The sequence below is a fragment of the Haliotis rubra genome, unplaced genomic scaffold (assembly GCF_003918875.1).
Source record: "Haliotis rubra isolate DU_JTF1 unplaced genomic scaffold, ASM391887v1 Scf199, whole genome shotgun sequence".
In the NCBI taxonomy this organism is placed as follows: domain Eukaryota; kingdom Metazoa; phylum Mollusca; class Gastropoda; order Lepetellida; family Haliotidae; genus Haliotis; species Haliotis rubra.
In genome coordinates, this window is record NW_025765991.1 from 462,287 (window position 1) to 534,375 (window position 72,089).

At 39.3% G+C, this 72,089-nt stretch overlaps 1 long non-coding RNA gene across 1 annotated transcript; it reads left to right on the plus strand.

The window, feature by feature from the left end:
- Positions 1-12,615: 12,615 nt before the first annotated feature.
- Positions 12,616-43,991, plus strand: LOC124275141. Its single transcript, XR_006898216.1, has 3 exons — positions 12,616-13,529; positions 29,796-29,855; positions 43,962-43,991. It is a non-coding gene; the product is annotated as an uncharacterized LOC124275141 (long non-coding RNA).
- Positions 43,992-72,089: the final 28,098 nt, after the last annotated feature.

Below are 72,089 nucleotides of genomic sequence, written 5' to 3' on the forward strand. Positions count from 1 at the left end.
GATCTGAGGGTAGATCTGGATGTGATCTGTAGTGGTAGGTGGATGTGATCTGGGTAGGTGGATGTGATCTGGGGGTAGGTGGATGTGATCTGGGTAGGTGGATGTGATCTGAGGGTAGGTGGATGTGATCTGAGGGTGTGGATGTGATCTGGGTAGGTGGATGTGATCTGGGTAGGTGGGATCTGACATGGAGGTGATCTGGATGTGGATATGGGTTGTATAGGTGGATGTGATCTGGGTAGGTGATTGTGATCTGGGTAGATGGATGTGATCTAGATTGGTGGATGTGGTCTGAATAGGTGGATGTGAGCTAAATAGGTGGCAGTGGTCTGGGTAGGCAGTAGTGTGGGCAGGTAGAAACAGAAATCAGCTTTCCCTATATGGTTAGTGAGCCACACTCCACCCCTGTCTCAACAACACAGTGAACACCATGTAGCCTCTGTGTCCACCACCACCACCACAGTACCACGCCCAGGACACCGCACTGCTCAATCCTAGGGTTGGATGTAAAGAGAACTTGTTGGCTTCGGAGTTAGTACCTGTGTCAGAATTGGGTATCCATATTAAACTGTGGCATTGGTTAGGATAAGTACCAGCAACAAAACACTCTCACACATACAAGTCAAGTAATCTTTAACCCATTTCAACTCACATCACCTTGAGCTCCCCAATAATGCTCCCAAACAATTAGGAAGGTCCCTGCTCGCCTACAACATCCCAGCAGGTGCCAGACATCCATATCTACCTACTGGCATATAATCTGGGTAGTCGGAGCATCAGTAATAACAAGATTGTTTATCGTGTCAAGGATATTGTAGTGAGAGGGCTGCTGTATTGGATAACACAATACTTGTTCAAGCAGGAGTCAAAACTGAAGTCATTGAGCAGATATATCAATAAAAATACCTCAGACAGGTTGCACAAGATTCCACCCAGCGCTGATGAGTTACACATCGTAGCAAATCATGGTGTTAAACCATGTGGATGTGTTTTGTCTATTGTCTTGGTAGATCATCATTCTTCACAACAATCTCAACACGTGCAAGGCGATGGTCAGATGTTTCATTCAGACAAGAGGGAAACGTGGTATAAGTTAGTTATAACCCTCTGTGGGTGGTATGGACTTAGTGCTGCTGGCAGATGAGGCATGAGACTGTGGAAAGTCCATATCTCAGTCCTGTACACGTTGTTATAATGGTATTGTGTATGTGTACACTTCTCAAAGCTAAAAACAGTTTGCTCTTTTACTTCAATAATTTATCTGTCTGCATTAAGATCGGAGTACACCTCTAGTTTGTTTTTAAAGTATGAGATATTCTTGTTTTAATGGTTTGGTCTTTGATCCAGCAATTAAGTAACCTCATCTCTGATTGGCTGATAGATGGAGAGTTCTAATGGTGGTGTCCTTTACAGAGAGTCTCATTTAAGTGAGATTGATGATTTTTTTTCTGGCGAAAAGGTAAACCTGTTGGTGTTTTTCAAGTTTGAAAACAAATAAGGGTGTGTCTGCATTCAGGACTTCATTTTAGATACAAACAAATAATGAAGTAGTTAATTGCAATATTTTATTTACCTTTATTATGTCTATTTGTACTCAACAGTCAAGTAACCCGTGAAGGTCCGGGTTAGAATATTGATCTTCAGTAACCCATGCTTGTTGTAAGAGACGACTAACGGGATCGGGTGGTCAGGCTCGCTGACTTGGCTGACGCTTGTCATCGGTTCCCAATTGCGCAGATCAATGGTCATGTTATTGATCACTGGATTGTTTGGTCCAGACTTGATTAATTACAGACCGCCGCCATATAGCTCGAATATTGCTGAGTGCGGCGTAAAACTAAATTCACTCACTCACTCAATAGTCAAGTGCAGATATGAACTGGTGATATTTAGAGATGTCTTTTAACACCATCATCAGATTAGTGACTGAATTATTTAACCAAACTTGGTAATTAGGTCTAATTTTCAATATACCACCTTTTGTCCATTAGAGTATGGTAGTTTAACTCTGTGCAAATGGAAAACTATAACAATTCATCATGATTGTAAAAAATGGAATCATTAGCGTCGGTGGAGACTTGCACCAGAAGTAGGGCCTATTTGCGTCCAATCATTGGTGGTATGTGAGGAGAGAATTAGCTCCCCTTTGGGGATGATTAGGAAACCTTTCTTTTAGCTTGGCAATTTGACATTTCTTTCCTGAAGTTCGAACATTACCAAGAGTGCCAAACTTGCAGCCACTGACATCAGGATGAGGTTGTGAGGAGAGGAAGGGATGGGGACTGAGATTTGGTTTGAGAATCAATGGGGAGAGTAATTAGGGTGCTGCTCATCAAAGCAGTTAGCGGAGGTGCCACTGGGAGAGATGGAAGGAGAAATACACGTGTCAGCAGTTTAACTCGCCTGTGATGGTGATGGGGTTTGACCTTGATTCTGTCATTGATTCATTGATTTTGAATCTTCAAATAACAACAACATACCTGTGATGCAGCTGTATCAAATCCTTCTTTACTAATCCTGGTCAGCAGACAGTTTAATGAGTGAGTGACTCATTGAGTGAGTTGGGTAAAATTCACTCATTTATTCCCTGAAGTCAAGTGTCTGCTGATTACAATTAGGACAGAATAAACAGCACAGTCAGCAGGTTAACAACCATCACTACACCTGAGTCTGTGAAACCAGTGGTTGATAGCAAGAGCATGTATCTACACTGTCAGGGTCTTACTCCACCGAACAACCAGGGTTAGTCATCTCAGGTCAACAACTCTCTCGACTCTTGATCTTCAGCATTGACCAATGACCACATGATACATTGTAGTTTACACTTCAACAAACGTGGACATACTTGGGATTTTCCTAATTGGCTTCCCGGTCCCCAGGCAGTGCTTGTGTGGGAAATTTTCTTTGACTAAACAAACTTTCAATTTACACCTGTATGTTTTGTCTCTGGAGTCATGATGGCATTTAGAAGTATTTAGAGGTACTCAGAGGGGTGCAGTAGTTGACAAGTGTGTTCCAACTGTCAGATGAAGGTCACTCCACGCCTGGTCTTATTGTGTGGCCTACAGCGGGTATGCAGGATACGATTAATGCCTCAAGAAATACTCTGTGCCATTATGATACTACAGAGTCTCTCAAGACCATGAGATACTCTCTACTATTAGATACCTGGTAGTGTTTTCAAAGGGCTTAGACAGGCTTATCATTGTATCTGGATTCACAATTAGACACATGATTATACAAGATTTCGTACAGATTTAGTGATAAGAAATGTGTACATGATTTTGGAAATAAGCATGAAAATGCTTTCTGTGGAGTTGTAAGTTTAATTGTATTTTACAAAGTATTATGCAGGAATATAGGATTTTCTGCTCTGCTTGAAATATAATGAACAAAAAAGTTCATTGTTCCAGAATAGGACACAATTTCATAAGAATGTTTAGGGGCTATAATATTTTTGTTTGGTACATGCCACTCACTTGCAGACAGATCATGTATAACCACACCACCCACAGAGGGTATTTCCTCTTGTCTGAATGACAATCTAACCATCACTTATGCTGGATTCTGTGAAGGACATTATCTACTGGAAACAATGGACAAAGTTATTATGATGGTCTGGAAGGACATAAGGTGGTCAACAGTAAATGTTCTTCAAATATATTTACTTTGAATGTAGGCTCTGGTTATTTTTTATGAGTATGACTGAAAAAAATGAAAATATAAACCAAACAATTTAGGCATGTGTGTTGAGAACAGATGTGACAGATGCAAAGATTACAAAAAGCAATAAAATCATATATTCCCATATCTTATCAACATGTACAAGACTGCATCAAGTATACAAAACCTCACACTCCTCCGCCATCTGCTAGTGCAACCTCATCATGCTTGAAGGATATACGTTCCTTTCTGATTGTACCTGTCTAATATTTCAAATACTGTGTACCGCAAACCTGGTTTTCAAAACTTCCCTCAGTTTTTGTTCCTGAAACTGTACTCTGGTCCCATCTCCGCGAGACAACAGAGGCCGTTTGCTGTACAGGTAATGGATTGAGGCACCATTGTATAAACTGTTAGATGTTAAGACTCACAGAAAGGATGTGGCTGATAGCTCGGGAATAGTTCAGACTGACAGATTCTTGATGTAGATGCTCGTGTTAGGTAACAGTCTTGCAGTGGTAGCACCAGCTGCAATGGAACATTCATTGATCTTTTTTCACCTCATTATAAAGAAGAGTTCCATTCTGCAACTGGTGTTGATTGGCTAAGGTGTGTATGGAGTTCGCCAAACTCGGGCTCATGGTGTGAGTGGCGTCATTATAGTTTCCTGGTGGGAGAAGTAGCTTACAGTGGAGAAAGTTTGCTGTGTTGTAGATAACAGTTGTCTGTGGACACAAGGTAGATCTACAGATAGTTCCCTGGATGATAGGATGGGAACTTAGTTTTGTTTGTGCTTCAGTCCTGAAACTTGTGTTTCTTCGCTTGTGCAGTGTTCACAAAGTTATGGAATGGTGATGGGATCGACTACAAAGTTGGTGCAGTGTTGTTTTATTTTGTTCTTGGATTTCAGTTTTCATATATAGGAGAGAGAGATGGTGATATAATGGAGATGTGGACATATGTTGGAGAGGTGGACCTGCTTTGTGATTGTAAACATGAGTGTTCAAGTTGTGTTTGTTTGTGTTTGAATAATTGTTGTTTGGCTGCACTGGGCAATATTCAAGCTTTATGATGGCAGCTGATAACTGACGGGTCATGCATCTGGGTTCCATCCTGTGACCAATGATGCACACCACTATGAGGACACCTACCAACCATGTCACCGAGCTGATCACCCATTTCATGTGGTCCTTCAACCAACATAGGTTGCTGAAGACACCTTCTGACCTGGAATCTCAACAGGGATGATGGGCACACCATTGTGTTGCTGTTTGCAGTGATGGTGGGTGAGAACCAACTAAACCAAGGAGGACATGGGTGTTGCTCTTGCTGTCAACCACTTGTCTGAGATCAGGTCTTAGTATAGTGGGAGTATTGATGATGTGGAATTGGAACCAAGCAATATTTACTCGCTGAGTTGTAGTGGTGGCTGGGTGATACAGAATCATCTTGAACTGTTGAGAGGCCATTGAAATGGAGAATGTGTGTCTGTGAGTGTGGAATATGGCTCTCTGACATAGCTTGGCACATCAACTTGATCTCTTGAGAGGCCATTGAAATGGAGAATGTGTGTCTGTGAGTGTGGAATATGGCTCTCAGACATAGCTTGGCACATCAACTTGAACTGTTGAGAGGCCATTGAAATGGAGAAGTGTGTGTCTGTGAGTGTGGAATATGGCTCTCAGACATAGCTTGGCACATCAACTTGATCTGTTGAGAGGCCATTGAAATGGAGAATGTGTGTCTGTGAGTGTGGAATATGGCTCTCAGACATAGCTTGACACATCAACTTGAACTGTTGAGAGGCCATTGAAATGGAGAATGTGTGTCTGTGAGTGTGGAATATGGCTCTCAGACATAGCTTGGCACATCAACTTGAGCTGTTGAGAGGCCATTGAAATGGAGAATGTGTGTCTGTGAGTGTGGAATATGGCTCTCAGACATAGCTTGGCACATCAACTTGAACTGTTGAGAAGCTATTGAAATGGAGAATATGTGTCTGTGAGTGTGGAATATGGCTCTCAGACATAGCTTGACATCAACTTGAACTGTTGAGAGGCCATTGAAATGGAGAATGTGTGTCTGTGAGTGTGGAATATGGCTCTCAGACATAGCTTGGCACATCAACTTGAACTGTTGAGAGGCCATTGAAATGGAGAATGTGTGTCTGTGAGTGTGGAATATGGCTCTCAGACATAGCTTGGCACATCAACTTGAACTGTTGAGAGGCCATTGAAATGGAGAATGTGTGTCTGTGAGTGTGGAATATGGCTCTCAGACATAGCTTGGCACATCAACTTGAACTGTTGAGAGGCCATTGAAATGGAGAATGTGTAAATGTGAATGTGGAATATGGCTCTCAGACATAGCTTGGCACATCAACTTGAACTGTTGAGAGGCCATTGAAATGGAGAATGTGTGTCTGTGAGTGTGGAATATGGCTCTCAGACATAGCTTGGCACATCAACTTGAACTGTTGAGAAGCTATTGAAATGGAGAATGTGTAAATGTGAATGTGGAATATGGCTCTCAGACATAGCTTGCACATCAACTTGAACTGTTGTCATGAGAGGCCATTGAAGTGGAGATTGTGTATAAGTGATGCCAGAGTGTGGAATATGGCTCTCAGACATAGCTAGGCTCATTAAGTGTGTCATGGATAAATGCTTACACCACCAACCACTGGTTTGTCTGCTCAGAAACTTCAGGTCTTGCACAGATTTAAACTTGGCCTAATGTCACAAGATTTTCTTGAACAGCAGATTTCTAAGTGTCAGTGATGTTTTGATAGAACAGTGATTGTGGAGACGCTGTTTACAGTGACGATTCTGCCAATGTGATCTTGAATGTCAGTGCATCATAGAAAATGTATATTTCTTTTAGTGCATGTATTTCCTAGATTTTAAGAAAAACAAATGTATTTGTATAGGGGGAGGTGCTGTATCATAATCTGACGCAGCTTTTAAAAAAATTCCAGCTTGGTATCACATTGGGGAATACCAAGAATAGGCTCCACACCATCGCCTGTTGGTGTGAGGAGCTAATGCTGTAACCATAGGCGATGACACTGCCTCTAGAGGGAGTAGGATTAAGTAGAAGGTTCTCAAAAATCACTTTGATTAAATTTGGTTTTCTTTTTTGAAGTGTTTGAGTGTATGTCCCATCTGTGGCATACTTTATCAGATGACTGATGGAGTGCCTGCCCTGTCTTTTGGAGAAGACTTCGGTGGTACTGTCAGTAAATTGTTTGGCTGTGATTTCTACAGTGCCTGTGTTAACGTCTAAGGTATCTAGTTAGGGCAGTGCTCCATTCAAGTGGCTTGTGTGCTCTAACTTTTTTATAATTTTGTAAAAAAGAGAAAAATACTTATGTTTTATGTAATGCGATTCCAAAACATAGATTGCTTAGTTTAATGTTTTTTGTTTAACTGATGTTGGTTGCAATGTATCTGGAAACTGTAGGGTAGCTACAACAACAATGGGCTGAAATATCAGATTTGTTTTTGACTGTAAAATATTGTTTTTATGATGGTTGTTTCCAGCTGTGATGAAAATATTTTGGTAACAAATGACATAATGGACCATTTTGTTACCTGAAACAGAGATACTTTATATGGCCTTCCCAGGGTTTGTTCCATGTCAGTTCTTGTTCCTGACAAAATTGGTTAAGGAATTCTGTAACTGCACTTTCTGAGAACGATCAAAGCAAGAACTCTTGTTCAAATTGAATTAGGTTTTAGAAGTATGAATACATCACTAATGTGACAGGGTTGTCTAGATCTGTGATCTGCAAGAATTCCCCATGGATTCAGTTCAAGGGATAAATTCACCTCAATTCTGGAAATAATGGTCAGATCATATTCTGGAACTTTAAATTAAAGTCTTTTACACTGTAGCAAGGACCTTCTGTAATTTGAATGGTAAAAACTTCACCTGATGTCTACGAATGTGGAAATGAAAGTGTGAAGAGTGTCAATGTTTCAACTATCTGTACATCTCGTTGGCGCCAGATCATTGATCTTTGCCTAGATTGTTTCTTGGAATTCAATGTTGTGAGTAAACATGGGAGGAATGGCTTTGAATTGTGAATCTTGCTCGGAATAGCTGTCTGTCAAGTTATTAATTGACTAAACTTGTTACACAAAGTGAAATAAGTTTTTGAACTTGTGGACCTTTTGGTGTGTGTTTTGTGATAGAAGTAACAAACGTGATATTGTCAAGTGAAGCAAGCGATTTCAGATAGTGTTTAATCAGTATTATTTTGTACCTTTTAGCCTCAACTTGTCAAATCAATGAAATATTTTTCTTTTCGAGATTCAATTTTTGTTTTGAAAACTTTACAAAGTATCATGCTTTAGAACAGGGGTTGAAATAACTTTAAAATTGCTAGTGACCGGTACAGTGGCACATGTAAAATCACTTGCCCTGATAATTTTTCCTCTATACCGGTCGATTTTCTTGTTGATTGTTTAAATAAACAACATAATTAACATTGGAAAGTCAACTGGACATTGGTACAGCGTGATATACAAATTTGCTTGCCCGACTGGAAAAAACACTTGACTCGGGCGTTGGGCAATGGGTTATTTCCACCCCTGTAGAAAGCAGTATGGTTAGAGTTTCAACAGCGTAGGCTGTTACTGAGAACCCGCTTCACATCAGGAACTTTAAATACATCAGTTTTGTTAATGAACATAAATGGAATGACTTTACAGAACTAAGGAATATAACCAGATCTAAAGGTTGAATGTAGGTTTAAATGGTTTTATTTTGATCCCGCTGTAAATCGTGACTTAAATGTCATGACAGTAAATGTCAGAAAGTCGTCAGTGTCTCAGTGTCAGTATGGTGGGTATCAGGGACACTCGGTGTTGTTTTATCACATATCAAGTGGCACTTCTCCAGGACTTACTGACAACAGGTGCTTGCCGTCACAGGTGTCTCATAACAACCTAGTAATGAGTTTTAGGTAAACGTTACATGACTGAGACTCGAACAAGGGGATCACAGCTGGAGATGGATGGATATGTTCATGGATTAACAGTTTTGTGATTGCTCATTTGCTGAAGGTAATGCTTCAGTTTATCCCTATGGTCATCGGTGAAGATGGGGGGCATCTGGAGATGATTCTCTGAAGTGTTATATACGTCTGTGGCTGTGGATGTGGTCTGAGGTTAGATACATGGTCATATCACTCCTTTCTGACTGACTGAGTTTGGTTTTACGCCGCTTTCAGCAATATTCCAGCAACATCACGGCGGGGGACATCAGAAATGGGCTTCACACATTGTGCCCATGTGGGGATTCGAACCCGGGTCTTCGGCGTGACGAGCCAACGCTTTAACCATTAGGCTACCCCACCGCCCCTGGTTACATGCACTATATGACTCCTTGTTATGCTATTGGAAAGTAGAAACTTGTCATGCCATCTATTAGATTCAGTGATTTGTAGATGACATAATTTAATTTCTGAGGATACACTTGCAGAACTGTGGTCGTTTCCACTGATGATTTGTCATGTTAGTTTGTATAGTTCAAGGTTTATGTGAAGTACAGATCTTTGTCAACGTTCATGTTTGGTTAGTATAGATGCTTGTCAACGTTGATCAGTGTGGCTGGGTAGTATATTACAGTGTCTGTGGTTATTGTTGACTGTCTGGCTTTAGACTTAACACTCCAAGCTTCTTGTTGAAGACAGGCATTAATGTTCTGTGATTGTTTTGTTTATGGCTGGAGTATGTTGATCAAATAGTGATTTTCAAGTGTTGCAGCAGATACAGACAGAACGGTGTCTACTTGTTGTCAGTGTGAATGGCAAGTGTTAGAATCTGCTTTGATGTGTGTTGATACATGGGGTTAGCATCTCCTTTTCTTGAGACAATCATGATTGTGGGTACATCGTTTAAGTTGCCACTTCTCAAAACTGCTACTGGTCCTTATCGACTACACGCATCTGTAGCTGACTGGATGAATAGATCTGTACGTTACTGGAGTAAGTTGCTGTATTGTATTTGAAGGCTTATCAGATTTGTTTCCCTTTGCCCTGACCGTTGGTTTGAATCTCAGATTTGCCCCCACGCAATCCTTGGCCTGTCATCATGGGTTGCACTCGAGTGAATGAGTGAGTGAGTATAGCTGTAGGCCGCTTTTAGCAATACTCCAGCAATATCACGTCGAGGGACACCAGAAATGGGTTTCACGCACTGTACCCATGTAGGGAATCAAACCCTGGTCTTTGGCATGACTAGTGAAGGCTTTAACTACAAGGCTACTCTACTGCCCCATTCTTCGTAGTTAGGCAACCCATGCTTGTCATAAGAGGCGACTAACGGGATTGGGTGGTTAGGCTCACTGACTTGGTTGACACATGTCATCGGTTCCCAATTGCACAGATTGATGCTCATGCTGTTGATCACTGGATTGTCTGATCCAGACTCGATTATTTACAGACCGCCGCCATATAGCTGGAATGTTGCTGAGTGCGGCGTAAAACTAAACTCACTCACTTGTATGTAGTTAGGCTCAGCACTTTACAGCCCCATCTCATGTATTCTCTTACAGTTGTGGTTGTTCATCTTAACCAGTAGGCACCATTCACTACTGTCATGGTTGTTGTACCTGTCTTTAGGTTATAGATACACAGAATCTTAATTACACAGATGAACTAAAGTAATAGGAGTGAGTTTAGTTTTATGCCACACTCAGCAATATTCCAGCTATATGGCGGCGGTCTGTAACTAATCGAGTCTGGACCAGACAATCCAGTGATCAACAGCATGAGCATCGATCTACACAATTGGGAACCGATGACATGTGTCAACCAAGTCAGCGAGCCTGACCACCTGATCCTGTTAGTCACCTCTTACGACAAGCATGGGTTACTGAAGGTTCATTCTACCCGGACCTTCATGGGTCTAAAGTAATATGAAAGATCAGGGTGGTTCTTAACTGTTTGTGAGTATAAAATTTGACTGGCCCAGATCACCCCAAGATTGTTTTTGTAGCTTGAATGACTCACCCACAAGTAATTGCAGGAGGTATCCGCACCTGTAGAGCTTCGTTATGGCAGAAGCATGAGGAAGTTTCAATGTACTGGAACAACTGGGCAGATGTCTGTTCCTTGTGTTGTGTTGCTACAGAACATGTAGATAAGTCAGAACTCAGATTGTTTGTGGTGCTGGTTTCCTTCCGGAACCTTCCCTTACTGGTAATGTTTGGGTGTCGGTGGAAGATATGATTTCCTGGGGTGCGAAGGCAGTTGCAACTCAGATGTCAGCCACAAGGGATGTGAGGACAGGTATATGTCACATGACTGTTGCTACCCGTTACCTGCATCTGTTGTATGTGGTGTCAGTGTGAAGGTCAACTCTTCCATTCATTTAATGTCATCTTGAGGTGTCATAGTAACAAGATAACAGTTTGTGAAGGTTTTAATTTTTTTTTTATATTTGCTTCATTTTTATTTCTCATCAGGTTGTTTATTGGTCTGTTATTATTGTAGTGATAGAAAGGTGAACTGTTTCTGAAGTGAGGATGATGATAACAGTGATATCGAAGGGTGGGATGTTGTGTTATGACTGTGATATATTCATCATGTAGAGGGAGAACTACTGCTGGGTGTTGTTTGCGGAGTTTTGCTACGACAAATCTCCATGTTGATGAGGGATATAGTATCACACCTGTCCAGCAGTCGGAACGTGTGAGGTTTGTTGGAGACGCTACAAGAACATGTGTCCTGGCACAAAGTGGGGGCATTATCACAGGTCCTCGTAAACTCTCGTGTCAGAGTTGACGCAACAGGAATGGGCGTCAAACAATCATTGAAAAATACTTGTGTGTTCATGTCAAGAATGAAGATTGTATGCAGAAATTTTCAGTGTGCTCATTTGGGGCAGTTGAGTAATTAGCCTTGGCCCTGGTTGTGCATTAACCAAGACTAGCAGTGCTGTGTAAATTACTTTGCTGAAAGTCAGGTTTTAGAAGCGTTTACAAGAGTCAACTCCATCGGAATAAGGAAATTTGTGTGTGGAAAAAACATTATGCTGATGATTTTTAAACAAAAATTATTTCTATTGGATCATTTGGTTGTAGAAAGAGAGATTTATGAAGAAATTTATGACATGCATTTCTGATAGTTTTTGTATTATGCAACAAATTGCTGTGGTTTGATGACTTCTCAGATTTGTGAGGATGAATCATTCTAGACGGACACCTCTTGTGTTTGAGGAAATCAGTGCAGTGGAATGGTGGCCATTTGTGTCCGAGTTTCTGTGGATGAATGATCTGAGATGGAGGCAGGGAGGGATGTGAGTTGTGAAGGTGTCTTCATGAAGGTATCTGAATATATCTCAATACGTTTTCATGCAGGTGCAGAGTTTAGTCAGTAGGTCAAAGGTATTTGGTATAATTCTTCCTTCTGTAATGTGGACAATTCTTATCGAGTTCCTTGGAATGAATGTTTACTGACTGTATTTATTCAAGGGAGGATTTGAAAAGTGGGGACTTTTGATTGATCTTTAAAGATGTTCTGTGAATCATGTTGATATGAAGATATTGTATAGGCGTTATTCCATGGGTTTACAGCTGCTTCTTAATGCTGTCACACCAGTGTTGGTTTTGTTTTAAAGGTTTCATGGATGACATCAACAACATTGGACATTGTGAACTGGCAACTCTGGATTTGATAGCCTGTGAACAGTGGTGTAGCATTCATGGATTGTATATTTGTATATATATATATAGTGGTTATTATTTTGTCTATTTGTATCTTCAACTGGATCAGTATTTTAAAGCCTGTGTCATGGGATCAAACACCTGAGAAACTGATGGAAAACAGGAGGGAGCATAGTGATAACAGCTCAGGGACTTGTGTTTTGTCCTCATTGGTATTATTTTCATTTTTATGTTTGTAAAAGGTGATGACTAGTACTGTGGACAGTGTGTTCACCTGTCTTGACTAGATTCCTGGGTTTGAATCTCCACATATATGCCTGTAAAACTGTTCCTCCTTCCATCGCGATGGACACAACGACCCTTTATGAAATGTTCATCTGTCTGTTGTTCGTATTAATGTAGTTCCTCTACTGACAGGGTCTAAAGGTGGAATTTGCTTGAAAGGTTTATTTTTCATACTAATGGAAGTTATTGAAGTGATCGATGTCTCGGTTGTCTCATCAGTTTGTAGCATAGTGATGCGTTTAGAGGCAGTATGATTAAGTCTCGTGACCCTTCTAGTGGCATTCTATTGCAGTGTTACATAGTGGAATGGCTCTAGTTTCCAAACAGCCACTGTGATGTCTTCCTGGGTTTTCCTCTTGTAGCCTATTGACCATTCATACAACATCTACAGATTGATGCCAGGTCTGCCTTGAATCGAACTGGAAACCACAGTGCTCGCGGTGGTCAGCAGTGTTGTCTTATTGTCCTGCATCCTGTTTGAAAGGATTTTAAATAGTGACTTATGAACATCCGACTCTATTGATGTGAGAGCTGATTATACCACAGGGAAGTGATATAATCGCTGGACTGTCAGACTGGATGCATGCACACACTTGTAATTGACCTTCACAGAATAAAGGTCAATTTAGAAAAACTTACTTTGCTGACAGAACGACAGATCAGCAGCATTGCATCCTGGGAAGTGAGCTTTAACATTTGAAATCGGTGGTTTATATGACAGTGAGGTATTATTCAGTGAGGTCTAGATCGGGAAACCATGGAACATGGTGTGTGTGTCATTCACATAAACTTCAGGAATACTACAGAGACATAGAAACATTGTATGTTGCGAACTTGTGGATCTTAACAAAATGGGCTCGGACTTAGTCGTGATGATTCTCGGAGAGTGCGTCCGAAGGATCGATGGGGTAAGTTTTCTTTATACTGTATATTGCTGGTATATTGTTTTTCCCTCTCACTCTTTGTCTGTCTCTCTCTGTCTCTCTCTCTCTCTCTCTGTCTCTCTCTGTGTGTCTCTTTCTCTCTCTCTCTGTCTCTGTGTGTCTCTGTGTGTGTCTCTCTCTGTGTGTCTCTCTCTGTGTGTGTCTCTCTCTGTGTGTCTGTGTGTCTCTTTCTCTCTCTCTCTTTCTCTGTCTCTGTGTGTCTCTCTCTCTGTCTCTCTGTGTGTGTCTCTCTCTCTGTGTGTGTCTCTCTCTCTCTCTGTGTCTCTCTCTGTGTGTCTGTGTGTCTCTCTCTCTCTCTCTCTCTCTCTCTCTCTCTCTCTCTCTCTCTGTCTCTCTCTGTCTCTCTCTCTCTCTCTCATCTGGTCCAGATGGCGTTGCTGGTGCTGAAAAGCAACACATATGTTCTTCTTGGTCAGTGTTAGTAAGGGATATCAAAACCTGCATCAACAACAGCTTTCTGTCAACATCCAACATATGTGATGTAACTGAAATACTCTTTTCTTTCAGGGGTTAAAGGGGTGCTGAACTCAAACTCATACCTACACTCCCTCCCCCCCTCCCCCTCACTCACTCACTCACTCACTGCTCAGCCCCTCACTCAGCCCCTCACTCAGCCCCTCACTCACTCACTCCAGGTTATGGTGATTATGCTGCTATCACACCAGGGTAAATACAACTGTGGCTGTGTGGATTCCAGGTGACATAATGCCATAATCTTTCACAGACTGGTTATGGTTTAATCTGGCACTGTCTTTCTGGCACTGAGCCAGGGTATTATATGAGGAAAAGATCATGTCCCATGTATTTAGGGATTAAGCATCATACGTTCAGATTCATATGGTTATGCAAATTCAACGGATTTGACTTTTGGCATTCTAATCACTGTTTTGTAGAGATTGACAGCCAAACACCTATTTTCAAATTATCATGTTTTTAAATCTAATGTCCTGCTACTTTCTAAAAGGAATGGTTAATCTGTCACAGACAAAACTCAAGTCATTTCTAATGACAATAGCAATACAAAGATATATCAAGAAATTCATCAAACCAATCTACTTGTATTGCATTATTTAATGGACAAAGAGATATGTGGTACATTTTGTAACACATCTTACATCAGATAACATGATGTTTGATTACATTATGAAAGATTAAATGAGTTAACTTCTACTGATGAATGTTTAATTTAAGCTTCACCATGAAAATATATATTTACAGGGTACTAGATCTAGTGGTCAATTTTATTTTATCAATATCCAAAAGATTAATTAAAGAAGCAATACCACAGAGGGCAATTTTGCTTTCCGTACAGGAAAGTATTTTTTGCGAAAAGATATTCTACAATTCAATAACTCTCCAACTTATACAAATAGCAACTATTTTGGTGTGTTGGAACTGACATTTGAGTCGGTGCCTGGTATCAGTCATACATCCCCTCCTGCACACTGATGTAATACATGTGTTATACACTAATTGGTATATAATCCCAGGACTTAAGGGGAAAGCTGCAATATTGGAAGATCTACAGCATTTAAGCCTTGAACTGTAACTGATCATATAGTAGAAATGTAGGGACTAATTCCTTGTAGTACAGAGAGCAAGCACGTGCCTGTAACATGGTTGGGAGCACGTGCCTATGTTTACTGAAGCAGGACATTCTCCATGCTTAGAAGAGCATGGGTAATAAAGATGGAGAGCTGGGGAATAACCTCCAAGAGTGAGGCGGCATTTCCCTCAGCCAAACATCAGAAAATGTAACTACTCACAGATGGTGTGCAGCAAAATTATGACACCTAATGATTCAAACTTTCTTCAGATAGAAATGAGAAAGTCTTTTAAGTATTGCCAGGAATGGTGTTTATTATGAACAAATCTTTCGCTTGATGAATTAAGTTAAGTGGGAGAAGTGTAGTGTGTGACAGATGGTCGATTATGACAGCTGATGGTCTGTCTGAACAGTGTTGTGAGAATTCTGTAGATACATTGTAAAAAGACACTTCAGCAAATCTTAATGTTCAAAGTCTCTGTCATAAAATGCTTGTGATATTTCTTACATTTGACCTTTCGTGTTATGACATTTTCATCCAAGAGTTGATAACAGTATCGGAATAGATTGAATAGACCTTTGGATGTTATTTGAGGCTGGAAACATAAGCATTTGATTCTTTGCTGAAGACTGATGACAAATTTGTAATATGATTTGTTTTTTTTTTATGTACAGACATCAGAGTTGTGTTCTGTTTGTGTCCAGGTTGAGGTACTTGTAGCATGTGTAGCAGGGCATAGAGTCATCCCACAGATGACATCCTTACCTTGTCAGCTTGCTGACGGGGTTAACCTCTTTGGTCATGTGGACAAGGCGTCCGACTTCTAATCAGAAGGTCTGAGGTTCGAATCCCAGCACGGGACTCGGATATTTTATGGCCGCTACACATGTAACATGTTATGTTTGGGATTGCACTTTCTTAGTATAGTACTTTTGTACTTTACTAAGAAAGTGTAATTCCAAATTCAGATGAATTATAGATTTACTGAGATTGGTTTTATGTTGGCATTTAGCAATTTGTCCAACAACATCACTCAGCAACTAAGCTTATATGGAAATGTAAATATTCAAGTCTGGACCAGACAATCAAGTGATCAAGGCTAGTTGAACATCAATCTAACATATGCTACATTTGGGAATTTGGCATTGTGTATGTAAGTTGGTGATTAAATCGTCCACAGTTAAGAGAGATAGGGACATGTATCTTAATAACTGTATTTGTATGTTTTGTACAAATGTTCTTTGAAAAATATATGTATTTCAGTGTGAGCAAGCATTATAACATAAAGCCATTATGCTTGTATTGGTTTAGGAATGTAAAAATTAATAGGAATTTCAAATAACATTTGTTGTCAAAATTTAACTCTTGGAAAACCTAAACTAATCTGATGCTTTCTTGGATTGTGCTATTTCCCAGCATTAAAATTCTTTTTGTTTTACATTTCTTTGAAGTCTGACAATGAAAAAAATCTGTCGAATTTAATATCATGTTGCAAATTGTGTAAGCTGAGTATTTCCTTTCTAATGAATCAATGTCATAAATATGATCAGAGAACAAAAAAAGGTGGCAATTTGTAATATGATATTTTAATGGTTGCACATCTGCAATCATAATGACCTTATGGTTTAGGCTGGAATCTCAAACTTGTCAGAAAATGAGCTTTTGCATATTATCAATTTTTTGTGTGGAGAAAGCTGCATGGAACTAGTCTGAGAAAGGGAATATGATGGGAGAGAGCCTAAAGGGGAGGTAATTAATGTTAGTTTAGCAAGGGCATGACTTGTTCAGTAATTAAATTATTTCTCACTGACTTGTAAAAAATGTGGTCAATTTTCTGGCTGGTTCATGTGTTCAATTAACCTTGAAAGGGAGATGAACTCTGTGTGTTGTATAAAGACTTTGGGAAATGACTCCAACATCAGAGTATGACATGGAGTCAGTCGAGTCAGACGGTTGGATGTTTAGGTGGAGCTGTTAGTGAAGACATTATGGAATAGTGGAGGGTGAATTGACTATTTTAGAAGGATATTTTACCAGGAAGACCTGCTTAAAGTTTTGTCACAGCTATATGAGATTGGGACATTCTTATGAAACATTGTATGAAAATATGTCTCATGGAGGATGTGAGGAGGGTATGGTATAAGGTTGTGTCAGAGGAGATCGTCCAGACAGTAGTGGACACTGTTAGAGGTGGTACTCCAAAGTGCCAAGGACAATTCAACACGACTGACCATGGAGGTTTGACTGTTTTACGGGTGATCCAAAGTGTCTGTGTTAGAAGAACAGAAGGATTTTGTGGAACTGTTTTACTTACAAGAAAGAGTTCTTGTTTGCGGAAAAGTCAGGTTCACAAGATTGTGTTTATTTATTGACTCTGTATTGACGGATCCTGAAGCATAGGGAACATTTGTAGTACACAGCACAGCCAGTGAGGACTCCTCGATACAGACTGGGCTACAAATCTTCACTACCCAACATATCCTTGGGAGACCTTGCAGGAGGTGTAAGTCTTAGTATCAAGACTGTTGTTAGCGGAGTTTACTAGACCGAAACACATTTTACTAGACTTTGGCTTTGGATTAATGGCTCAGGTTGCTGGGTATAGATTTATATTTATATCAAGGTCATTGGAGGTAGACAGGGTATAAATGACAAGTGTACTTTATGAGACGGTTTATTTTCCTTACATTCTTAATTGAGATCCAAGTCACTTGATACATCAGTTTCATCCTGAGTGTGTTATAATACAGTTGCTAATCTGTTGTTGATTGGCCAGTCCTTGAGCAGACGTCATCACTGTAGTATTACTCGTGCCTATATGAAGCAGATAGTGTTCTGATAGTGTGGACAAGAGTACCTGTTTACACAGCATGGACTGCTGGTATGATGAACTGTCAACATACATCTGTCATATCCTCAAACACCTTGTACTTATAGAGATAAATATTTAGTCTCCCCAGTTGATGAAGCAGCAAGTTGACTGTACCAAGGCATGTTCGTGTAAACAGCCCAGCTTCATTGCAAGAGCCCCTCTGGGATAACTGGATGCACAGCTGACATTTGTAGTTCAGGGTGATGAATGGAATATTCTGAATTAGGATGTTTGCTAGTTATGAAGTAGTATTTGAAATTCCCTAGGTAATTGAGAGAATCGTTTTGGCAAGTAAACATCATTTGAAGAACAATTTAGAAGAGTCAGTTAGTGTGCCAGGTTTGAAATGACACATGGAAGATTCATTTATGCAAAATGATTAGATGAATTAAAAGTTTTGTATCATTTGAGCCTTTTATCCTGAACTGTTTTTCTCTCTTGATTTTAATCTGTGAATAATCTGAAAACTCTTAAACCCATCTCGGTTTTCATGTAACCAAAGTTCAGGTACTTAACAATCAGAAATGCTCTGTTAGCAATCTCACAAGTTGCCAGAAACTCCTCACCTCTGTCTTGATATCCAGCCACAACTGTATACCTGATATAAATGGACACCATCAAGCATTAGCAAGGCAGTGTGGGTCTTGAAGACCTCAAGGAATGAAGATTCTTGTGTTCTGATATAAACAGCTGGGCTCCCAACCTGGCAGATAAGTTTGGTGTGAGGCAGGATGTTCTACTGACGCATGGCCCAGGTCCCTATTGCTCCTACCTCCCTATCACTCTCTGCTACAGAACTGGAAATGCCAAAACACTATAAGTTCATAACTTGACCGTGAACCTAACGTCCCATCGCCAGGACGACTGGCATAAGTGGAAAATTGGCGAGTTATTTGCTGGCTGAGTGAACATGTATTGTATATATATACACTCTGGGAACATGCCTGTGTAACTACACTGGTGGAGAGACTGTGATGGGATCTGATACTCGGGATGATGGGATGCGAAACGCATAGTGACGTCTGCTGCATTCACTGATTGGTTGTTTGTGTTTTTAGCCTGAACACCTTTGTAAAAAACTTGGATGAGGGAGTTTAGTGATTGTGATAGATGATGATGTGTTGAGTTTGTGAATGTGTAAAATGTTTTGACGCTGGAGGAAACAGCTGATGACGGGATCGCCCACCTGAAAAAACACACCTTGGATATTCGTTGTGTTCCTGGAGCGCTCTTCAGTTACAAGCATGTTTTCCAGGTTTAAGAAATATGACGTAGGTAAGTTGATAATGTTAAATCTCTCCTGCATCTGTATTTGTCTGCGAGCTTGTAATTGTATCATATCTGGGAAAGATGGATGCTGAGTCTGTGCACCTTGAAATAGGTGAGTGATGGGGGTAATATAACGGCTTGCATGCTCATCATGACTGGTTGTGTAAGATGTATCTAGCACCTACCCTTCGCACTCAGGTGACACAACAAAAATAGGCTTTGTGGAAAAAATATTTAGTTAACGGTTTCTAAATATTCTGCAGGAATGGAAGCTGCTGGATTATTCACCGTTTATTCTTTAGTGGATTTAGGTATTGGTACAGAAGGAGGTTGTAGGTGAATTGTCTCTGCAGGTGTATTCTAGCACAAACACTGGTATTCGTGAGCCATCTGGTCGGACGTATGCAAGACTTATCTCTGCTGTCGCTGTCATGTAAGTTGCACACTGCTTCAGTTTCAGCAAATGATTCAAATTGGGGTAGAGGGGACTTATGTCTGCTTCTGAGGGGACTCCCTGTATTCTAACTGTGGTGACTACTTACGTCTGCTTCTGAGGGGACTCCCTGTATTATGTATTCTAACTGTGGTGACTACTTCATGTGATTCTAACTGTGCTTCTGCTTCTGACGGGATAAGAAGAAGAAGAAGAAGGGTTTATTTTGTATAAAGGCCATACGACCCATCGTACAAGGTGGTACAATAGTGATTTTGGTTACCATTTTCATACAACAACGCTAACAGGAGCAGAATAAACATGTTCTAAGAACTTGACAAAATTATTTATGATGTTATTGTCGGATGATGTACATATGCTGTGGAGTGAATAATAATATCCATGGACCGTTTTCGGAATGTAACGCCGACGCATATCCTCATAGCGTTTACAAATATAGACAATATGGATTTCATCCTCAATACTTTTACAGTGTTTACATAATACAATATCATCATTGCAGGAGGCAGTACCTCTTCTAATATATTTGATACCTAGTGCATTACACCCTGATCTAAATAATGTGAACAGAGGCTTGCACTTATTACTTATGTTCAATGATAAATATATTTTTCACAGGTCAACAGAGATTTATGGGACTTATAGAAGGACAGCGAAGGAACATCTAGGGACAAATGCCACTCTTGCATAGAGCAGTTGTTAATTCTTTCAGTAAACATATATAGAAACATTTTTGTATCACCGACATCTTGTGAAATCCAAGCTGTACCAAAGCCAAGATAAAATAACAAATCACTGACATGCCGAGCCCATGTGGGACGTTTCCTGAATTCAACAGATAATAAAAAATTATAACATTGATATGGATATCTACTTTGATGCATTCTCAATAATCTTAGCCAGTATTTAATACATTTGACATAACACACATTGCTTAAGGGTGCCCTCCCACATTCCCCATATGCAACAGCATTAGATGATCTGTAACTAATCTGGAGTAAAAATTTGCAAAATTTTCGATGGACAATTTCAATACTTTCTCTCTTTTTAAAACCCCATATCTCAGCACCATATGTTAGAATTGGTACAATCTTTTTATCAAAAATATAAAATCCTTCTGAGAGTGACATATCATATCGTCTTATAAATGACTTGATCGGCCACAGTGCCTTATTAGCTTGATCAGATAATGTTTTACATGCCCTAGTCCAAATCAATTTGGGAGTTATCATAAGTCCTAGATATTTATAAATATTGACAGTTTCCATTCGAATGCCATTATAGAACCATTTTTCGTGTTTGGACAAGGGTCCACCCATTTTAAAAACAATTATTTTACTTTTATCCGTATTAATATCCATGCCCCATTTATGGGAATACATATGTAGGGCGTCAAGGCGGCGCTGTAATCTAACAACAGTATCAGCTATCAAAACCAAATCATCTGCAAATAACAGAGCAATAATATTCAACATATTTTCGGAGATAAATATACCGTCATCAAACCTATTTTCTAAGGTCGATACGAGCTCATTAATATATAAAGAAAATAATACCGGACTGAGGACACAGCCTTGCCGAACCCCACAGGTGCTATCAAAATATTCAGTTAATTTCTTACCATACTCATAGGTTACAGTGGCCTTGACATTAGTATACATATTTTTAATCAACTTGAAAAATTTCCATGGATCCCATTTTGCAAAAGAACATACAGTAATTTAAACCTATTCACCATGTCAAAGGCCTTGCGAAAATCTATGAATGCAATATATATCTTCCCATTTTTACGTGTTAAATACTTCTGAATGATTGTCTGGAGAATAAAGATACTGTCCACAGTCGAATGATCTGTCTTAAATCCACCCTGATATTCTCCAATTATCTCACGAAGTTGCAAAAAAGTACTCCAATCTTTTGTTTAGAACCGAAACAAAAATTTTGCTCATTACATTCAGAAGAGAGATCCCCCTATAATTATTCGGGTCAGATCTACTACCTTTCTTATGTAGTGGGATAATAATGCCAGTTGACCAGGAATTTGGCCACAAGCCGGATGAGAGTATCTTGTTGAACAGTAATACTAAATAGGGAACTATTATATGTTCAGAAACTTTAAAAAACTCTGCGGGAATACCATCATCGCCTGGGGATTTGTTACATTTTAGATGTCTGATAGCATTTATTACATCCTGATCTGTAAAGTCACATGATAGAATATCATCGTCATTGATACAATCAACACATGTATTAAAGTCATGTTTATCAACATATGATTTGGCATCTTCTGAAAAGTTGCCATCTTCTGGCAACGTTGGGTTTAACAAGTCCTTAAAGTATTCAGCCCATGTTGATGGCGTTACACTTTCTTCCATGGCGCGAGTTGTGGTATATTTTTTCACAAGTCGCCAAAATGCTGAGCAGTCTCTGGAACAAGCTGCATCATGTATGTTTTGAGTAATGGAACGTTTATAACTATCTTTCTTAGTTTTACAAGTCTGTTTGAACTGAGATCTAATGTCTTTGTATCTATTCAGATTCTCAAATGTTGTTGTTTTTCTAAACACATTAAGCAGTTTATACTTTTCATGTTTAAGAGTCTGACACTGTTGATGATGATGGTTTTGGGTTGTCTACATTCCATATCTCGCCCACAGGTTTGCAGAATGCGCTGCAGTATGTTTAATGCTTTGTCAGTGTTGACATGTAGACTGCTTATAAAGTCCTGAAACAAATCACTTGTATCAGCATTTTGCAGGTTATCAAGATATAATTGTGATTTTTCATTTTTCCATTTAAATTTCTGTTACTACAATGAAAATACTTATCATCGGCTGGCCTGTCCACATCGAACAGGGATGAGATTGTGGTTGTGAGTGGGAGATGGTCAGACTCCGTCCGAGAAACACTCTTGAAGACACAGGTGGGGCATCTAGTTCCTCGTATGTATCCTCGTCCATAGGTAGAAAATCAACACTATCATCAACAATATAGTCTAATTCAGCGCCAGTTCTTCCATTAAAATCGCCACAAATAATGAAGTCAGTATCTGGATATTCGTTTTTCATTGCCACAATGTAATTTTCCAATCGCTCAACCCCATCGTTACTGTTAGTTTTTTCCGGTGTTACATAGACACAACCCAGAATAAGCCTTTTGCCTGACCATTATCGCCGAATGGAAACAAGAAACACGGCGTCCACCCACCCTCGTGTATACGGTGGAAAAAGATGAGATACTGTCACCCATAAGTATAGCAACGCCACCGCTGAACCGGCCGATGTTGTTTATCTTAGGGCGAATTGATTGGAATGCTGTATAACAGGCAATTAAGTTACTAAAGTCATCATAACATTTGGCCCAGGTTTTAGGTCAGACATATGATATCATATTTAGAGATAAAGTCACAAAAGTCTGGATGGATTACTTTACTATATAGGCCGTTTACATTCCAACACAGTATGCTTATTGGTTGTAGTGAGTGTGATGCATCCGAATACCGTGGAGCACGAGCTTTCTGATCGGGTGTCAATGTCAATGTCGATATCAGTCACAGGGTCAAGGCCAACCTGCTACAGAACACTGTGGTTTGGGTCAGCATGACCTAGCGAGTGTGGTCCATGTATATCTCGGCGAATCTGACTAGAGCCCCAGAACTATCCGGCATGAACTTAACGTCATCTATAACTAGAAAGTAAGCCTTTGATGTATGCTGTTTTACCTTGGTCCCTAGCCTGTTTGAGGTGGGGTATGAGTTGTTTTCTTCTGAGTCTTGTTTTGGAGAGAAGTCCTCAGATATTCTGAATGTTGTGTTGCCTTTCAGCTCTGCCTTAGCCTTGTTGAGGGCTAAGTTTGGCGTCTCTGGAGGCGAACTTCATCATGATAGGGCGGGTTGCCCCCTGTTCACGCTTTGTACCCAATCTGTGGACAGTGTCGAAAAGAATATCATCTCCATTTTGTAGACATAATGTATCCTTCAGAAATGAATAAACTTTCCTTTTAGATTCACCAGACTCTTCAATCCGTCCTTCCATTTCCATTCCAAATAAAATCAAGTTATTTCTTCTGGAGTAGTTCTCACTTTTATCAAGTTTTGCCTCTAAAGCAGTGATAGTGTTTGCCTGAGACGTCACTATCTTCCTAAGATCTCTATTTTCGGTTTGAATTTGTTCCAACTGATTATTTAATTCTGTGTTCTAACTGTGGTGACTACTTACGTCTGCTTCTGAGGGGACTCCCTGTATTATGTATTCTAACTGTGGTGACTACTTACGTCTGCTTCTGACGGGACTCCCTGTATTCTGTGTTCTAACTGTGGTGACTACTTACGTCTGCTTCTGAGGGGACTCCCTGTATTCTGTATTCTAACTGTGGTGACTACTTACGTCTGCTTCTGAGGGGACTCCCTGTATTCTGTGTTCTAACTGTGGTGACTACAATTTGGATGCATCATGTCAAGGTTTGTTATAGATACACCTTAAATCTTGGAGTCATGTTGTAAGTAGGGTGTACTGAAGTACATGACATAACTCCATGTACAGAATAATCTTTGAAAATGTTTATGAATTATATTCCTTCATTAGGGATAGACAACTTCCAGCTATGTATGTCAGTCTCAGGACCAACCTCAGTTACAGTTCCTGGTCCACGTGGTGTTACTGGCGATGAGAAGTCAACAGAAACACTTCAGCACCATATATATTCTTGTTGGCAGATATTAGAAAAGGGGTCGATATCTAAAACCTGCATCAGCAACAGCTTTCTGTCAACATCCAGCTGATTTTGTGATGTAACTGAAATACTCAAGGATGAATTCAAACTACCACATACACGCATTGACTCACTGACTCACTCACTCAGGCCAGGTGCTTGTTTTAATCCATGTATCACAAGACTATTTTCTTTAGAGTAGAGTTTGACTGACTGATTATTATTTTAGTACCAGCAGTACTGAGATGTATACTGAGTGACATTCGGCTGTGATCAGCCTGTGGAGCAATTACCTGCACACATGTGATGTAATAGCCTGCTCCACGCTGATATTCAGTGAGTCTTGTTGCTGAGAGACTGGAGGCGGCATACATTCTTAAAGGTTACTGGGACTATTTAGCTCAAATGCATTCGGTAGCATTTGTGTCTGTAGATTACCAGTGCACCAAAACAGTACATACTTGTCAGAAAACATTAGTTGTCTCAATCAAAACATTTCACTGTTTTTAATACGTTATATTTATATAGTGATGGTTTGGTTTAGGTAGGATCAGTGGACACCAGTGGTCTCTGAGCTACTGAAGTTGTCTCTAAGGTACTGAAGTTGTCTCTAAGGTAGATTGCTTTCATTTAAAGACATCATCAGTGTCTAAGCTACATCAGTTGTCTCTAAGGTAGATTGCTTTCATTTAAAGACATCAGTGGTCTGTAGGCTACATCAGTTGTCTCTAAGGTAGATTGCTTTCATTTAAAGACATCAGTGGTCTGTAGGCTACATCCATGTGTGAAATCAGAAGAATACCTGTGATTTAACAGAAATACTGTTCAAGGGGCACTAAACCAGACCCATAAATCCTTGAATTGGTAGCCATTTACCTTCAGTATGTATATCATCTTAATGCTCTATCTACCCTGAATATTTATTGTGTACAAAGGAACCTAATAGTCTGGATAATTCTGTTTGTGAACTTAACTTCCATGTTCCTGACGTATCCCCATAACCATGAACCGTACAATCACCTGGTATCCCGAGATAAGAAAAGGCTAACTATTTGGTCATTTATCTACCTATGTAAGATTTAAGTCTTACCTGTATGTAATGTATCACAGCTTTAGTACTTGTCAGTTGCTGGGATCTGTCTCGATGTCTCTGACTGAGATTAGTGTACAGCAACCGACACTCTTTCAACAAACTTGATACTTTTTGTACAGTACCACGGCAAAGCAGAATGAACTTGTTGATCGTCTAGGTAACCAGGTACATGTAACCTCTTCATAAGAAAACCGAAGTATATCAGAAGCAAAGTATTAGGTATATAAGATATCAACCAGGCCTTGAGTCACGGAGTGTCTTCAGTGCAGTCAGCAGTAAGTGCAAGACAAGTATCAGTTTGTAGTTGTTGTACTAAGATAATATATTGGTCAGTCACATCTTGATATATATTTTATGAATATCAATGCTTTGATGACCATGTCCTTGATAGTATAAGCATTTGGTGAAGGTTTGTGTCATTTGGTAAGCTTTACTGCTACTAGGGGTCTGAAGTACTGGGGCTCTGGACAATACAGTGTCTGGAATACAGGGGGTCTGAAGTACTGGGGGTCTGTACAATACAGTGTCTGGAATACAGGGGGTCTGAAGTACTGGGGCTCTGCACAATACAGTGTCTGGAATACAGGGGGTCTGAAGTACTGGGGCTCTGGACAATACAGTGTCTGGAATACAGGCCTCCTGAAGTACTGGGGCTCTGCACAATACAGTATCTGGAATACAGGGGGTCTGAACTACTGGGGCTCTGTACAATACAGTGTCTGGAATACAGGGGGTCTGAACTACTGGGGCTCTGGACAATACAGTGTCTGGAATACAGGGGGTCTGAACTATTAGGGCTCTGCACAATACAGTGTCTGGAATACAGGGGGTCTGAACTACTGGGGCTCTGGACAATACAGTGTCTGGAATACAGGGGGTCTGAACTATTGGGGCTCTGTACAATCCAGTGTCTGGAATACAGGGGATCTGAACTACTGGGGCTCTGGACAATACAGTGTCTGGAATACAGGGGGTCTGAACTATTGGGGCTCTGTACAATACAGTGTCTGGAATACAGGCGTCCTGAAGTACTGGGGCTCTGGACAATACAGGGGGTCTGAACTACTGGGGCTCTGGACAATACAGTGTCTGGAATACAGGGGGTCTGAACTACTGGGGCTCTCTACAATACAGTGTCTGGAATACAGGGGGTCTGCAATACTAGGGCTCTGGACAATACAGTGTCTGGAATACAGGGGGTCTGAACTATTGGGGCTCTGTACAATACAGTGTCTGGAATACAGGCATCCTGAAGTACTGGGGCTCTGCACAATACAGTGTCTGGAATACAGGAGGTCTGAAGTACTGAGGCTCTGGACAATACAGTGTCTGGAATACAGGGGGATCTGCAATACTAGGGATCTGGACAATACAGTGTCTGGAATACAAAGGGATCTGCAATACTAGGGATCTTGAGTATAAAGTATCTGCAATACAGGAGGATCTGCAATACTAGGGATCTGGGTGCCGTTGTACAAAGCGATCTTAACGCTAAGGTGACCGTAACTCCCATACTTTAACATAGACTTAAGGTAGCCTTAGAGCTAAAGTTGTTTTGTACAACGGCACCCTGGAGTATAAAGTATCTGCAATACAGGAGGATCTGCAATACTAGGGATCTGGAGTATAAAGTTTCTGGAAATTCAGTTCTGCAATAATATGGATTTGGACTGTAAGGTGTGTCTGGAATACAAGAGGTCTGCAATACTTGGTATCTGGACTATAAAGTGTCTTGAATACAAAGACAACAAATGGTCTGGAATACAAGGGGTCTAGATTTCAAGGGATCTGGAATGCAAAGAGTCTTATCACTAGATGACCATTCATCCAAATTATGATGACATGGGCAGACAATGTTTGAAACAACTCCTTTAAACTAGCCTGGAAAACTGCTCACGATCCATTGAAGTAAACTCAGATTTCTTAGTGTTTGTAAAATTATTGTTGATCATTAAGTACTAACTTTAAGATGTGTTTGTTTTCATGTAAACATGACACATGTGCATACTTTATATAAATTCCACAAACATGTTAAAGTCGGGATGACAAGTTAAATATTGTAATAAGAAGGAATTGGTTGTTCCCTGGTGTCCTCTGATGTATTCAAACACTGACACTCTTAAAAGGGAGACAACTGACACATTGACCTTTGTGTCAAGATGCCAAGACTGGCACCATTGGTTCTGTTTCCAAGCTGTTCACCACAAATGCCTGTGTCAGATAAAGAAATATGCCTCCCTTGGTGAATAATGATCAGAGCTACAGGGATCTATGTAGAGCAAATCAGAGGAACATTTGTTGCTATGTCTGTAAGAATTCCCAAACTGGAATATTATTCTCAGTTTAGGATTTTTGTCCACAGTAAACCTGAAGGCAGGAGGGAAAAAAATATTTAAAAATCACCAGTCAAAGTAATATTCCTTTTAAATACTAAAAGTGTTTTACATTTGGCAATTTATGAAGTGTATATGGGGCAAAAAAATACATCAAAAATTTTTTGTGTAAGTTTACATTTTTGGCCAATAAAAACGTTAGGATTTTATTTTTTGAGTGGAGAAAATTCATTTTTATATTTTTCCTTATGCTTGAAAAAATACGACCAGAGGATCAGTAAAACCAGAAATAAAATTGGTCTGGCCTTATGTTGGGGCGGTGGGGTAGCCTAGAGGTTAAAGCGTTCGCTCGTCATGCCGAAGACCTGGGTACAATGTGTGAAGCACATTTCTGGTGTCACCTGTCGTGATATTGCTAGAATATTGCTAAAAGAAACGTTAAACCATGCTTACTCACTCACTAACTCACTCAGTTTATGTTATTAAAGGTATAACTAACACTGTGGCTTTGCAGAGGAGACTTTTGTATCACAGATAGCATGTCCCACAAGTAGGAAGTGCTGAATGTATAGGTTTACATTGTTGCCATGAAAGTGAAAGTAATGAATTGAAAAAATATAATTCAACAAATCAATTATTTTTCCCAACTTATCTGCTGAGATAAACCAGGGGAGATAACTCTGGATGACCGTGCAGTGTGGGACCTCTTTAACTGGGGGTCTCCGACTGTAAGCATCTTTCTGACTCACTCATGTTGTGACTTTACTGGATAGCTTAGCCAGATGGAACAAGATGTCTAGCACACTATACACAGATCTGTTTTATTATACATGTAAGTACTTAACAATTACAACAACGATCGTGAACATACATGGACATGCAAGGGACTGAACTTGTTCCTAGGAAGGAGGGAACAAGTTTGTAGACACTGTAGACATGTTCCACTCATCTGTTCAAGATATACCAAATACATTAAATTCAAGAAAAAAACAATAAATATATCTTATCTCATCTTATCACTTATATTTGGACTGATATTTATGCAAACTTATAGCGTCACTCTCTGCAAATCAGTCATTGCAGATGGCGTTTGTGTGAGAATGATGTACACAAACTATTGATTCTATTTATATAGCATCGCTGCAATATTTGCACTGTGTTCATTCCAGAACATATTCTTACCTTTGATGATCTATTTTTCTGATAATATTTCTTTAGGAATAAAACATTTTGTAATTTAGTCAAATATGGGTTTTGTAGCATGTCTGTTATCCAACTGCAGCAGGTCAAACCTGTGTACAGAAGCAGCACTGCTACAGGCTGTAGGGTTCTCACGCAACGTTCCTATCAATGCGTGGCATTTGGGACCTGATTCACCATCGCTAGGTGATAGCATTGTTTTTGATGCTTCAGCTTCATAACATTGTCTACCGAGGTCTGGTTTCACAATTGCTGTGTACATGGAGCAAGGCAATGTGAAGGTGTTGACTGAGTCCATGAGGCAGTGTACAGTTACTGTATGCTTCTGTATGCTACTGTAAGTTACTGTATGCTACTATGTGCTTCTGTATGTTGCTTTCATGTCACTACCCGTGATGGTCCGGGTTAGAATATTGATCTTCAGTAACCCATGCTTGTCGTAAGAGGCGACTAATGGGATCGGGTGGTCACGCTTGCTGACTGGGTTGACACATGTCATTGGTTCCCAATTGCGCAGATCGATGCTCATGCTGTTGATACTGGATTGTCTGGTCCAGACTCTCGAATATTTACAGACCGCCGCCATATAGCTGGAATATTGCTGAGTGCGGCGTAAAACTAAACTCACTCACTACTTTATGTCACAATTTCTTATTGTATGTTACTGATGTTATTGTATGTTGCTGTTTGTTACTGTTACGCATGACGACTGTGTCTGACTTCAGCTTATTCTGTTTTCCTTTTGTCCACAGCCTCTGCGGAGAGCTTCTTCAAAAGCAGGACATTCCAGGTCAGAAATGAGAGTCTACCAGGTGAGTTGTCTTCCCTTGGATTTACTTCAGTTGCATTGTGGAGGAATGTTGCTTTGTGACTTGTATTTTTCAGGCAAATTCTTTCAAAATCATAATGTGGTCAGTATATAGCTCTAGAAACTTTTCAAGTAGTATTTTCGGTGTTTTGCTTGTATCAAAAAGTGCTTTAATTAGTTGTGTCCAGAAGAGGCAAACATAACCAAAGAATTCATCTTTCACTCAATGTCGTCATGGGTCCCCTGTTCAGCTTTTGGGTTCCCTGTTAACACTGGTACAACAGAAAGACCTGTGGGGTTATAGTAACCTATTTAGGGTGTAAGAGGCAACAAAATGGTTATGGTGGTAAAATTCAGGGATTCAGGGTTGTCATTACCCTGAGGTTGTGGGTCGTTGCTCGCAATATCGATCACTGGATGGTCTGGTCCAGATTAGATTATTTACAGGGTGCCGTCACTTAGCTGGATTATTGCCATGTTACACATTAACAAACAAAGTTTGGTGTATTTGTGCATAAACACCCCCTACAGATCTTGTAGGCATGACCAGGTACAGGGCACTAATGGTGTTGAGCTGTACTAATGCCGTTGCTGACTGGTTTGTCTTGATCTGACACATAATGATTTCGCGTTTATGGAGTTATAAGTGTGGAAAAACGTGTTCATACTGAAACATACATAAAAATGACTTCACAGACTGCTGTTTTAAACATTAACATGAAATATTGTAGACAATTGTATGAAATCACACGGATCTGTATCCATGCTTTTGATAATGCAGCACAGGTCCCGCCAACTAGTTTTCTGCCAATCAAGAAACAGTAGTTCATTAGTGGGAGTGGCCTGATGTATCTCAGATTTATGGAAACATACAATAATTGTTTGGTTAGATAATCAAATGTATCATATAAATGTGATACAGAGGTCATATTGCTTTCTGTGGCCTTCAACAACATACTAGCCTTTTCAAAATGCATACAAGATGTCGAAGAGCTAAAAGTACTTAATGTCTTTTCATTACTGAAGTGAAATCCTTAGGTGTGACAAGGTATGTTCTGTATGGTTACCTGTGGGTGCTCGTATTATCAACCACTAGTTTATCTGGCTCAAACACCATGAATCATCAGTTGTAAGAAGTTAGCTCAGAAATATAAAATGTAATGAATACTGACAAAGTTGTAGTGAAATTAGGCCCCCTGCAGATCAACACCTCATCTTTATGAGAGTAATTAGCATTACACGACTCCCCGTTAATTACCAATCAGTCAAGTCAAACTTGCCCCATGCTCCCCGACACTTTGTAGTGTAGATTGTAATCATCTCATGGTCTGAAAACGGATCCGATTCCATGTGAGTTCCAGGCACAGTTTTAGTACTCCCCAGAGGAGCTTGTTCACTTCTGGCATCGTAAACATGCACATCTGAGCACAACTTACTGAGCTAGACCAGTTCAAGTAACAGAGCTGTGTTATAACAATCTGTAGTCTGTTTATATGTTCTCCATCATTGATACCATTTCAGAGTATCTTTATGATATAAGTCAGCAGGCATGCCAACATTTTGGCTTTGTGATAGGGAATATTGTGTATTTAACTTAGCTATGTGTTACATTTGTTGAACGGTTGTCATGGAAACTGAAACCTAAGTGCCTTTGAGCTCATACAGTTATGATATATGATATGTATGGGGTGAATCTATGGACAGCGGAGTTGGGAAAAATGTATTTCATGAAGTGAAATTTATTGAGTTAAAAGGAACCCAAGAACATTTGGACAATTTGCCTGTAATAAGTGCATTGTTATGTTTGGTTGCGTTCCTGCAGAGAATCTGATTGGTTGTATTAAAGATATCGGTGCAGAGTTCACACTGCTGCAGCACTGTGCCATTGGCTTATTCTGGTTTCAAATGGTGCCCACTGGTGGTCTCAATGACGCTGTGTTTGACTCCAACCTAATGAAACAGATATAGTATCCTGATCGCCAGAAACAATGTTAGTTTGTTTTTAATGTAACCTTGTTAAAATTCCCAGTCATGCACTCAGAAATACTCCATTACATTAAACATGATTATACCACTCCATGTGCCCTCATATGGAGTCATTTCACTGTTTTGATCTCTGCTCACAGATAAACAATTATATACAAAGTGATTTCCCTGAAAATGGTGTTAGGTAACTTCACCAAAACATTTTATATGAAGCTTGGTGACTGGTCCATTTCACCAGCAGTAGCCAATCATATTTCTAGTTGCATATTTCCCGCATGGCCAATTGCTCAAGTGGCAGGGCAGGATATCGTCTCATCTTCAAGGAAACAGAAGGCAAATGATAATCATCACAAAAGAGACACTTGTACGGAAATGACAGCTGCTATTTTACAAGCTAGATTAACAAATAAGGATCAGGAACTAAGTACAGTTGTAGGTTCCATTGCAAATTTCAAAGATAATTCACTCAAACTGTACCATTGTATAGTAAGATGATACTGATGGGTTGCTGGGTGATCTGTATTACCTGGGCCTAGATTTTCGAACTCACTTAGCGCTAAGATAGTCGTAAGTTAATGTTAATGTATGGCACTTATGACTATCTTAGCGCTAAGAGAGCTTCAAAAATATAGGCCCAGGAGTGTTCCATCATATTGTCTGAATGTCCTTCAGTTTGGGTTAACTTATACACGGGAGTGGAACTTCCCTTGTTTGTGAGGAGTGTTGTAGTTACATATTCTGAACCAACCTTACTTCAAGTCTGTGACGGGCATTTAAGAGACGGGGGAACATGAAAACATGGAACTTTTATGGAATACAGCTTCTATTTTCCCTGGTGAAGGGGCAAGAAGTTGCTCAGAAATGCCATAAATAAGCAATAAACAAATTGCTATCATGTAAGTTTCATGTTCTCACAACCTAATTTTCACATTTTTACAAATCTATTGACATTCTCATAAAATAAATGACAAATATGACTTCTGTATGAGCTTATTTCAGTACAAATGGGGTTGATAGATGAAGTACTGTTACAGGCAGTCACTGCTCACTTCACGAAACATAAACTCATCTCTTAGTCTCAGTGTTTATCTGAACCTGAGGAACTGAGGAAAATGTGGTTACTTTGAATAGATGTCAAACCTCAAATTGCTGCTCAGATGCTGCTTCTGGCCATTTCAGTTGTTCACTAGTTTGTCCTGTGTTTGTGCTGTGTACATCAGATGTAACTTAATCTCTACATCATGCAAAGGTGTACATCAGATGTAACTTAATCTCTACATCATGCAAAGGTGTACATCAGTTGTAACTTAATCTCTACATCATGCAAATGAGGTATCTATTAGTTTTAACATCATGCAAATGTGTATATCAGTTTTAACTTAATGCTTTACATCACACAAATGTGTATATCAGTTTTAACTTAATGCTTTACATCACACAAATGTGTATATCAGTTTTAACTTAATGCTATACATCACGCAAATGTGTATATCAGTTTTAACTAAATGCTTTACATCACACAAATGTGTATATCAGTTTTAACTTAATGCTTTACATCACACAAATTTTGTATATTCCAGTTTTAACTCTATGCTTTACACCACATAAATGTGGTATATTTCAGCTTTACATCATGCAAATGTGGTTTATATCAGTATTAATTTTATTCTGAAAGTGATTTGAAAGAATTAATTGTAAAGTATTTGATAACAGAATTGTTTCCTGGGTGAAAATGTTTTTCAAAACCTTTTCAGCAAAGTAACCAAATATAAATTTCTAATCTGTTTGTATTTTGTATAAAGGAAGCCTTCTCCTCACGAGAGTATATCTTCAGTTCCAAATACTAATGTCACAGAAGGAATTCAAAGTCAGACTTGGAATTTGAGTTTTATGACACAGAGAAGAAATATTTTCCTTTTCATGTCACAAGCTTTCATGTGATGTCTTTTACCTGTGGACATCAAAGCAGTAGGATGGACTGGTCACAAAGGTTCCCCGTAACAGGATATCGTTACCTGTAATTAAGGAGGGCAATATACTCAGGCCAGGTGTTATATGGCCAGAACTTTGATGTCCGCTCTCAACAGTTGCTGTATCATCAGTTCGGACAGATATCTCCATAACGTTGAAATATTAAAAATACCAGTGCCTTCAGCATCTAGACCAGAAATAAGTTAAATGTAAATGTTAAATACAATTTAAGGTGGTATGGAATATGAATAAATTATTTAAGGTACTGTAACTAAATCCTTCACAATAAACCTCCGTAGGACCCACATTGTGGAACAATCTTCCAAACAACATCTAGGACACGCGAAACTCGGACAGAAGCGAATGCTAAAAACACAGCTTTTGGACAGTGCCTTTGCCTGAGCAACTCCGAGCAATTTGTTGGAACAGGCGCTATATAAATATTAACTATTATTATCATTTCACCTCAAGGGGCAGTGGGGTAGCCTAGTACTTACAGCTTTGACACTGTCATGTTGAAGACCCAGGTTCGATTCCCCACATGTGTACAATGTGTATACCCATTTCTGGTGTCCCCGCCATGATATTTCTGGAATATTGCTAAAAGCGGTGTTAAACCATACTCACTCACTCACTCATTTCTTCAACATGTTGAGGAAATAAAGTTTGAAGTCAGTGCAGAAATAGATGGCTCATTGAAACTCAGTAATGACACCAGGTGTTCACAGATGTTAAATGGATATTTCTTAAACATGGAAAGATGCATTCTTGTCCTGTCTTGATACAGTTTCCCATGCATTAGAAGAGTGTGGCTAAAACTAAACTCATTCTTTATAAAACCACTTTATATGACTGTTCAGAAATCCCCCATTTGTGAACAACTCTCAGTTTAGTTCAGTTCCAGTCAATATGTCCCTTATGTATTTCATTTCCTAGAATATTTCAGTAATAAAAAGGGGATAAGAACATCACAGGACTGAATATACAACCCTGCTGAAACCTACAAGATATAATTAATATAATTATGGCGTAAACATTCCCTCTGGATTATGGTTGCCTTAATTCTGTGGTTTCCACAGACATACAGAATGAAGTGAAAAATTTAACACTAAGTCATACCCATACCCTAGTGGTAGGCCCTCCCAACTGACAGAGTTATCTCCCCCCTGACCAAGATGTAATAAATAATTTTCTGACTTGATATCACCTTTTCTAACACAAGCTTCTTACTTTATCATACATCTCTTTCAAACTATAAACATTTTAGAGTAAACATCTCTTATCAGCACGGCCTATATCAGCTTCTTTCTGTCAACCCGTCCCTGCACTTAGTAGAAGTCTGTGCAGCAATCATTAAGGTCATGTTTGGACTTCCTTAGACATTGATGAACTACTGATTGTAAAACAAATTTGTTATCTTAGTTGAGTATTCATCCCTGAAACATGCTCATGCTGTTGATCACTGGATTGTATGGTCCAGACTCAATTATTTACAGACCGCCGCCATATTGCTGGAATATTGCTGAGTGTGGCGTAAAACTAAACTCACTCACTCACTTCCCTGAAACATGCCTGTGACTTAAGTGAGGTTTTATGTCACTCTATCTACAATGTTATACAACATTAACGGGTGTGAAAAGCTTCCCCCAATGTGTAACAGTACACGCGTTAGGTTTTAAGTCATATTTAGAGCTATTATAATTTCGTTATATACCTCTGATTTTTCAACACAGTATGTTTATCTCCTAATTTTTCCGATCCATCTTATCACCTTGTAGAGAAGTTCTAGTATGTTAACTTTCTGGAAAGACTGAGTCAATTACTATTTTGATAATTTAATGTTTAATCACTTTTTGTAACAGGATCGTGTAGATCCTTGAAATAAGTAAATATTTTTTAGAGGGAAACTACTCTGAGCTCTTGAAGAATCTAATAGTAAGTTTATCTTATCCAAGAACAACATGCTTAAATGTTTTGCATAGCCATTCTCTCTCTCACTCACTCACTCACTCACTCAACATTTTACCTGAATAATGACTTCATATTGAATTACAAATCAAGAAAGATTGTATTTGAACAGATAAATCAGCAACTTTCCAGGTAAACATATCTATCTATGGTGAAACTGATAAAGACAAATATCCTAATTAGCTTCATAGGTGAACCATAGCGGCCCCTCATGCTGTGTTGTCACTCAGGGGCCTGACTGGAAGAGCGTAATGGAAAACCTTAACCGATTTACCAGCTGCATCATCTGAGTCAGTAAAGCCACAAAGAAAAAGGAAAAAAACAACAAAAACTAGAATAGCTTCGGTGTATCCTGGATCTAACTGCTAAACTCTTTACATTTGGAGTCAATCTGTATGCATCTAACTAGGTTTTCTATAGGTTGCTTACTTGAACAGGAACTGATTTAAATCTGAGGGAGAACAGGACATGCAGATGGTCAGACTCAGCCCTGGAGTGTTCGGGGAAGCGCCTCCGCCATTTACAAATCTAAACAAACTGGTAGAAACAAGAAACATAGCCTGTAAACAATGGCACCAAATGTAGGTGTTCCTGTTTGTGTACCATGAGATTTGCATTGTCTAAAAATGTTCATCCAAATCAGGATTGTTTTTGAAAACTTGGTTTACAAATCTATTAAAATGTAAATAAAAACATTAAAAGTATTGTTTTTTAACTTCCTGATTAACATTATGAAGAAATAGAAATATGTGTTCAAAATTGGAATGAAATAAAAAAAAACAAACAGATGTACTGTATGCAGATCTTTCATCACTAAAATATCAACCCTTATCTCTCTATCAATTTTGGTTTCAGTGTTTCCATTAAAAAAATACATGATGTGAAATATCAACAACCTTATTTGGATGAAAATAGTGGTATAGTAAGCAATGCTCTATGATGATTGGTATAGTAAGCAATGCTCTATTATGTTTCAAAGGTGGAGCATAAAAAAATTCCGTTACCATTATTTGAGATAAATTTGTGCAGTACCTGTGCTGACAACAAGAATATCAGTTTAAATCGTATACTGCTGCATGCTGTAACAGAGGGAGGCCAGTCTTGTTAAAAACAGATTTGTTTCTCTCGTATGATTACAATCTGCATGAAGATCTGAAGCTGTCTCCAGGGGAGGTCACTCCAGGTGAGCTTTCCAATCATCCAATCAGAGTCAAAGCTTCTAAATTGTCGATATATGTTAACAAGTTATTCATGGAAGTATGCCTGATTATCTGTGTCTTATTGTATACTGTACATGTAATACATTCTGTGGACTGTGCGCATCATGCCATCTCCACCCCAGAGTGAGTGAGTGAGTTTAGTTTTACCCGGCACTCAGCTATATTCCAGCTATATGACGGCGGTCTGTAAAGAATTGAGTCTGGACCAGACAATCCAGTGATCAACAGCATGAGCATCGATCTGCACAATTAGGAACCGATCATATGTGTCAACCAAGTCAGCGAGCCTGACCAGCCGATCCTGTTGGTCGCCTCTTACTACAAGCATGGGTTACTGAAGATCAATATTCTAACCCGGACCTTCAAGGTTTCCACCCCATAGGGTTACTGTGGAGAGTAGATTTGTATGTTTTGGTCAGATATCACAATTTGAGAGTCGAGGATGTACAAAAATGAGCTGAATTGTGTTAGAAATCTTACAACCGATAAATATAATCAGTGCCAATAGCCAGAACGGACCGACTCCAAGATGGTTTTGCATGAGTGTGGAAATTAACAGAGTAACTGACAACTACTGTGGGGAAGATTTGACAGGATATATTTTAATGGTCCCTTGAAATGTGTATGAGTTTTGACTGAAAAGCATTATGGAAGCAAAATGACAGTTTTCTAAACACAATGTGGTCATAAGTACAGAAATACTCTTCCATGGAGCCTTCAACCACACTCAGTCACAACTATTGAACACATGGCATCAAATACCTGCTTGGGGAACAAATACGAAGTCTGACATATTTTTAAAACTTGAGCCTATCTCCCATGATTTTTCTTGAAACAATATTTAAGCGAAAACTCTAATCTGTCCCTACCTGACAGGTTGGATTGAGACAGGCTGGTATACCTCATCCAGGTAGTCAGTTAGAGTTGTCTCCCTTTAGCTGTGTCCCAGAGACCAGGGTGAGAGAAAACAATAGGGTGACAGCAGGTGATGGAGAGGCGCGGGAATCAGTGACTGGGGCAGTGTCAGGTAGGTCAGCTTTGTTAGAAGCACAGGTAACAGCTTACCTGTGTGGGGAGATAGGAATTTAAAACACAGCTTTCCGGGGAGCTCCACAGTAGTGGTGAGTGTGGTACTGTCAACTTGGTTGTGACATTGTTGTGTGTAACTTCAGTTGAGTCTCTTTCATACACAAACTAGATATAGGTTGTTGTCTGGAAATCAAATACAAGATTTGAGTTGAAAAGTAAATATAACATATATCACCCCATAGTTATAATATTCATCCCATCCACCATAGGTTGAGAGGTGTTAGAAACCTATGAACTGGCAAGGACTATATATACTAACTTGCCGTTGTGTTAATTGGGACGGAGAGTTCCTACAAGACATAGGTAAACAAAGGTATAATGTTTATTTTGCAGGTTTTGTAATGATCAAAACTTGTCTAATACACTCTGACATATTTTCCTGAAGGTTTGTAGTGGTGCACATGTCAGTGTTTGTTTTCATTCTGTCCGAACAATAGGTGCAGGGTAATTAATGGATCGTTATGTACATGATGTCACCCTTACCTGTCTGTAAGCAGCATTGTGTACACAGGTAGGCTCGTCACGTTCAGGTGATATAAATACATTCAGGAGAGGGGAGGGAGGCACAGGTAAACTCATGGCCAGACATTGTGCTGACGGTATGTGATACAGGGTGCTTCTGCTTTAGGGGGAAATCGGGGTGGTGTGTAGATCCCAGACTTTGTTTAGACCAGACAATCCAGTGATTTACATCAGATCAGGAGATAGGCCGGTGTAATGTGGATCTCAGACTTTGTTTAGACCAGACAATCCAGTGATTTACATCAGATAGGAGATAGGCCGGTGTAATGTGGATCTCAGACTTTGTTTAGACCAGACAATCCAGTGATTTACATCAGTCAGGTGATAGGGGTGTAATGTGGATCTCAGACTTTGTTTAGACCAGACAATCCAGTGATTTACATCAGATAGGAGATAGGCCGGTGTAATGTGAATCTCAGACTTTGTTTAGACCAGACAATCCAGTGATTTACATCAGTCAGGTGATAGGCCGGTGTAATGTGGATCCCAGACTTTGTTTAGACCAGACAATCCAGTGATTTACATCAGATAGGAGATAGGGTTGATGAAAGGGTTCTAGTCTTTGTTCCAACCAGACAATCCTATGATTCACATCATGAGCAACATTCTGCAGAGTTTGGATTGAATGACATGTACACATGAATATGATTTTTTTTAAAACTAAGTGCACTTGGCAATCAAATTGGGAAAATATAGTTAGGTAGCAGTATTCTTTTGTTATTGATATATTATTTCAAGGCATTATCACATTGTGTTGTAACATTACATTGTAACCGTGCATTCTATGCATCAGGTAACATGAAGCATTGAATGTTCCTTTTTGGTCCTAATATCTCTAAAATCGAAGACAGCTCAACAAAGCAATCATTTCAGTTTTATATATTGACATGGTGTGGGAAATTTTTGTTCCCATCTGGAATTATTTATTGACATTGCAGCAAAGTTAGCCTGATACCTAGCCTTGAGATCTAAATAAATCCCTGGCAACACTCACTCACTCTCACTCTCTCAATCTCTCACTCACTCACCCACCCCCACTCACTCACTCTCACAATATAACCCGTGAAGAACTGTATTACAATTGATCTTCAGCAACTCATGCTTGTTGTAAGAGGCGACTAACATGATCGGGTGGTCAGGCTTGCTAACATGGTTGACACATGTCATCATATTCCAGTTGTGTGTGTCGGAAGACAAACAAGGATATAAAACATAATTCTCAAGGAGTTGTCATGACATCTCTGTTCTTTTCTCATTAATGAATAATCAAATCACATTTCAACATAGCCCTTTTAAAAAACGACAGGTAACTTTGATATCTGGATGTTTATTGTTATTGATAACAAACGGTTTGTAGATCATTGGCCTCAGGTGATTCTCATGTCTTGACAGGTATGTTGACATTTCAACATCAAAGTATTCAGCCATGGAAATCTGTTTACAGGTGTTACAAACATTCCTATTGTTCAGTATGAGACTATGAGGCGTCTTTAGACACATGTCCTTGTTGGCCGCCACATATTAATCTACCCTCTTCAGAGTCACACAAGCGCGACTTTGCTCCTGCCACAGACTTTCAATTTGGAGATTTAGGGCCTGCAAAACATTATCTCTTGAAAAGAAATTTTATTGGTGATTTGCTGAAAGTAGAGGTTTCCTAACAGATCTTTGAAGTGGTGCTACGAATGAGTGGTTTTGTGACCTTCATTTTTCCACTTCATTAATAATCAATGTGGGGTTGGGGAGAAGAGGGTTCATTTGAGTATTTTGAGGTAAACATGACAGGAAGTCACAGCAGGGAAGTCCCTGAGGATATGGACTTGGCGATACTGTATTATACCAGATGAATATCCAGTGTCAACTTAATGATTCTAGTGAAGGTTTTAGTGACTTGCTTGGAAAGGTACTTGGTCACAATCATTTCTGTATGTGAAGTGTTGAATCTGTTGACATCCATAATAACCTGTTGTTGATTAGGCCAAATCAAAAACAGTTACAGCTCTTTAAAATTTAGGGTAGGTACCGGTAGGTAGGATTTTTCTTCTCTTTTTTTTAAATGTTGTTTGGAAGCAAAGTACAAAGTAATAACACTTTTATCAATGTGTACATGATTATTTAACCCATTCAACACCGCAGGCCGAATAATCGGCCACAACGTTATGAGTCCCCAGACACCGGAGGCCGATTAATCGGCCAGGCAGTAGTCACGTCAAAATGAGACATAATTTTAGGAACCTACCTGACTTTTGATTCATATATCAAATCTATCCCATTTCACAATTTCTGAAAACACTTATTAAATTTCAATTTATCATATATTACCAGCAGAATTAAAATTATAAACTATTTTTCGCAATGTTATTGAAAACAACGATTCTCGGACACATGCTTCGGCTGCGGACCCACAATAACATTGTCAAAGAGCAAAGTAACGATGTTTCGAGGAAATTATTAAATAAATTGAATAAACTAATGAATAAAATCAACAACAGCATTCATAAAAGTTGTCAAGCGTGCATATAAAATTACAATTTCCATCTTTTTGTGCGATCATGTAATGCAAGTCAAGTCACTGACAAGTGACATCTCGCTCTCGCCATTACTCGATCTTCACATTACCGGACCACGATGTTTAATGCAAAAATACATACATGAAGCATTTTTGTCACAGGTCATAACCTAGCACGCGATCGTCCAATACGTTCCATAATTCTACGTATAGGTAGCGATTTCTTGCTCAATATGTTCAGAATAGCATTATTTTACCCAAAACTTTTGTCCAAATCTAAAAGTTTTCGTTTACGAGGACGGTATCCATTGCTGTAATATGATTGGCTACCTTAGGTCACGTGTCTGATTTTGACCAATCCACGACCCTTATAGCAGACTGTGGCGAAAAGCGTCATTGGAAACCAATCTTTATCCAATAAAATAAGCTTCTTACAACTGTGAAAATACTCTTGGCAAGGGTACAGTGATATTGTTGATGTTCAGAGCTTTCGAGCGATGCCCGACATCAAAGCGATTTGCACGCGCATGTTATTCATCTGAAGCTTGAAAGCGGAGGTATTTTCAGTTGTTATGTCATTTTACCGAGCGGAAAGCCACAGATATCGGGAAATAGGCGACCATACATATTGTTTAAGAAATCTTTTTATAATAATTTTCTGATTACGTAAAAATGAAAATATAAAAGAAAAAGGCACGGGCATGTTATGAGATGTCACAAATGGAAAAAATCGCCATAGTTTTTGCTTCTTTCGTGGTTTATCTGGACGTTATACATGTAAGCTTGCATTTTCATTCAAATATAAATTTATTTAAGTTGTAGTTGTATTAGTTGAATAATATTATAAAAATAAACTTCATATTTATCAACAGTAGGATTCGATCTTTTAAATGGTGTATGGGATGTAGCAGCAATAAAGTTTTACAAGCTTATAATTTCCTTCATAAACATAGGCTTCATCTATGACCTCAGAGTCTCTGGGAACTCGGTGTCATGGCAGTAAATGCCTCTGGTTGACTGGTGTTGAAAGAGTTAATCAAGCTTGTGGCCATCATGTTGACTTTCTCTATCAGAATGACCGATGTCCGTGGGTGCCAGGGAAAAAACATTGGTATTTGAAAACTTATTTAGGTCCATATAGCACCCTGTTTGTGGCCCCGTGTGGAACCAGGTTAGAATAGGTCCGTAGCACCCTGTTGTTTGTCGCCCTGTGTGGAACCAGGTTAGAATAGGTCCATAGCACCCTATTGTTTGTCACCCTTGTGGAACCAGGTTAGAATAGGTCCATAGCACCCTATTGTTTGTCACCCTTGTGGAACCAGGTTAGAATAGGTCCATAGCACCCTATTGTTTGTCACCCTTGTGGAACCAGGTTAGAATAGGTCCATAGCACCCTATTGTTTGTCATCCTTGTGGAACCAGGTTAGAATAGGTCCATAGCACCCTATTGTTTGTCGCCCTGTGTGGAATCAGGTTAGAATAGGTCCATAGCACCCTATTGTTTGTCACCCTTGTGGAACCAGGTTAGAATAGGTCCATAGCACCCTATTGTTTGTCACCCTTGTGGAACCAGGTTAGAATAGGTCCATAGCACCCTATTGTTTGTCACCCTGTGTGGAACCAGGATAGAATAGGTCCATAGCACACTATTGTTTGTTACCCTTGTAGAACCAGGTTAGAATAGGGCCATAGCACACTATTGTTTGTCAAACTGTGTGGAACCAGGTTAGAATAGGTCCATAGCACCCTATTGTTTGTCACCCTTGTGGAACCAGGGTAGAATAGGTCCATAGCACCCTATTGTTTGTTGCACTGTGTGGAATCAGGTTATAATAGGTCCATAGCACCCTATTGTTTGTCACCCTTGTGGAACCAGGTTAGAATAGGTCCATAGCACCCTATTGTTTGTCAGCCCTGTGTGGAACCAGGTTAGAATAGGTCCATAGCACCCTATTGTTTGTCACCCTTGTGGAACCAGGGTAGAATAGGTCCATAGCACACTATTGTTTGTCACCCTTGTAGAACCAGGTTAGAATAGGTCCATAGCACAATATTGTTTGTCGCACTGTGTGGAACCAGGTTAGAATAGGTCCATAGCACCCTATTGTTTGTCACCCTTGTAGAACCAGGTTAGAATAGGTCCAAAGCACACTATTGTTTGTTGCACTGTGTGGAATCAGGTTATAATAGGTCCATAGCACCCTATTGTTTGTTACCCTTGTGGAACCAGGTTAGAATAGGTCCATAGCACACTATTGTTTGTTACCCTGTGTGGAACCAGGGTAGAATAGGTCCATAGCACACTATTGTTTGTCACCCTTGTAGAACCAGGTTAGAATAGGTCCATAGCACACTATTGTTTGTCGCCCTTGTGGAACCAGGGTAGAATAGGTCCATAGCACCCTATTGTTTGTCACCCTTGTAGAACCAGGTTAGAATAGGTCCATAGCACACTATTGTTTGTCACCCTTGTGGAACCAGGGTAGAATAGGTCCATAGCACCCTATTGTTTGTCACCCTTGTAGAACCAGGTTAGAATAGGGCCATAGCACACTATTGTTTGTCACACTGTGTGGAACCAGGTTAGAATAGGTCCATAGCACCCTATTGTTTGTCACCCTTGTGGAACCAGGGTAGAATAGGTCCATAGCACCCTATTGTTTGTCACCCTTGTGGAACCAGGGTAGAATAGGTCCATAGCACCCTGTTATTTGTCGCTCTTTGTGGAACCAGGTTAGAATAGGTCCATAGCCCTGGACTTTAAGTTTTGTCTTGTCAGAACCATATCCAACATGTTGTTAATGTCTTACGAAAAATCAACTAAATGGAATCTGTTCATTTTCAGATCTAAGTCGAAGTTTGGACTTTGAACCAGGAAGGGGTCACTTCTTTCGCAAGATTTTCAGTAAGTACAATAATTTACCCATAATGCTTTTTGTGTTTTGTGTATGTTGGCCACATGGTGCGGAGATTGTGACTGACATGTCGCCTTGATCTGACAGTCCTTGATTTACCTGAGGAAAAGTTATTAGAACGAAACGAGCAACAAGAAAACCCTGATTGCAACAGGATTATAATGAAGCCACAGAGCTGCTCAATTCATTTGGCACATTAGGGTCTGTGTGAAAATGTTTATCTTTTAACACTGTTTGAAAAGGCAAGAGTGCTACATCCGTGTCTGTACCATTAGGTATCAGTATTGTATTTCATCTTACACAAAGGCAGGGGTGGAAAAAACCCATTGCCCAACGCCCGAGTCCAGTTTTTTTTTCTGTCTGGCAAGCAAATTTGTATACCACACTGTACTGGTGTCCAGTTGATATTCCAATGTTAATTATGTTGTTTATTTAAAAAATCAACAAGAAAATGGCCGGTATAGAGGAAAAATTATCAGGGCAAGTGATTTTACATGTGCCACTGTACCGGAGTACACTAGCAATTTTAAAGTTATTTCCACCCCTGAAAGGTAAGTTGACACCTCCATGCACCTGTGTACAGCAGCTTGCCATTGGTTACCTGGAACGATGTCTCAACAGATGTCTCAACAGGTGTCTCAACAGATCCCATAGTCCATTTGGTAGCTTCCTGCCTTTACCATGTGGTCCTGGGAAAATGTTTCAGATTTGTCTCAATGTTTCACCATGTGATGTGACTTCCCTTGTATGTCACTGATTTCTTAGAGGAACTGTTCCTTCCCATTCCTTATATACTGCTCAAAAGATGCTACAGAAAGCATGCTTTCCCAACAGCTGTTTCACGTTATTTCATTATTATTTATTGTGTCATGGCCTGAAAACATCGAGTGATTTTTTACTTCTTTTGAGTTGAACATGTACAGTTGTTTCGTCTCTGAAGTGAGAATATTGTATTTTTGCAACAACAAAAATTAATATGAGTCCAAAGAATCTTTTAATTTTCAGAACTTGGGAATTTAGAAACTTAAATGTAAATTTCATTGTTGGGGGGTTGTGTTTTGTTTCAGCATCTGTACGAGAGTCTCCACCTAACTCATTACTAGTTTAGACTGACGGAAGGCATTTCATTGGCACATGTTCAGGATTACCCACGTGCTTGAGATTGCTAACATTTAAGGGTATTATTGAATAATCGTTGTAAATTACCCTTGAGAAACTTGAAAAAGACTACGTATGGTTTGATAAGTCTTCATAGTATATAATCAGGTTGTGAAGCATTATAGTGTACTGGATTTCAACCCCATATACATTTTATACAAGAAAGTGGAATTCTATTAATCTCAATATCACATGCCTGTTATTAAAAGAAAATACTCTTTAGGTTGAAAATAGACTGTTAAAGAAAATAACAGGACCTTGAATGAGTAGACAGATGACTGTAATGTAGTCTGCATGTTGCCTGTAGAGTGCCATTCTGCCACTGTGACACCAGATAGTCATCATGAGAATACACAGGAATATTCGGGATGGCCTGTTTCCATATTCAGACCAACATGCAACCAGATGTGGCTGGAGATAGGAGCTAGTGCCATCAAGCTCTGAGATGTCCAACAATATTACTGTACAAATTCCATATCTTACTAATGGCTTGAACATTATGGAGACTTATCTGGATCAAACCGTCAGTTTAAGTAACTTGTAAATGATAAAGTTTGTTTTGTGAATTCTTAAGAACTCATTAGGATGTTTTAGATATAGGTATTTTGGTTGTTATGTTTGCTCAGTAGACTGTTGGGATCAGTTTCATTACATGTATATTCTGAAGACAGCTGTGGATGTTGTGATACGAGTTGTGTCACATCGGAGCGGAACATTTCTCAAACAGACACAATGAGTCAGGAAGACAAATGTCTTATCAGATAATATCATCCTGTTTGAAGTTGAGTCATCATGTATGTTTGAAACTGAAGACTCTCAGTATTATGTCCCAGTGTGGACCAGGATGAGAATTATCATTGACTAGAAGACATCCCTGTGAGAACCAGGTTTAGAACAATAGGACATTTTCTGTTTTTAAATAATGATGCAATGAATATATATGTTTTCAAAATAAAACTCATTTGGACATTGTACTTATAATTTTTATGAATTCAGACATGACCTCGTCACTAAACGGCTGGAATAATGCCGATGTGACGTAAAGCCCAACTCGTCTCAACTCAACTCAGAACAATAGATCATTCTATGGACCTGGGTGCTCTTGTACAAAGCAATCTTAGCGCTAAGGACTTACGACTGGCGTAGCACTAAGTTGCTTTGTACACTGGCACCCAGGATGAGAATATGTCATTGACATGGACTAGAAGAGGTCCCAGGTTTAGAACAATAGCTCCTTTGAGGTTTAGAGAAGTCCCCTATAAGCAGTGTGAGAATAGGTTGTTATGGACCAGACAGCACTCCCTCACTCACTCTTCAAGCTGTATGATATTTAACTGAAGTGGATGTAGCTAATGGTGATAGAATTGATTTTGTGACATTCTGTTGATTGAAGAATGTTTTCATTTGCTAGTTTCATGATGAAAGATTTTCATGGATGTGTGAGTTTATGCTGGAAGTTACACAGAAGCTGAGTTGGACGTCAGGAGCACAGGTCATGGTACAAACAAACCAAGCATCATGATCAGGGTCAACCTGGATCCTGTGAATCTCAAGGGGCATAACTCTTTACAGTGCAAGCTGAAGTGTAGTTTCACTTACCTCCAAAGATTCAGATGAATATATGAGTGGTATTTAATGATTGTTTATTGTTTGAGATGGTCCCTGCTGTGTTACATTTCACTGTCTAAGGGAGGGTTCCAAGGGCTGATGGGACTCACAGACACACAATACACTGGATGTGTCTGTGAGAGGTATGGGATGTCCTACAACATGTATATCTTGATAGTGAATCTATGTGTAATGTGACCATCAGTTACTGTGTAAACATATCATGTGACTAGCACCACCTCTAATGATGTTATCACCTCAGGTTCTGATAAGGCCAGGGATTCATCTGAAAGGTTCATGCCAGTGTCAGGTTTTTAAATACTGCTTTTATTGCTTTATTTTTATGGCACTATTTTGCCTTCAGAACATGCTAGAGTCCATTTCTTATTTCATATTAATAGAAGTTGGCGAAGTGCTGAAGAAGAATATTTCAAGTCTGAGTATACTGGTTATCTGCCAACAAACCTTTACATTATTGTTGAATAATATGTTTTTGAAGGAGTGTATATCTTTTTCGATGGAGTCAGTATTACCATAGTCATGAAATAATTTAGAGGAGACCAATGAGGAAAAAATTGGACAATATCAGAAACGTGTTAACTATCTGGGTTTTTTGCTGTTAAGGGATCACTTTCATGAAAATATGTTTCAGAAGTGAAATTTGTTCTTATTTCAAACCCTGACCTCCTGACTTATCCAAACATTTCAGTGAGTGAAACAACATGTGAAATGATAGTATTGCTGAGTCAGCACAATTTTTATGAACACATCCAGTTGTGTTACTGTTTTGGAGGATTAAATTGTATTGAAATTGTTGTGTTGTTATTATTGTATTGAATTATTGATTTTTAGAGCATGTACAGTATGGGCTTTAATACACAAGGGTAATTTAGTATTTAGGCTGTGTGTGAATTATTTTGTGTTCAATTTCTATGCTAAGGTGGCATTTGGCCAAAAATCAATTTTATTACAAAGCTGCTCCTATGAACTTGCCCTGTCAATTACCGAGTAAGTTTTGATTGCTTTTCTTGATGGAATTTCTCAACTTTTGGACTGAGATTGGTGGAAATGTTTCCTTTGTGTACCGGACTGTATTGTGACCTTGGATGAAGTAGTAGATGTATTGATGTGGTCTGGAAAACAGGCTCACACGACGAGAAGGTTCAGCATGTGCCCTTGTGAAATTTCAAATTCTCAAATTGAAATATAAAACTTTACAATTTCATCACTTGATTCCAGGTATCAATTCCAACTTGGTGATTGAGAATTATTCATGGGCATGAGAGAAATGTGGGATCTAGTAAAATGACATGTTTGATGGACACTTGGTACTATGATTATCATTTCTTCCTAGTGTTGGGCGAACACATTATCCACTTGGCCATGTGCCCACCATTCCTGAAATATCCACTGTGTCAGTGTTTACGATACCTATTGCCTTGGTAGTATTAGCATGAGAAAAGATGACACTTAAAAAGTGTAAGTGAAGAGTTTGTGTGTTGTGTTGCATGCTGGGAGCTCTGTATTTGTGTACAGTCTGACTCCGCACATTTTCCCAGGCAGATTGGGATGCCAGTAATTACGACTGTTTATTCCACCCCTGTAAAGGTCATTGCCATTAGGATGGAACATTTTACCGATTGAAATAAAAGGTTGTCAGAAACTAAAAAATATAACGTGACCCAGTTGACAAAGCTTTAATAAGAGAAAGAAACCCAGTGATCTAATTCCAACTGTAGCATATACACTGCATGTTTTTTCCAACATTGTGAGCAATTTAATCCTAACATTGCAAGTTATTTTTTAAACCTAACATTGCGAGTAATTTAATCCAGTTCCTTTTACTTGATCCAAGCATCATCACATTATGTAAAGTCCCATGTATAATGTTGCATTGGGTATAAAAACTTAATGGATTTTAAAAATATGACATCAAAATAGTTAATATTTAAAGATGACATAATTATCAGTTATTTCTTATCTTGGTTGAAATGTTAGGAGATTTTGGGTGATCAGGTCTAATGCAGTAAGCACAAAGATGTGAAGCACATACCCCGTTTGGGAGATGAAGAAATGCACATGAACTGTGTGCACTCTTGATTGGGGTGCATCATGGGAATATTTAGTGGACATAACAAATATGTCTGGAGATGCTTAACAGGAGGGCCAATCAATCGTATAGTATCTGATAAGCTCTAATTTAAATGGAGGCAGAGCAGTGACCTGGTCTCACATGTCTGCACTACTGAATATTCAGTGGGTAGAGATGGGTGTCTTCTACTGAATATTCACAAGTCAAGTCTACAGTATTACCCATAGATTGGTATCGAACATCTCTGAAAATGTTTCCCTAAACACTGCTGCAGTTGGGAATATTCTGTTTCCTCAGCAATCAAGTGTGCGATGCTGTCTATACATGCGTCCTATGCATGAATTGCTATTGATTTGATGCAAACTTTGATGAAAAAAATACAAATGTCCTAGAATCATTAATTCAGCTTGAGAACTTTTTATCTTTTTCTCATTTTGGTGTTTGCTTTGATTTTTGGGCTATTGAGGTGTATAAGTGATTTCTGCTTTGTAGAACAATGTAAATATTTAATGATATCAAGTTCATTTGCGTTGATGGGCTGAGAATATTAGCTTTATGGAAAACAGAATGGTGGTGAGTGATGTCAGGCTGTGAGGGCAGAACGACAACATGAGACATGATATTGTACATGGCCAATTGTGTTAACAGGGATAGTTATCACAGTGAATAGTAATAGCCTGTCGGTCGTTCCTGAGATCTGTGATGGTCTGTGTCAGTACCGGGATCAGTGATGGTCTGTGTCAGTTGTAAGATCTTTGATGGGCTGTGTCACTCCCAAGGTCTATGAAGGTCTATGTCTGTCATGAGATCTTTGATGGCCTGTGAGAGTTCACAATCTGTGATGGTCTGTTTCAGTCCTTAGATCTGTGATGGTCTTTGTCAGTTGTGAAATCTTTGATCGTCTGTGAGAGTTCCATGATCTGTGATGGTCTGTGAAATCTTTGAGTCTGTGAGAAGATCTTGATGGATGGTCTGTCGTCTTTGAGAGTTCCATGATCTGTGATGGTCTATGTCAGTTGTGAAATGTTTGATCGTCTTTGAGAGCTCCATGATCTGTGATGGTCTATGTCAGTTGTGAAATCTTTGATCGTCTGTGAGAGCTCCATGATCTGTGATGGTCTATGTCAGTTGTGAAATCTTTGATGGTCTGTGAAAGTTCCATGATCTGTGATGGTCTGTTTCAGTCCTTAGATCTGTGATGGTCTATGTCTGTTATGAGATCTTTGATCGTCTGTGAGAGTTCCATGATCTGTGATGGTCTGTGGGAGTTCCATGATCTGTGATGGTTTGTGAGAGTTCCATGATCTGTGATGGTCTGTGATATCAAAATGAAAAGTAACAGTATCAGAAATTTCATTCAAAGCCACTTCTTTGGTGTTATTAAAAACAACATGACAGATGAGTATTGAATTTCTGCACTTGAAGGAAAATCAACTTTGATTAAAAAGTAGATTGTTTTCTGAAAAAGATTCAGCTTTTAATATTGATTGGTGCAGCCTAATAGCGTAGCATCTCTCTCTTATTGCTGGAGGTGAAGGCAATTTGTTTTGGTGTGGCCCGATATATTCACCCATCATTCATGTTTACTGTTCTAGGTACTGTTTGTCATTGTAGTAAAAGGTGCTTGTATGTGTGAGCATCAGAGCAGATGAAGCAAGTCCCTTCCAAGTAATGGACTTGATTCCAGCTCTGTAGCCGTACAAAAGACAAGCTTCCTTCAAACATCAAGATGAACTGTGGTTGTGTATACAACTGATTCGCTACTTTGTGCTGTTGAAATTTGAAGTTACTGTTGTAGAGGCTGAGGATCGGTTAGATTTGGGATGAATGAGTCATGTTGCGGATGATATTATCGGACATCGATCTGTGATGCCTATTATGTTCCTAATGTCTGCTTTACTCACTGGGTGATGAAGCTTTGACCCAGGCTTAGTCAACATGCTCAATAAATGAATTGCTTCGGAAACTCGCAAAATTGCAACAAATTTATGTTGGTGTCACTGCGACTTTGGGGAATAAACAAATGAGAATAATTAACGGGTCTGGCAGTAAGACCTGAAAGTTTATTGTGTTGTTGATCGTGAATCCATTGGTCGATCCGAGTGCAGTAGAGCAGTGTTGGTAGTGTCTGGTACAGTCTTTGGCCGGGTGCCAGGAGTTGTACAGAGGTGTGTGGGAGGGCGAGTAACTCTACCCAGTAATCAGCATATCTCGCTGATGTAAAGGACGAGATCTGCTATATCGGAGAAACTATTCCTGTGCAGCCTGTGGGTGGACAGTGCCTGAGTGGACGTCCATGATTACATTCATGTTTTGTAGTGCTTGCATCAATGGACGTGACTTCAAACAAGTTATGATTGAAGCAGAGTTGTCATTACTTTCAATGAACACTGGATGGGTCCTGTGATATTTCCGGTAATAGATGAAACTGACAACTGATATTTTTCATGTGAGTTATAAAGGACTTTGACTGGGGATTGTTTTTATCCTTAAAGGTTTTACCAGGCCAGAGTCGGCAACAGGTTGATGGAGAATGTGAGTCTGTTCTTTTTAGATGTCTGTGTCAAGCCTCTCATGTGTTATTCAAGATAGCAAGATTTTTCTTTAGACAAACTGAATAATATATTTGAAAATTTTGTTCAGACTGTAGAGTAAATATCTTTTAACTATCTAGATAGTGAACGGCATGTATTTGTGTTTCAAGCAAGACTAGAAAATACTCTGTCTGCAGTTTGCTGTCTGAAGTGTCCTTCCTTCTCTCTGTGCCGTGGGACAATAGACTTTATAGAATCAAGGGTAGAGGTCTTGTGGTATTGGAGACTGTCATCGGAGAGTACACAGCTGAAAGTATTGGACAACTGTAGAACTCTCAGTGATTGGAGAATATGCTGTTGAAAGTATTGGACAACTGTAAAACTTTCTCAGAGATTGGAGAATACACTGTTGAAAGTATTGGACAACTGTAGAACTCTCAGTGATTGGAGAATACACTGTTGAAAGTATTGGACAACTGTAGAACTCTCTCAGTGATTGGAGAATACACTGTTGAAAGTATTGGACAACTGTAGAACTCTCAGTGATTGGAGAATACACTGTTGAAAGTATTGGACAACTGTAGAACTCTCTCAGTGATTGAGAGAACGCTGTTGAAAGTATTGGACAACTGTAGAACTCTCAGTGATTGGAGAATACACTGTTGAAAGTATTGGACAACTGTAGAACTCTCAGTGATTGGAGAATACACTGTTGAAAGTATTACACTGTTGAAAGTATTGGACAACTGTAGAGACTCTCTCAGTGATTGGAGAATACACTGTTGAAAGTATTGGACAACTGTAGAACTCTCAGTGATTGGAGAATACACTGTTGAAAGAAGTATTGGACAACTGTAGGACTCTCAGTGATTGGAGAATACACTGTTGAAAGTACTCTGGACAGGGTAGAGGTCAGTATTGGAGACTGTAAAACTCTCAGTGATTGGAGAATACACTGTTGAAAGTATTGGACAACTGTAGGAACTCTCAGTGATTGGAGAATACACTGTTGAAAGTATTGGACAACTGTAGACTCTCTCAGTGATTGGAGAATACACTGTTGAAAGTATTGGACAACTGTAGAACTCTCAGTGATTGGAGAATACACTGTTGAAAGTATTGGACAACTGTAGGAGAGAACTCTCAGTGATTGGAGAATACACTGTTGAAAGTATTGGACAACTGTAGAACTCTCAGTGATTGGAGAATACACTGTTGAAAGTATTGGACAACTGTAGAACTCTCAGTGATTGGAGAATACACTGTTGAAAGTATTGGACAACTGTAGAACTCTCAGTGATTGGAGAATACACTGTTGAAAGTATTGGACAACTGTAGAACTCTCAGTGATTGGAGAATACACTGTTGAAAGTATTGGACAACTGTAGAACTCTCAGTGATTGGAGAATACACTGTTGAAAGTATTGGACAACTGTAGAACTCTCAGTGATTGGAGAATACACTGTTGAAAGTATTGGACAACTGTAGAACTCTCTCAGTGATTGGAGAATACACTGTTGAAAGTATTGGACAACTGTAGAACTCTCTCAGTGATTGGAGAATACACTGTTGAAAGTATTGGACAACTGTAGAACTCTCTCAGTGATTGGAGAATACACTGTTGAAAGTATTGGACAACTGTAGAACTCTCTCAGTGATTGGAGAATACACTGTTGAAAGTATTGGACAACTGTAGAACTCTCTCAGTGATTGGAGAATACGCTGTTGAAAGTATCTGACAACTGTAGAACTCTCAGTGATTGGAGAATACACTGTTGAAAGTATTGGACAACTGTAGAACTCTCTCAGTGATTGGAGAATACACTGTTGAAAGTATTGGACAACTGTAGAACTCTCTCAGTGATTGGAGAATACACTGTTGAAAGTATTGGACAACTGTAGAACTCTCTCAGTGATTGGAGAATACACTGTTGAAAGTATTGGACAACTGTAGAACTCTCAGTGATTGGAGAATACACTGTTGAAAGTATTGGACAACTGTAGAACTCTCAGTGATTGGAGAATACACTGTTGAAAGTATTGGACAACTGTAGAACTCTCAGTGATTGGAGAATACACTGTTGAAAGTATTGGACAACTGTAGAACTCTCAGTGATTGGAGAATACACTGTTGAAAGTATTGGACAACTGTAGAACTCTCTCAGTGATTGGAGAATACACTGTTGAAAGTATTGGACAACTGTAGAACTCTCAGTGATTGGAGAATACACTGTTGAAAGTATTGGACAACTGTAGAACTCTCAGTGATTGGAGAATACACTGTTGAAAGTATTGGACAACTGTAGAACTCTCTCAGTGATTGGAGAATACACTGTTGAAAGTATTGGACAACTTTAGGTAATGGAGGAGTCGCAGCGTTTTTGGACAACACACTGTTTGAATCATCAAACAACTGCCCCTCACAACACTGTTGGACTATACACTGTCTTAGGTACAGTGCAACTCTCAGCACCATAGGACTTCCTGCACTGTTCTATGTGAGAGTATACAAGTATTGGACATCTGTCGGCCACATGTAGTTGTGGAGGAAGTGTTGTTGATGTTGTGGTCGCTGATGATGCAGTGACTGTCTGTGTGAGCACAGTTTTGTCTTCCTCCTGCGGCTATGACAGAGATACTGCTGATGTTCATGACGTTGATGATGGTGTTGATGTTTGTAACACATGTGACGTAGCTAACCAAGGTTAACAGGATCAACTAGACTGATTACAGTCTCCATGCAGAAATAGCATTTAGTCAATCAGGAGGACCACCAAAGAATGTTAATAATTTGTATCTGTGTCTAGACATGTAGCAAGTCTGGAACTGCTTACGTCAGTGAGTTACGTAATTGGTTATATTCAGCTACTGACTGATGACATTGTAATGTTCTATGTTACCCTCATTAATGAGAATCAGACAGTCTTGAATTTCAAATTCGGCTGATGAAAACTACCTGACTATTCCCTATGCAGAAAACTGTATATTCAGTGATTATGTTGCTGTGATCGGTTACTGATCAGTCATAGGACTACGAGATCGTTTCAGATCATTTTCCTGGCTGCGCTGAGAAGACTATATCCTGCATTGATATTCTGAGAGGCTTGTATCCTAACTAGTTGCTGATGAAAGATAGCCAAGTGTCCATAAGCCACATCCTCGCGAATATAATGAAAGATTGTGTAACGTCTAATACCCTATAATGCATTTTAATGTGATAATTTTAGGCTGGATTGAGGAATTTTCGAATATAAATCAGATTGGAAGAGCATTGATGTGAGCAATACATGCAGACCTCATGTGATGGAGAAATATTTGTAAATCTTCAAAGTGGAAAGTGTTCAGCGATGTTTCTCCACTGTAAATCCATCAGAATCGACAAGGGAGTGGATGTGGAATAGAATTATTGATGTGTAGGAAACAAAGCTATTTCGCTGAGGCAAAAAGTTGTATTTGGGAAAATCAACTCCTGCTCTAGGATTCAGTGCACCGTGAAATGCCCATTTTGGAAAGAAAGACTGAAAATCTGGAAACAGTTTCACAGCTTGAAATGTGTTTGACGATGCTTCAGTGTATAAAAGAGTTCATGGGACATTGAATTGATCACCTTTGATCAACACAATAAAGTTGCCCAAAAGTGTTGTTATAGGCCTAGGGAATTCAACCAATGAACACTACCGCCTTGTTGCCACTTAAAGTGAACACTATTGCATTGTAATCCTTTTGAAGCAAAATCTATGAAATTTGCAGCAAAATTCTGAAATTCAGGAAACTCTGATGGAAAGTGTAACATAAAGAAGCATGATGCAGATTGGGTGTTATAGAGAATATCTGTGAGACAGATAGTTACGAGTTACTCTGTGTGATAGTTCTGTTATTGACCGTTGCTGTTTTGAATATTATGCCGGTATATATATTCTCTACAGTAGTTGGAGGTCGAGAAGTCTGGATCCATCAGTGCCTGGACCCATTACTCAAGGGCTTGGGAGTCTTGGAACTTGGATAGTTTTGAGATAAATTTGTTCAAGTTTTAGGAGTTTGTTTGAAGTGAATGTGAAATGTAAACTAATGTCTCTGGTTTATTGACATTAATATTTCTGTAACAAAGAAAAGGATATCCTCTACTCATTTCTTCAATTGTCATCACCAGCTGTCGATGAAAGGAATACCTGCAACATGGGAGGTTGATGAGACTATGTCAACCTTTAACTGCAGCAGGTGCTTGTTTCGATCATTTGACATCCATTTGTGTGACAACAATTGTGTCAGTGACTTCATCTTCTATTAATTTATTTTAGTGAAATGTATTGTTCTAGTTTAATTTATTCTTGTTCGGAAAAAATGGAGAGTGCCTGATCCTGTTGATCTGAAGCTGAGCTGGTAGAGATTACTACCGGAACAGTATACTCCTGAGGTAATGATGTGATCTGGATGGGATTATACAACTGCTGAAAGTAGGAGGCGTGACATTGATGAAGTTGCTGATTGTTCTACTCAGGAACACAATGGAGATGTCATTGACAGGCTCTGTCACCACGGGGTATAATAGGAAGCAGTGTCTTTCATCCATGGAGGAGGCACAAGTTTAACTTTTCAACTTGATTGTCGATTGGAGAAAGTGCCTAATGTATGAAGACTAGGATGTCACATGGCTGCAAGATGATGATGTTTTAATGTGGCAGAGTGTTTTCACACATGGAGATCCAGCTAAGTAAACTGGCGTTCTCAGAAAACTGAGTTTTAGCAAATCAGACATAGCCTGATGTTAGATGCTGTGTTGTTTGTAGGTGTGGTTTTGAGGGTCCAGACAGGAGTCAAACACAAACTGTCTTGGACTGTGCCAAATGGGATTTATTAGAGGAATACATTTGAATGATGTATTGAAATTTACAGAAGTGAGAGGATTCAAATCTTTAAATGATGGAACTACAGTGTTTCAAGTCCTTTTTATTAGTTGGATCAATATTAGTGGAAAATATAGCTTCTTTAAAATATTTGACCCGCGTTTCCATTGTAGTATGTGATGCTTGAGTTGTACTGAGAATGTTGAATGGGAAATGAGACCAAAGTCTCCTTGACAATATTGATGGAGTGCTGGAGTATCCTGGCTTCCACTGATGCTGTAGAGGAATAACTGATAACAGAATTCTACAGCATGTGGATGCGATGTTAAACTATACACAGAGCTGTGAGTGCAATAATGATATAAGCTCATGTGATGACTGGGTACTGTCTAGTCCTCCTGGAGGAGGGGATTAACTGGGCTTCCACTTGGAAGCTGTTCAACTGGCACTGATGGAGATATGATCCGTATCATCTGCCAGGTAGCTGACACACTACAACTGTTGCACAAGGTAAGAACTACTTCACCAACACCACTGGGGTATAACACTCGTAACAACACAGGGCCGCACAGTGTGGACAGTACCTTCATGTCTAGTGGACTTCACAGGGACTGGTGGATGTCACAGGTGAAGGACTTTATTTTAACATGATGACGTTGGATTTGTTGGTGCTTAAGATTTGTGCTGAGAAATACCATTACAGATTGACTTGTTATACAAGGAGAATGAGATTTTCTTACTGGATGAAAAACAGCTGTTGTATGGAGAACCTGTTAGGGAAAATACTCTGTCATCTTTCTGAGATTCTCTGATCAAGTCAGAAGAATATTCATTATAGAAGTGAAAGACTGGGTTAATTCTACTGTGTATGGTTGAATCAATCTTGATGGAATCGCATCCTCTATTTCCTAACAGTGCTGCAGAATCATTGGGTTTTCCCACATAGAAAGAAGAACGATTATTTTGTCTCGGAAGTGGATTGTTAATGGATGTGGGACATTGATATGTAACTGCAGCAGAAATGGGAGGATGGTTTGTAGACATCGCAATCTAAATTATCAGAGGCCATTGTCACTTCACTCAGAACTGCTGATCAGACTGGAGAAAAGTTAAATAATTCATAAAATGTAGGGCAATAGTTTGACTGGACTGACTACTGCACCACATGGTACACCTGCCGTGTACCCACAATGCATTATTGTGGTGTAAATGAGGAAGTCAAATCAAGTCCTGATATCTGTGTTTGTGAAGGAAGTTTTTGACATGGAGGTGTGTGAGAAACAAGGTGGCTGTGTCCGAGGAGCTGATTATCAGCAGCAGGTGGATGCCAGGCATCTGGAGTAGCTGAATGGATCTGTCATCATTGACTTGAGGATCCGTGGAGTGGATATACATCATGATGATAATCATCCGATTCTTCAGATCCCTGTTGGGGAGGTCAGGTGAGTCGCCATACAACAGGAAGCTGTATCTGTATGTGAATTGTTGAATGGATCATAGGCCTTCTTTGCCAGGTTGACTGAGTGCTTGGACATCATGCTCACGGTTACTTGTGGGTAATACAGAGATTGGTGATGTACTTGTGGGTAATACAGAGATTGGGGATAATACTTGTGGGTAATACAGAGATTGGGGATATACTTGTGGGTAATACAGAGAATGGGATATACTTGTGGGTAATACAGTGATTGGGGATATACTTGTGGGTAATACAGAAATTGGTGATATACTTGTGGGTAATACAGAGATTGGTGATATACTTGTGGGTAATACAGAGATTGGGGATATACTTGTGGGTAATACAGAGAATGGGGATATACTTGTGGGTAATACAGAGATTGGTGATATACTTGTGGGTAATACAGAGATTGGTGATATACTTGTGGGTAATACAGAGATTGGGGATATACTTGTGGGTAATACAGAGAATGGGATATACTTGTGGGTAATAGTGATTGGCGATATACTTGTGGGTAATACAGAAATTGGGGTATACTTGTGGGTAATATAGAGATTGGAGATATACTTGTGGGTAATACAGAGATTGGGGATATACTTGTGGGTAATACAGAGATTGGGGATATACTCGAGGGTGATCTTTAGACAGTAGTTTCCATGTATATTAATTGTTGTCATACATGGCAAAATACTATTTGAAGGTATTCTTGGCAGTATATTGATTGTTGATATATTTTGAAGTATGCTGATTATTGATATACTTGCGATATTGATATACTTGTGATCTTCTCAATATGTCTTTCAATATCTTTAAGTAATTATCAACTTTTGGAATTGTCTTTTTCAAAGAGCAAGTGTAAATATACCTCTTAGCAGATAAGATTATGTGATTCAGTAATGGGTTCTTACCTAAAAAGGGGCGGTTGGGTAGCCTAATGGTTAAAGCGTTGGCTCGTCACGCCAAAGACCCGGGTTCGATTCCCCACATGGGCACATTGTGTGAAGCCCATTTCTGGTGTCCCCTGCCGTGATATTGCTGGAATATTGCTAAAAGTGGCGTAAAACTAAACTCAGTCAGTCAGTCTTACCTAAAAAGCCAAACCAGATCAAAGTTTTTGTCAAATGAAGTGCTTGTATACATTTCGTAACCCACTGGTCAAGTTTCTCCTAGAAAGTTTGGGTTTCATCACATTCCCAATATACATGGCATAGGGTCTCACCAGAAACATTACAAAAAGAACATATTGTATTGTCAACAGGATTCATTATAGAAAGTTCTTTTTTGGTATAAACAATTCCGTGCAGAAATGTATATTGTAAAACTAACATTATCACATCTCATAAATTCTTTCTGCAAATATCAAAAATAATATGCCAATCAAAATCAATACAATCAAATAATGTTTCCCATTTTGGGCATATATAAGGTTTAACATTTTCAGATAAAAATTTATCATAGAATAATCTTGAAATTTTTCTTGGAGATTGTTGTTCTTTGTAAGATGTAGAAAGATTGCTACACAATATCCTGAAGTGACAATTTACTTCTTGTTTAAAGTCCCATGTTGATGTTATAGAGGGAATCAAGTGGCTGAGGTTTAGTAAGCTGTTTCATGCATGACTTTTGATGGTTTTACGAAAACCGATACCACTTCACAAGCTGTATACAAACAGGTGTGCTTGACATTTAAGCATTTTTTCTTCAAAATGCCTTTACAAAGTGGCTAGAGCCTTCCTCGGCAGGTGGTGAGGAAATTGTCAATAGTATAGATTGACATATCACGTGGCTCACGTCCCCGATAACGGACACAACTTTCTGCAGACTCATGTTTGAGTGGTTTTAAATAATAACATACGGTTTGCTCAATGTTGTGTGCAGTTCTGTCGGAGTCTGTATTGAAGGCAGGCAATGAGCAACTGTAATATATAATCATGTTCTGAATTGTATACTCTCTGACCCTTGAACTAATAGTTCATAAGCAAACTCACTAATTTGAGTTTGATTTGCTAAGAATTACACTAATTTCAAATTTGTAGTAATTTTTAAACATTATGTGTTGTAATATAATAGTTATTCATTAAATATTAGTTACTAAATGTTTACTTGTCAATTTCTGAATGTCACACATCTTTCATAGATTCCATCTTGAAAACAAGACATTTTTGACATATGACAGAGTGAGTGAGTGAATGAGTGAGTATGTTTTTATGCCATTTTTAGCAATATTCCAGCAATATCATGGCGGGGGGACACCAGAAACGGGCTTCACACATTGTACCCATGTTGGGAATCGAGCCTGGATCTTCGGCGAGATGAGTGAACACTTTAACCACTAGGCTACCCCAGTGTTCCTATTGACAGAGAGAGTAATTGGGTTAAAATTTTACATTCATCAGCATTATTTCAGCCATATTGTCAGAAGTATGGCATTTCAGTCATTGACAGAATGACATGCTGTTAGTTGTCCTTATCCAGGAAGTTGAGGCCCTGGGGCAGTCAACACAGCCTTAGTAACACACTCGGTCGGAATGTTTCACATCAGGGAATTTTAACAAATTGGTGAATATTTCAAAACATCTAAATGGCATGAGTTAGTTTGTTCATTACAGCAATTGCAACGTATTAAAAATCAATAATTTTGTGCTGATTCCATCCATGCTAATTGGGTTTTCTAGAGATTTCGGCTACTAATGTAGTTAACAGTTATACATTATGTTCGTTTATTTGTTTCGGTAAAGTCAATAGTGATGATGTCTGGTTCAATCCTCTCATACCATTTACATTAATGGACATATTTTGTAGGCATAATCAGCATTGTATCAACAAACAAAATGATATTAGTTGTGTGCATGCATGTGCATGCATGTGCATGTGTGTCTGCTTGTACAAATTCAGTCTAAGGCCAGTTTTATAGTTCTGATCAACTGAGATAGCCCCTTCAGATAAAGTCTCCTGACTCTTAGCCAACAGGGGCGGTGGGGTAGCCTAGTGGTTAAGGCGTTCGCTCGTCACGCCGAAGATCTGGGTTCGATTCCCCACATGGGCACCATGTGTGAAGCCTATTTCTGGTGTTCCCCGCCGTGATATTGCTAGAATATTGCTAAAACCGGCATCAAACTAAACTCACTCACTCACTCACTCACTTAGCCAACAAGTCCTTGTTTTATCCTCTTAGATAAATTAAGATAAGATAAGATATTTTATTGCGCATACGTTCCATGCAGAAACAGTGACAATATTCTATAAACTACATAAACAAGATATATAATGAAACAGAGCAACAAAACATATAATAATACAAATGTGTATAATAATGGCCTAGGACAATCTGGAGATCTTCTGTATTTGTTTAAAGTTGTACATATGGTAGCAGATTATTTCTATACTTAATGTTGAACACAAGGCAGGGTAACAATAAGACCCACATATTAATGTTGTTGGATAGATGCTGCCCCAGAGATCAAAACAGCAGACCCTCTGCTCCATGGGCATACTATCTGTTGTCCACTAGACCAGTGATTGGCCTCCTCATAACACTAAAATGTGACATTAGAGAGTTTTTGACAAAAGCATGCAGTATTTTATGTCCTGGACAGAAGATAAACTGATATACTGTTTAAAGAACTCTGTCAAGCTTGCTACATTGTTGTGAATAGGTTCACTGAGAGAATCAGTACCCTAGAGGCCAGTCCACCTGTCAAACTTGATATGGGCAATATACATGATATTGACATGGCTAGATAATACCATCACTGACTAATTCTCGGGACATGTATGTGATATATACAACAGTGCTTTTCCCTTAACTGCTGAATTTGTGCATACTCAACGGTGTGTGACTTTCCTCAGCGTCAAGATAAGATAACAAGTCTTGTGTTGTACCTCAAGGGAAAGTTCTACAAGCTACTGTCAACAAGGACTAATGGATTGTGAGGGATTATATCATGAATATTCATTATTATCCTATGAATAATAAGTAGTTAAGCATTTTTATACCCATGTTATGGATGAATTAGGTAAACAAGTGTGTTTGCTGAGACGATAAAAGTTATCAACCTGTAGCAGGAATATTACAATTAGTAACAGATGCGTCATGGTGAAAGTGGTTTAGAAGGATATATTCTGAAGTTTGTGTACTTCCTTATCAATGTGAAGGGTTAATGTAACAACCATCAGTTGTCAGTGTGTAATGATGGGATTACAGTAGATCAGTATTCTGCCCCTACTGTACTTCCCCCCAACCCCTTAACATTCCTGACCGCCTCCGTGGTGCAGTCTGAGACGCTCTGTCCGCCCGGAGAGCGGAAGGTCGCCGGTTCGATCCCCGACCGCGTCAAACCAAAAGACGTTAAAATATGGTACTTGTTGGTCTCTGCCTGGCGCTCGGCATTAATGGGTACAACAAGGACTGGTCGGCTCGGAGTCAGTATAATGTGTCTGAGTGGGGTATTCATGCTTCACTGCGGCATGGTATCTCAGTGGGCTAGCACTATAAAACCAGCTTAAGTCTGGGCTAGTACAAGCAGCCGCACATACACATACACACACATGCACGTCGTCATATGAGCGAAATATTCTCGAGCACGACGTTAAACCCAATTTCACCTCACCTCACCTTAACATTCCATGTCTCATTGTGTCATACCATACTGTACTTCCAGATGACTGTATACATGTTTCCTTCCTTTTGTACTATGTGATACGTGTCATCCAATCCTAATTCAGATCGCTGATCATGATATCAATCACTGGATTGTCTGGTTGTGGCTATGTTCACAGACTGCCATCATATAGCTGGGTATATTACCACCGTATATTACCGTTATAAGCTGACCCCATAGATAAGCCGACTCCCAAACTTGACCCTTAAAATCAGTGTCAAAATGGTATATTTCGTACATAAGCTGATCCCCCGCGATGTGGTCCTAATCGCGGCAAACACAGACCACAGACAACTGGCAGTTACCAATAATTATAACTTTGGTCCACATTATTCAAAGAATTCACAATCATAATGCGTCTACTCACGCATCGAAATGAAGTGTAGTTGATAGAAAATGGATAATATATTTTGTTTTGCTAAATATCATACTTATTGTAGCTAGACGATCACATGTCAACAAACTGGCTTGCTTATTTTACCCCATTCAACAATCACGAACTGATTACAGCCTCGTTTTCCATGGACTGCTAGTTTACAGTTACATCAGTAAAAATGTGTGAATTTAAATGGCTTGCGTATTTGACCCCATTCCATGTGCAGTACAACTTCAGCTTACCACGTTCATGAGGGTCTGTATAACCTTAGTGTTGATTATATATATTTTTCATTTATAGAGCAAAAACTGTAATTAAAATTACACAATGCTAGTATATATTTCTTTGGGTTAAATAATAGTATTCTGTATTATATTTTACTGAAGACTGCGTCAGAATTCATCCCGTTATATTATTGTGCATGTTTGAACTTGATCGCCGGGGAAACGTGTGCACTGCTGATTGCTATTTCCGGCTCAAATACACACGGTAATCTTAATCCCTGCAAATAATACAATGCCCAGCAAAAACAACTTCAAACTTAAAAGGAAAATAATCTTGTCTAGTGTTGTTTAATTGCAAATTTGACGTCTTTACTGACAAAGTCGTCTTCTGTTGTTTGTTCACGCGAAGTGATACGATGTTGTTTTCTCATGTAATCGGGAAAAAAGCATCAGGAAAAAAAGAATCGGATAGAAAGAATCAATTATTGCTAGGAAAAAAAGAAACAGGAAAAAAGTTTGCCGAAAGTGTAACTCATAGATAAGCCGACCCCCTTCTACAGACTGCTTTTTTTATCCTCAAAATTTGACTTATACACGGTAATATATGGTAAACAAGCAATCAAGCTAAAGTGATTAAATTTGTACAGGTAGAATAGCAAGTCTTGGAATGTCAAAAGTACTATTTTGCTTATATGCTCCAGTAATGTTATAAATAACATAATTGTCTGATATTAGCATGCAGGGATGATATATATGATGTATGATTTAGATAAAAATAATTTATTTGGGGTTTTACAAAATAGTTTAGCGTTGAGCAGACATTCGTCTCCCTTCTTCCCCTACCAACTCCTCCAAAGAGAGATACAATGGTTTGTTTAGGGAGATAATGCCATCAGTCTTCACGGAGGTGGAGGAGCAATGGTTACATTTTCAGCATTATGCTCAGCGGGAACTTTGCCTTTAATGAAATATTTATGAGTTTGAAGAGTGTTTTCATGATGCTACATGTCAGCCCTCTATATTAAGTGACCTTTATGAGAGGTACACTGGGAAAACATTACTGCCAATGTTTCCTATTGTAGAACTCAACTTTCCATTTACCAGCCACTACAGTTATCACTGTTGGTGATGGCAGAAATCAATCAGTCCAGCCCCACTGTGAGTCAGTGTGAATACTGTCATATAGACCAACACACATACATGTCGGTATGGACACACTGGGAGTAGGGGATATATCTGTATACACTATAGCTTATCACTTCCCATATTTACATACTGTGGCATTTAAACTTGTCCCACTTGTTTGTTAGAACTCTGTGGTTGTGGAGGTAACATTAGGTTGTGTCTGTGGTCTACGATGTAGGTATGAACCATGTTATCTCGAGAGGACTCTTCTGTGTGGAAGGGAGTTAGGGGTGTTATTGATAATACTACGATGTGTGTCACGTGAGATATATATAGCGATATACACACCGTCACACTTGATGATAAACTGACATATTGTCTGGCAGTGGGCTGGCAAGACATTTCCTGTCCACTCGGTGACCAGGATGACCACTCAATGAGGAATTTACCATGATGTCAACTTTTGGAAATAGAACCTGATAGCTGTAAGCTCGACCTGGATTGAAATCAGCTATCCTTGGTCCTCCATTGCGTGTCAGTCGTGAGGGGGAACGTTGACACTGGTGTGTGACAATAGGTAGTGTCCACATTGCAGGACAGTGGCTGAAGGCTCTCAACTCTAGCTTTGTGAAGGGGATTATCTCATTATCTCACCTGTGGAGATTTATGGGGGTGACTAGGTACTGTCCAACTGACTTACCTGTCGGACTGGACTTCACTCACTAACTACCTGTCTACCTGTCTGGATTGTAAATAGCTGTGCTGGATTTTACTTGAGAATTCTCAGGTAAGTTTAGATTATGACCTATACAGACAGCATTGCTTTACTACACATCCTCGTGGTCCAGGACAGTTTACTCTTACACATGTCCTCAGGTATACAGAGGAAGAGAGAATTATTGGTGAGTAGATCAAGGTCATACTCAGTGGACTGTGATGTTACAATTCCACCATGATTCAGTGCTTGCCGGTTGTGGCAATATTTGGGAAGGGATTTACCTGGGATCCAAGCAAAATGCCCATGGCAGTGAAATTGTTCCTTTTCATTTCCCTTTGTTCAGACTGGGATTATTGACGTTTGATACTGTATTCTTTTAAGAAGTATTTTAACATTGTATTTAGTTTGCATTCAAAACAATGATATAAACTTAAATCGCTTGCTCATTTTGGTGGTGTTTTCAGTGGAATGTAAGCCATCACATTAGTTGGAACTGTTTTAACACAGACTACAAAATATTCAATGTCCAACTGAATGCTGCAGAATGTGCTGGGCACCCCTCCATTCTACTTCAAGTGTTTGGAATGTGACAGTTTTATCAAATATTATCTGTCAATTTTCTGTCTTAGTGGAAGGAAAATATTCTGGTCTGAAGAACACCCAATTCGTTCACATTATAGATTAAATATAGTACCCAGTAATGTGAAAGAATCAGGGATAAAGTCTCCCTGACAGACTTACTATCGTGACATAAACAAGTCAGGGGATCCTCAACTTCTTCAAAGTATATTTGAAATGACAAAATTGCTTGATCAAAGACTATACAGTAGGTTGAAGGGTTTTGTGTTCATGTGTTATTGTATGCTTATGCTATAGCTGCGGATATATCTGATATCCCATATTCTTATTATATTGCTGATGCTGCTGAGCTATGAGACATCTCCCCCTGGGATGTGTAGGTGCATGAGACGTCTCCCCCATGGGGTGTATAGGTACATGAGACATCTCCCCCGTGGGGTGTATAGGTACATGAGACATCTCCCCCCGTGGGGTGTATAGGTGCATCTCTGCTGTAGGACAATCTACAGGTATACATGTAGCCATGTTGTCTATTGTTCCTAGTGATTGGTTGACTGGCTGTAGGACTAGTTATTATACTATACTGGTTACATTGTGTAGAGTCAGCCAGCAGCTGGGGAGTACGCACAGTTATACCACATCTTGTTTACAGTCAGTGCGTCATGTACTGTGTCATTGTTCTCACACAGAGGCAGTGGGTACACAGTGGTTAGATGATGAATAATACTGGCAAATATTTCACATTGGTCTTGATGTTTCAACTTTCTTCGGTAATAGTGTATGTAGTAAACACATAAAGGTCAGGTCAGTCAGGTGGTCAGGCTCCATGACATTTAAAACTCGTATCATTTTACCAGAGGCATCGGCTACAGCCTATCATGTCAAGTGTTGGTTGTCTAATGCAGACGTGGTATTCCAGGCCTAGAGATATAGTAGAATATTGCCCACTGCTGCATTCAACAACCTATAAAGACCATCTCGATCTGCTTGTTAATGTATACGTCTAAACAGGATGAATACAAAATCCATATGTCTAGACCAGGATGACCCGTTCAACAAAATAAAGTTAAACTATTTCAGATATGAATCATGTTTATGAGCATTAACATGGAAATATCAATTATTGATATTTGATTGACATCCTTAGTGGTTTAAGATTAGTAGTTGTGAAGTCTATCCTGGCTGAAGAGTGAATAATCGCTCAAGAGAATGACAGTTCTGACAATTCACTTTATAAAATATGTACACAGTGCCTGTCAGTGATAAAATCTACTGTAGTAGGCGAGATGTTAGTCTGTCTCCCAGTCCCTCTACCATATTATTCTCCCTTCAGCCCATGTCTGCCTGTATGTACTGCAAGGGCCCTAAATGAAGCAAGGCTAGATTTTCTAGCTAGGTTCACCCATCTCTCTGGGGCTACTTTACAATTTTAATGGAATTTTCAGTTTCTATAAAAATACTTATGTTCAGAGACTATGTGTTAGTCTTCTAGCCTGACAGTCCATTCATCTGACCATGACAGGAAGCAAATTGTGACATCTGACACAGGAATATCAGCTTCAAACAATCTTAATAATATAACAACCGCCTCCGTGGTGTAGTGGTTCGGGTTTGATCCCAGACCACATAATACCAAAAGACGTTAAAATATGGTACTTGTTGGTCCCTGCCTTGTGCTTGGCATTTATAATGGGTACAACAAGGACTGGTCGGCTCGGAGTCAGTATAATGTGTCTGAGTGGGGTATTCATACTTCACTGCGGCATGGTATCTCAGTGGGCTAGCACTATAAAATCAGCTTAGTCTGGGCTAGTACAAGCAGCCGCACATACACATACACATGCATGCACGTCGTCATATGAGCAAAATATTCTCAAGCACGACGTTAAACCCAATTTCACCTCACCTCACCTAATAATATAACCCTTCACGTTAGGTTCCATTTTGATGCCATTATAAAGAGGAAAGATTAGTCACAGAATATATGAGTGAGTGAGTTTAGTTTTACGACACACTCAGCAATATTCCAGCTATGTGGTGGTGGTCTGTAAATAATCAAGTCTGGACCAGACAATCCAGTGATCAACAGCATGAGCATCGATCTGCACAATTGGGAACCGATGACATGTGTCAACCAAGTCAGCGAGCCTGACCACCCGATCCCGTTAGTCGCCTTTTACGACAAGCATGGGTTGCTGAAAACCAATAATTTAACCCGGACCTTCACGGGTAACTATTTTCATGACTACAAGACTGACCCTTGAGAGGGTGCCCGCAACTGACCATGTCCCACCATATCACTGACCACACCACTGACCATATGCCTACAGGACAAGGTAGGGGTGACGACAATGTGAGGTGCGCATCCACCCTGATGTACTGAAAGGCGTGTATCCTCTCAACGTCGTTGTGAAGTGTTTTGGTTGCTGTAGTCTCCAACCAAAGTAATTACAAATTTCCTTATTTAAATACTTATAGTACAGTGTTTCTGCTGACTGAATTATTTATCGGATACTGTGTCTGACGACTTAATATTATACGGGTCATGAATGAAATTTGCCGGTCAAATCCGATTACCATACTGTAAGTACTCATTTATAGTTATTTTTAGCCTCGGTATTTCCAAAACACAACAATTTTTGTGACCATGAAAGCACAACCAAGACATTTCGCTTACCCATGATTTTTATATTTTAATACATGATTATTTACCGGACACGGTGTCCGGCTGGCTTTCAATTTACCGGTCCCCAACGAATTTTACCAGCTATTTTCAGGTATATACCGGAGAACGGAAACACTATAGTAAAACCAAATGTAACTAGTGTGGCATATTTTTTAAGATTTAAAATACTTCCTAATTTGAAAATAGAATGGTTAAAAATCCAATTTAAAAAATGTTTCCTAGCATGCCCAGGGATTCAGGTAGAGATCTGGGATAAATCCTTGGATTGATTGGATTGAGATTCTCCTTCAGATCTCCTACAGCATGACAGGGAGGGAGACAAGCAGTACAAGATATACAGCAGTATAGCATCCATGGATTCACACTATCAACAGGGTGTAATTAGTTGGTGGTATGTTTGGATACTTGGTCTGATGGTCCATGTTTCTGTTTCCTTTACACACGGATCCTGATTCAGTTCAGGTTACATGTTGACCCGTCTCTGTCAGAGATCAGGTTTAATCTGAGGCTTGGCCTTTCTTCCTGTCAGTGGTGAGAAGGGAGGTTAGGGAAGTTTCAGGTGTTCAAATGTTATGGGGAGAAGTCATCGGCTGTAACTGTGTAGCTGTTATTACAATGCGGACTCATAAACTTACTGACTGACTGACTGAGTTTGGTTTTACGCCGCTTTTAGCAATATTCCAGCTATATCACGGCGGGGGACACCAGAAATGGGCTTCACACATTGTACCCATGTGGGGATTCGAACCCGGGTCTTCGGCATGACGAGCCAACGCTTTAACCACTAGGCTACCCCACCGCCCCCATAAACTTACTGGGCGGTGGGGTAGCCTAGTGGTTATAGCGTTTGCTCATCACACCGAAGATACAGGTTTGATTCCCCACATGGGTACAATGTGTGAAGCCCATTTCTGGTGTCATCCACTGTCATATTGTCGGAATATTGCTAAAAGTGGCGTAAAACTAAACTCACTAACTCTGGTAAGTGTACAACTAAACCTTACACATTCACTCTCTCACTTTCTAAACTTTCCAACAGAGGTCATGAGAAGTGAAATGGGGTGTAAGTTTGTGTTGAAAGTAGTTGCACCAGTACAGCTCTGTGTGTCTCTGGACTAAAGCTGGTGGTATAGTCCCAGCTGACTGATATACCATGCTGTAGGTTACCATGGATACCACTCAGATGCAGTATACCGGCAGATGACCCATGTCATCTAATGCCGAGCACAGGCAAAGAAACAACAAGCATCTTGTTAGTAGTTACACAGTTTTTTGACATACTGGTTCACATTTGATTGGACCTACTAAGTATAAGAATTGAATAAGCATAATGGTTATGCAGATGTATGTAGAAATTATGAAAAACAAATGTAAATTAAATTGCTTAGTTGAAGAAAACAACACTATTTCAAAATACGTGAAATAGAAGTGATACAATGTGAGTTGATTTTGCAATAATCTGGATCTGGGTTCCAGGTCACCAGTCACTGTCTAACTGTCATGTGGCAGTTACGTCCCCAGGCAAATATCTTCCTGTTGTCAGACTTGTCGTCCAAGTATTTACGACATGTCAGTCACCTGATGAGTCAAGAAGTAATTGTTTCCTGTGACAAACTATTTGAAGGATGTGAATGCAATAAAAAAGTTAACTTGTTTCTCATGTAGCAATCGATGAAGATCTTTATTTCTAGTGCTATTTCATCTTCCTGTGGGATTTACATATGTGACAGGAGATTCTCAAAATATGAAATGTCAATAGAGAAAACAACAACGTAAACATGATTTATTTTGATAGCTTCTGTTGTTACAGACACTGGGTGTATTTTGTATTTGTATTTGTGTTGGTTGTTGACTTTCTGCTGAATGATATTGATCATTGTGGGGAGAAGACAGCTGATGAGGATGGGAGATAAATATCATAATGACACTGATATTCGACAGTGGGGGATACGTAATATATCCCATCCTTTGTGTTTTTTGGTGTGTCCTTGTGTAGCTTGCTCCCAGATTTGTCTGGTTTTGTTGGTATATTGTATAACGTCACTGTCTGCAATATTTCATCTGTGTGGTGGCAGCCTGTAAATAGTCCAGACAATCCAGTGATTGGACCTATTCTAACCCTGCATCCAATGGGATGGTTATTTATCAAGGTTTGTCAGTACATTGATGCTTGTGGATAGATAGTCTGTCATACAGACCTGAAACTAATATACTGACAGAAACAAATACAGGTTCACAGGAAAATTCACGTGTTCCTTTAATATTTTCCAGTTTTCATCACCAGCTTTGAATAGCGCTGTGGTGGTGAAAACTGGAAAATAATAAAGGAAGCTTGAATTTTCCTGTGATCCTTTATTTGTTTCTCTCAGTATATATCCAAGAAAGCCCATGCAAGTCTAGATTTGAAAATGGAGAAAGTCTCTGGGCTCCTTTTCATTATATTTTATGATTATTTTTATGAACATTTTTTCCTGTGAAATATGTTCATTTCAGAGACTAGATATCTAGTGGATAGATTGATAGACATCTAAGACCTCCACCACTGTTGGTGTTCACATATGAGAAAATGAAATGCTGATCTTAAATCAGAATCTTCTCCAGGTGTAGTTTCTATGGAAGCTTTTAGGATAGCTACTCTGATTTGATAAAACAATAATTACACGTCCGAAATTCTGCGGGAAAATTATTTTGAATGGGCTTCAGTAAAGCATGAAAACTGTTGACTGGATGACTTTAAAAATGTTTGGCTCTTGATGAACAATGGTTTATTCTTGAAGAACTGACAAATAAACCAATTATTATTATGTTGACTTACCTGTCCAAATCACGTCCTACCTACCTCATGACATAATAACAGAAGTATCAGAAGTAACGTTGTGTTTTCTGAACAGACAGAGGTACGCAGTGATTGTTAGTTGTAAGGGACATAACTCTGTCAGTCTTCAAACATGAGACTCCGACTGTAGCAGTGTAAGTGGTAGAGCCCCCTGAGTGCGTTTTCAAATCAATAATGATTTAAAGGGAAAATGTAAATCTTTTGATAAGATATCTGATTAAAAACAATTGACTTTTTAAAAACAATTCTGTACAATATTATCAATGGTTGATATTGTAAAATTAAATTATTTTTTTATGAAATTATCATTTTGTGGCCATATGCTTTTGTTAATGGAAATTCAGTTTCTAACATTATATATTTAATGCACTGGTGATGGTAAGAATAAATTTTCTCCAGAATGTAATGAAGACCTGAAACTATTGACAAAAGAAAGTTACGTCCAGTATGAATATGATTTTTTTTTTTTCAAACTTCCCATGTACATATTATTCGATGTCAGATCTATTTTTGCATTGCAGATGCTCAAAATATTCCTTTTTAAAAATGTCTAAATAAACGTCAAGTGACTTTAGGCAGGACAAGTAAACATATCAAGCCAACAGTATGGCCTGTATGTCAGACCAACCAGGCTCGCTCCTTGCTCGGATATGAATAGGAAGTTGGTAGGTTCAGTTTGTGACTGAGAGAGGTTATTAGGTGCATAGCATCTGTGATCATTATTATGTCTGTCATGCTGACCCCGATCATGTTGTTTGTGGTGAATAATACATGGGTGTGGTACTGGTGGCCAGACAGCTGCTTCTCTCTATTGTAAATCATTTAGTGCATCTAATGGTGAAATTCTAAACATGCGCTGCTTTGTTGTATGGAGGTGTGAAGAAACAGCCGGTTTGAGGTGAATAGGAAGATGGGTTAATGTTTATTGATTTCAATCTGTTAAAAAACAGCACATGCATGCTTAGTTGAACAGTATATTATATTGTAATTGAGGTATTTAATATGTTTTTTGTCTGTTCTGTTATTTCTGGATGTTAGCTATTATGTATTTTGTATTTTGCTGTTCATGTTTTGTTCAGATGAGTGAGTGAGTGGATTGAGTGAGTGATTGAGTGGATTGTCTGAGTGAGTGGAGTGAGTGAGTGGAGTGAGTGAGTG